Source organism: Globicephala melas, chromosome 3 (assembly GCF_963455315.2).
Source record: "Globicephala melas chromosome 3, mGloMel1.2, whole genome shotgun sequence".
Taxonomy (NCBI): Eukaryota; Metazoa; Chordata; class Mammalia; order Artiodactyla; family Delphinidae; genus Globicephala; species Globicephala melas.
This window is the reverse complement of record NC_083316.1, coordinates 22,774,060-22,846,148: the sequence shown is the minus strand read 5'-3', so window position 1 is coordinate 22,846,148 and position 72,089 is coordinate 22,774,060.

The following is a 72,089-nucleotide window of genomic DNA, read 5'->3' as shown; positions in this document are numbered from 1 at the left end:
CCTATTAAAACTAAAATGAAACTTAATAACCTCCTTAATAATAATTACATATGTTTCCTTACTAACAGGAGTTTCTCCATTACCATCTTAAAGATGCAAGCAAAGAAAAGAATTCCACTCAAAAAGCAATATCACATTTCAAAAGTTTTAGAATCATGGCTTTGAAAAAGCTGTTAAATTGTGTTATTCTTAATCTAAAAGCAACATTCTGATATCAACATTGAGATATAAGAAAAAAAATTCTGTTCTTACCTAACCAATTCTCCTAACCAAGATATTTGCTATGTTTCACTATATTCCATTTGGATATGTAAATAGTATTTATATCTTTGTAACTTCATTCTGTGTGACCATAGATCTATTATTTCCTCTTATCTTTCCTTACAGTAAATGAAGAGCACTTCTTCACTGTCTTGCTATCATGTTCCGTAATGTATTTGTGCCCCCAAAGGGTGTTAAGTCATTTCCTTTCACCTTACTTACTTCATTTGGATTTCCAGTGTTTTAATTACAGCTCTATCATCTGAATTGCATTTCTCTTCAATTTGAGAGCACGGAATTTTCCATAATGCCTTAGTCAGAGTTTACTCTTTGTTGAGTACAAGCAAAAAAATTGTCTGATTCATTCTGCCATATGTCTCATTGCATTTCAACATATTTATTTTTTAACAAAATAATACCTGCTCAAAGTTTTAAAACTTCGGTCTTTAATTCTTAACCACATGTGGCAAATTCTTTCTACCTAGAATGTTAAGATAGTGAGTGAAGGTAAATGGCAGTACCAAATAAAGACAAATCAAACAGGAAAAAAATGTCATTTTTTTAATAGAGAGAGAGATCAGCATGGCTAGCAGGAACTTTTATTTGGTGAGTGGTGGAATTGAGCAGACATGATCAAGACAGTTTAACAGGAAATATTTATTTCTACAGTCAGAATGAGCTATTAAAGGAAGATGTTTTCTTGATTAAGCTTAAGGATTGAGGCACAGTTCAGGGAACTTTGGAGAGGAGAGAAGCCTGACTAACTCTTGGTCAAGACAAGTAACAGGCAATTCTGAGCACTTGGTGAGCAGAAATACACTGCTTAAATTTAAGCCCAGTAATTATGGAATCTATATAGGAAATCAGGGTATGAGAATTTTTCAGATAGTTATATTAGACTTCACAGAATTAAGTCACAGCTGCATGTATAGATGACATCCATCTATACTTTTTATTTATGATACATGAAACACTTCATATACTCAATATAATATTTTATTTTGGGAACATTTTATTACTGTCTTAGTCAGCTCAGCAAAGTACCATAAACAGGGTGGCTTAAACAACAAATATTTATTTCTCACAGTGCTGGAGGCTGGAAGTTGGAGATGAGGTGCAACACAGTCCGGTTCTGGTGAGGACCCTCTTCTAAGGTTGCAGACTGCCTACTTTTCACTTTATCCTTACAAGGTGGAAAGAGAGAGCACCCTGGTCCCTTCATTGCCTAAAAAGAACACCAATCCCATTTATGAGGGCTCCACACAACTGACCGAATTATCTCCCCAAAGCCCTACTTCCAAATACCATCACATTGGATATTTAAGTTTCAGTGTAAAAATTTGGGGAAGACAAACATTCAGATCATAATTACCATATTATATTATGTATATATTATACTATTTTGGTAATATCCTGTCAGAAAACTTATGAAACAAAACATGGATAATGAAAAGACACAAATATGTAGAGTTCTTATTAAGCTCTTTTCACATATTAACTCTATTCTTAGAAAGAAGGCACACTTTGAAAAAGTTACATTTTAACTTAGAATAAAATATAGATGATTTTTACATAAAGAGGACATCATAGTGAAAAAATGGTCTATCCTCACTTTAGTAATTTCTTAGGTGTGCATTTTGACTAGTAGAAATCTTTCTTTTTCAGATAGAATAATATGCAAGTCTATAAAATAGACTGCTCTTACAAAATAACAGACATATTAGTTTACTACTCCTATAATAATTAAAATATGCTATGTTTATCATTAAATTATTAAATTTCAAAAGGTAGAATAAATCAGTAACACAAATCAGTCATTTCATTTTCTTGGCTTGAGGTCAGTTAAAGAAAATTTCAAGACAATTAAGGAGAAATATATGCCTCTAATAAAAATTGTGTGTAAGATAAATGCTTAGAGTCAGAGATTTTGGACTGTGTCATTTTAATAAAATAATTTTAATACTTGCCCACTATGTTGAAAGATCTGTCAGAAACCATCACATCTTTTGAGTACTTGAAGAGTATGAAGCATGTTTAAATTGTTATATTTAGAAACATTATTTAGTTTTATTTAAATAATTATTATTTTATATCAAATCAAAAGGATTTGTCTGCATGATAGTTTGAAGATGGACAAAGAATGTAATGTTTGCAATATTAAATATCCCCAAAATAACAGTTAATGCCAACTCATCATAAAACATGATGTTCATAATTAAAAGTTCATATAATGACAAATATTACTTTATTACTCCATGATAGCACTATATCATCATGTTATTTCTCATTATACATCTAATATAGTTTGATTTTCTAAAAGCTGTCAAACAGAAAAATATAACTCCCCAGAATATTTGAACATAGAATTACCTTCAGAGATTCATTTTATTTATTTTAAAGTACTCTTTCCATTTCTCTTACTCTCTTTCCAACTATGCACACACACAATTCACATTGTTATATCATGTTATTGGCCTATGATAAAATGACAGTTTAATATTTAAATTATCTTCTCTTGTGCCTATAGTCAATAATAATGTACTGCACACTTTAAAATGTGTTATAGTGTAGAACTCATGTTACATGTTCTTACTGAAATAAGATAAAATAAAAAGGAAAAACAAAACACATACAACAATTAAATAAAATAGGATTTTATTTCTTTTTATAGATTTGGAAAAGATGTACTACTAAAATAAGCACATGTGAAGCCCTGATAAAAGCCTTTTTTCGTTTTTTACCCCAAGCATGTTTTATTTTTAAAATACCATTTAAATATATTTTCTTTTCCTATGACAAAGATCAAATACTATGTGCTTTCACCAGTGACTTTCTTTCCCATCCCTTTGTTCTTATGCCAAGCTGTTACTTAGTGAGCTATGAAGAGAAGAATATAAAGAGTGGCATGAATTAGGTTTATCTATAAAATTTTGTCATAGTTTTCCTTTATCCATTAATTTATAGTGGCTTAGCATAGCTCTTTACTGGTCAGGAAGGGGAAAAATAAAGCAGGCAGGAGATGAGTCTGCATTCCTAGGTGCTGGTGAAAATATGTCTTTGTGTCAGCCTTATAAAAAATAATGTCCAACCTTCAAGGAGCAATAAGTGATAGTTCCAGATGAATGACAATACCTCACTTAAGTGAGCTGCTGTCACTGTCCCCATGATTCTTATTCATAACATCTATAACAGTATGAGAAGAAAGCAAGGCAAAATTGTAGCCACTGGAATGCAGCAAAATCTCAACTATCTAAAATCAAAAGAATTTTTTTAATATCTAGGAGGAGGAATAAAGGAAATGCAATCTTTGTCTAGTATAAATATACTTGCTTGGGAGTTCTTCAATCAGGGATAGTATGAAAACTTGTCAAGTATCATTAAGGACTGACAAAGGGCCGGGGTAAGAAATGAACACTCAAATCCTACAATTTTAACCACATATGCTGTTGTAAAAGCCAACTTTTTAGTAACATGCTTTTGTTACATAGAGGATGCATAGATTCTTCTGAACTTTTCTTCCTTTTAAAAGGATATCCATTAGCTGACATGTGCCTTGAAAAATAAGATGAGATGAAGTGATGATACAATAGAATGACTCCTTGACTGGAATTCAGGAATCATAGGATCATAGAATGGTCCCTGTCACTAATGAATTGAGGGACCTTGATCAATAGTTGTTCATAGGTCAAAGCGATTAGTGTAAATCAAGATCAGGATCACATTCTGGATATTTGGAAAACAAAGCCTCGACCAATCAAGAAAGACAGTATCTCTTATGCAGTGTTAACCATTTCTCTGTATAAAAGTGTTCAGAGAGTGGGGTAATTCTATACCTCTACATCTCCATAGGATGTGGTTTCAAGGTCACAATTGTCACCTTATTTTTGTGTCTGGGCCAATCAAATAAAGTTAGAATAAATCAAACGTTGTATCAAAGAGTAGTGTGAAATTACAAAGTAAATTAGTTTTAAAGGATCACAGTCATTAAGTTTAACCTCAAAAACTATTTGATATTAACTTTCTGATTATCTCATTTCATCCCTTTTATGATCTCATTCTAAATCATTGCCTCTCAAAAAAGAGCATTATGTACTTGCATAAAAGTCAAATTAATGTGTCAATAATACTATAAGTGATGTAATGGATAAGTGTGTCATGACTTAATTTTACCTTTACAAACATAATATGAAATGTTTTCTAAATAGTGGTTTTATTAATAATACCAAGAAAGTTTACTAAAAAAAGAATAAAAGATTTAATAAATTTTAGTAGTCAACTTGGCTTAATACTTAAATTTGGATAAACTTGAAAAGCTTAGTATTAAGATCTAGTAAAAATAGCATGTTTAGGAAATTTCTGTTTTTCAGATGCTTAGCAAATTTTTGTAGTGACATGTTCACCTCAATGTTTGTATTTAATTTGTATTATATCAGATTTTGGAATTTTATAAGCTCTCTAAGGGTTTTACATACCTAAGAGTAGCAAATCAATTGGACTCCCTTACTTTTCCAAAAGTGGCCATACATTTGTAGAAATAATGTAAACTAAATTAAATCCAGGAGAACAATTACCATTGCCTATATCATGTGTGTAATCACAACTAGATGAATTTGAAAACTGATTCAAAAGTAATTTGTGAAGATTCTCTCATTCTATGATATTTTATAAGACAGATACTTTTAAAGTATAATTTAAACAAGACAAACTTCAAGTGATTGACACTCAGAAGACTGTGCTAATTCTTGGAAATTGATGTAAACTTATATGAGAGCAGGATTTGTATCTCAATTCGTAATGAATATAGTCACCTGACACAAATATTTTCACATATTTGTAATAAATAATGAAATTAATAGAGCTATTATCTCCACTTATTCAACAAAGAATCTATTTAGGAAAAATTGTCTGATATATTAAGTAGGAAACCACATTGATGACCCTTTCCTTTGTAAAGCCTATTGTTCATGGGGATGAAGAAGCAAAGGAGTGAGTACCCACAAATTGTTACGTTATCAGATTAGCAGATTGTCAAACAAGCAGGGAAATCAAAAGCACATGAGATGGTGAAGATCATAGGGTATAACAAGAAAGGAGCAGAAGACTATACAAAACAGAACATAAAACATCTTTCCAAATAACTTAAAGGACTGTTGTAGATCACCTCTAAACCAACTTTCAGTCTATGTTTCCAAGAGCCTTCTATCCAGGAAATTCCTAGAGAATGTTATTATATATTGTGACTCTTGTGATTTATGGGAGCTATACTCTATAATATAGCTTAAGTAGAGTAGTAAATTGTTTTTGGCAATTTCAATTTAGGTCACCATACTATTTCTGCTATATTTAAAAATTAATTGCTTTATTATCTATTTCTTTACATGTATGCTAGAAGGAAAAATAGTATCCTAAAATGGACCCTAGAAGGAAAATATTATCTAAGAAAATTACCAAATCCACATGAAGAATGCAAAAAAACCTAAATAAATAAACAAAATGGTATCATTTCAATATAAGTAAATCATCTTTAATATTTCCTTATATATAATGACAGGATTATTCATATTCTGAATAGGATAATATGTATGTTATAAAGATTATTTAATCTATCAAGTGACAGGAAAGCAGTACAGACAATTTTCATTTCTGTACCTTTATTTTATTTTTACTTTAGGGCCTTGGGTAAAAATATCTATATTCACCAGTCTTTACAAAGAATTTTATTTACCAATATATAAACAAGAGAGAAGGAAACCTTTGATTCTAATGAAGATTTCTTTAAGAAAGCTTGTTATAGCACTGAAAGTATTTCAATATATCAATATTGAAGAAATAAGCTGAAACTAAGTCAATAAGTTTTACAATAACAATTTGTTTGCAAACAAACTCCAAATCAGTGAAAAGTGCATGCAAATGACTCCATTAAGCTTAATCTAGATCAAAAAGAAAGTATGCTTAAGGATGTAATGAAAATTGAAGCACTTCTTTAATTATCTGCATAAATTACTTAGGCATCAGTATAAAAAAAACACACAGTAATGTTTTTTGGTTAATAAGTATTTAAGCAAGACAACATGACTAAGCTTCAACAAAAAGTCTAAGAAAAAAATATTACCATATCAAAATTTGATGAGGCAATTACATAGAAGATAAATTGCAATGATATTTCACTCTTGATAACTAGTTGAAGATGATCAAATATTGAATACCACTAGGAGTTTAATGTTACTGTAATATATTTTACTATAAATTCTCAAAACAGTATTTAAAATCCAATGTAAATACAATTTTCAACGTTCTGAAAATTCTACACAAAATTGAATAATTTACAATATTATACATCTTCTCAAGTCAAAAGTAATATAATACAAGTCCATCCTTAGATTTTGCATCAGGTCTTTCAAGATCATAGAGGCTCAAGGATTATTAGATTAATTATATTATGGGATATAAGAAAAAAAGAATTTCAGTGAAAACATTTGATTCTTTCAAATTTAAATTAATTCAAATTACTGTAACTTATGCTTTCATAAATATGCTTTCAGTGAGTTCATATATACTGACAGCATTAAATAATTTTATAACATTTTAAAATGGTATTCTCCAGGCAGTTGAATTGAGGCAGGAAAAATAACTAACCTCAGAGGAAATTCAGGGTCTTTGAAGTATTTGAAATATTTATATATAATTTTTTTAAAAAGATCAAATAAAGTTTGAGAACTTTTTGGAAGTGAGATAGGAATAGATAGTAGCAAGGGAAATAACTTTATTTTGTCTTACCACCTTTTTACATAAATTTAATTCATTCAATTAAATCTATTTAAATAGTTTAATAAAGGAATTTATGACAAGGTGAACGTGTTAAAAGATGCCTACATTCAAGAGAATGCAGATAATTTCTGACTATAAGATCTGACTAGGCAGCTTTTAACCTTAAGTTAATTCAAATCCAAACTCTTTTTCTGTATTTTACTCCCCAAAACCTAAAGACAAAAGTGACCACTAAGGCATGTGGCCCCTGTCACCTGATAATTCTCATTTATGCATTTCATGTACTAGCTAATTTTAAAAAGATGGAGCCTCTTGTTTTGAGGAAAACATGATTTCTTTCCATTTTATTTGTAAAATCTATGCTTCATAGAATAATAGAACTTTTTAAAAATAAGCAACAGGGTCAGACACTTTAATTCAGTCCACTTCCTGAGGAAACCAAATTCTCAAGTAGGTGAGAAAGACATACCAGAGAAAAGCATAGCCTTCCCACAAGAGCATTCATAGATTTGAAATAAAGCTCTCCTACCAACCACCTCTACATTTCCTTGTATGCATCTCAACTTCTTTTTTACTTAATTACCAGATTTGTATAATTAAAATCATAATTCATATATCTCGTAAATCGTAGCATAGTGCTAATCAATGTTAAATCTCAATAAATTACTATGTTATTTTCATTTGGAAATCCCTCCAATGTGTAGCCAAGGTTGTTTTCCAAAAGCAATAAGGCAGGCTGGAATCCTGGAGGTTCCTCTCTTTTCCTGCTGTGGTAATGACAAAAGCTCAAGACCCACAGTTGTGAAGATGGCTAGGGGAACAGATTTTGACATGAATGAAAGATTCAAGGGTGGCCACTATTGGGGTGGAAAGAAAGTGAGTAGCATATGAATTGAGATTGACTCTTCTGAAAAAGCACAGAGTAGAGTTAGGTAAATGTAACTGGCTTTGGCAGCAGACAGCCCTGAAAAGGAAAAAAGAGAATAAATGACAAGGAAAACTAGTGAGACACCCGTAAAGATGAAGGACTATGGAAAAAAAAAAAAATCAGATACAAACAAATTCATGGATAAGCAGAATTAATGGGAAAAAAGTGCTCAAATTTAAACAATATCTTCAGACTGATAAAAAGATATTAGAAATATATAAAATATAATTGTTGAGCTAAAGAATCCAGTGTTAGAAGTGAATGACAGAATAATATAGCAGCAAGATTGTGAGTGTGCTGGAAATCAGGATCAAAAAGTTCACCCAGGGGGCTTCTCTGGTGGCGCAGTGGTTGAGAGTCTGCCTGCCGATGCAGGGGACACGGGTTCGTGCCCCTGTCTGGGAGGATCCCACATGCCGCGGAGCGGCTGGGCCTGTGAGCCATGGCCGCTGAGCCTGCGCGTCCGGAGCCTCCACAACGGGAGAGGTCGCAACAGTGAGAGGCCTGCGTACCCCCCAAAAAAAAAAAAAAAATTTCACCCAGGAGGTATAAAGAAGATGGATAAGATGAGGGAGAAAATGAGAAAAACATATTAGAATTACCAACAACCATTAAGGAACCTAGAAGATAAGAATGATATAAATAGAAGGGGATTAATATCCATACAAATAACAAGCAATAACTTCTTAGAATTATTAAAAACAGATTGAAAGGGCTCATAAAGCTCTGAACAAGATAGGATAGACTAACAATAAACACAAACTGGAAGAGCCATATCAAGAATTTGAGACACACACTGTGAAATTTGAGATGATTTTTTTAAAAGGAGAAAAATCTAAGATTTCTTGGAGAAAAGAGGATACCACTTACAGAAAAACGATAGATAAAATAAAATTTATTTCTCAAATACATCACCAGGTGAAGAAAGACAATGTAGTAACATGCATTTAGAACAATAAGAAAAGTAAACCCAGCACTTTGTATAAATCCAAGGCAAAAGTCATAAACTATGGCCTTCAGGGCAAATCCAGCCTGCTACCTGTTTTGTACATACAGTTGTATTATTGGAACACAGCCTTGCCCATTCATTTATATTTTGTCTATGGATGTTCTCCAGCTACAATGACAGAGTTGATACTTGAGAGAAAAACTACATAGTCTGCAAGGCCTCAAATATTTACTATCTCACATTTTACAGAAAAACATTTATTGACCTCTGATCTAAGCTATCATTTAAATACCAGAGTGAATTACAGATGTTCTCAGGCATACATAATCTCAGGAATAGTGCCACAAAAAGACAGTCTTTGAAATAACTTTGGGGATATTCACAGCAGGAGGAGTAAATAATCCAGTTGGAAGCAATAAGACATGAAAAATTAGATAAATAAAATCTTAATAAAAATCTACCAATGGCTGAATTTCTTTAAATGATCAAATAATAAAAGTATAAATGTTGAAATCAACATATCTTATTCCAGGTGAAACCAATATTGGACTAATGTAAGAAGGGCAGGAATAGCATGAGAGACCAGAGGGGTTGACAACTTTCCTGTTCTAGGAAAGATACAGATGTTGGTAAATTTCAACATGAGAGGAAAATTGAGTTTAAGTCTTAATAAGCTAGTTTGTCAATATATTGACAAAGATACATTGCAATCAAAAGTATTGAATAGTTTGGGAAATAAATACGTGAGAAATATGCATACTTAAAAAACAAACTTGGGGGGCATATTATATGAGGTGTTGTAAAATTTAAGGAAAAACCATTAAAGAATATTTATTTATGTAAATAGATTAACATCTCAAGAAAATATTATAGTCATATATTTAATCAATAGTATACAGTGATGTAGATATGTTAATAATTATAATTTGATATTTTATAATAGTCTTTGTTTTATTAATGTAGAAAAATATAAGAACATTTATAAAAGATTAGAATTATTAGGCTTTATATATATGTAGCCCTCTTTAAAAGAACTCTGGGTAAAAGAGCCAGTTTAAAGAAAACTGTATATAGGATTATATACTTGTATCATGTGAAAATAAACCTAAATTACATGCATTTAAAAGAAAAATGTTATGGTAATTAACAGGAACAAAAATTAGTTTCAGGCAGATATGGACTATTGGTACAATTGACAGCTTAACAGCCAACAAAATCTGAGTACATTTTAATGAATGAATATTGTTAAATATGTCTGATTAATCTTGCTAAACACCACCTAAAGATCTAGGAAAAAAGAGAAAATTTTTGTAAAAAAATCATGAGATTACATAATTTAAAATGTATTGAAAAATTTCAACATATGATAAAACTGGCAAGATACAGGTGATGTACTATTTAGAGGGAAATTTTAGTTCTTAATAAATCTGTCAGAAAACAAGAAATTAAGTGTTCAGGTAAAGAAAGCACTTAAATATCACAGATAAATATAAAATTGATTTTATGATATCCATAAAGTCACTCCTTCACCAGAAGTAAATACTGATTCTTTTATGTATGTTTTAAAATTATCAAGCAAAAAATCTTTTTTTACTAGATTTTTTAAAAGTATGTATTAGCAAACCAAAATAGATTAATACTAGACATGAAAAGAAAATTTAAAAAAAACATTATGAATTAGAATCCATGGCCTAGATTTCCCTTCATGTGGATTCTATCAGCCATTCAATAAATGTATATTTTCTGAACTAGTTAATGGTTCAAAACATAGAAAAAGATGGAAGATTTCCTAAATTCATTTATACAGCTAAATTAACTCTGGAAAAAAAGAAACTACAAAATGCAACTGTATAGCCATTATTGATGTGAAAGTTATGAATAATCAGTGGGAATAATCCAGATACTATGTGTTAAAAACTGAAAGGTCGTAGGTAGGTGTTACCTAAGGAATAAAAATATAGATAAATATTACAAATTACAATACAGAAATGTCAAATATATGAACTAAATTGGAAAATGAACATCAACATATGGGCACCTTAATGGTTGCCAAAGATCATTTCATAAAATTAAACCTATATTCCTAAGTAAAAAATGTAAAAATATCTTACATGTATATATTTCCCCTCCACCTGTATCTAGGGGGAGTTAATAAGGAAAAACCAAAAGCTGTAGATGGAAACAAGAAATTCTTTTTTCATTCAACAGCCTGTAGTGTGAGTAATTCTGTGACTGTCACAAAATTATGAAACTATCCTCTAATTCACCCATTTTTCACTAATGTGTTGCTAAAATATCATTATACTTATCTGTTTTCTTCCATATGAAAGAAAAAAAGAAATAACCCTTTTACTCTGAATTATTTATTTCTATAATAAAATCTTTCAAGCAACTTAAAACACTCATGAAGTTATGTCATATTCATGCAGAGCTTTTAAATTAGAAATGTGTGAAAACATTAATGTAGAATAAGAGAAAATGCAAAATAGTTGATATTTGAGCATGTTTTGTCAGAATTTAATAGTTAAGTGTCTTTGAACTACATCAGCTTTCTTAAGATTTTATCTGTTAGTATGACATATATTCAGAAAGTACCCTTGAAGAATAGAAAATAAAGAATATCTTTGCTTTTAGCAATAAATTATTATCTATTGATTAAATATTTCTTTTCAATTAATTAGTCAGCAAATATTCAAAGAATTTCAAATTGTTCTTACTCCTTAAGGAATGTTTTTGGGTATGCAAATTAAGAGATCAAAACTGAACAATCTCTTTTGTATAAATACTAATTTGTAAAATTTTCCAAGTTATGAAGTTGTTTCATATGATTCTCATAACAATCCTGAGAGAGGGATATTACAATGTTTCTCCTTTTAAAATGAGGAAAATGATGTTAAGAAATTAAGTCATACAGTGAAGTTGAGTAGAAAAAATTTGCTTTAGGTATACAAATACAAATCTCTCAAATATTTCTTTAACAAATGATTTAATGAAAGAGATTATTGCCTTAATTTCATCTTGGTTGTATTGCTTGGCTGATATGTATATGCTGCTCTGGAGTAGAGCTGATCTGTTTTTTCTAACTTATTTCAAGTAGTAATCTAACATGTATTACACAGTCATAAGATTAATGACTATGCAACTTGTCAAAGGAAAATTCAGAGAGCTTTACTTGATGGGAATATTTTATTGAACAAAAACAAACTGTTCTCAAGCCAGGAAACTTCAAACTCCAAACTACTATGAAAGTCCCAAGCATGACATTATAGGATGGCTTATAAAGTGAAAATGAGGAAGTTGTTTAACCTTTATAATGACTGGCTATTAAATGGGGGTTTCCAGAAAACAAAGGGATTGGCTAAAAGTGATTATCTTATACCATTTTAGAAAGATGATTTAAGTTTTGCTTATGATTATTGGAGGCATTTAAAAGAAATAACATAAGTTAAATTTCATGAAATAATTAAATTGTCTTGCTTACTGGTTTAACTGGGTTTTGTCTGCTCCAGGGATCTTTAAGTCTGGTCTTCATTTTATTTTGACAGACTGAAACAAAGTATTGTTTAAAACTGTTACCAGATCTAGATTTGGGGTGTGAACAGAGGACATGTGGGCCACTACTAAAACATATAAATTAAATAAAACTAAAAAGAAAATACCTTAATGATATGAGTTCAGTAGGATGATTCCTGCTTAAGTAATTGAACAATGAACTGAAGACTGTGACGCTTCTTTCCAGCTCTGCAGGCTAATAGAGTGTTTCGATACATAACAACTCCTCAATAGACTTTTTTGAATGAATGAATGACACTAGAACACTATATGTTATTACTGATATATCAGTATTTATTATACATTATAGAGTATTTTTGACATGTCACTAGTATGTGTCAGTTTATTAGTGGCTGATTCAACTCTACCTATTAAACTAAAGGCTGGGTGAGATGGTATTAACTAGAGAGATGGAAGATGTTTATATTTGATATTAACTATTTTAGATTCAGGAATCCTGATAAAGCCAAAGAAAAGCAATGCTCTAAAATATCTAAGTGAAAAGATTGAAATTTCAATCATGTTTCCATTATTTATTGGACAACCTGGCAAGGATCTTTTGTTTCCTTAATCTTACTGATATATATTCAGGATAAACAAAGGTTTGAAAATCAGTCTGTCAAGGATTAGTTATCACTATCACCTAAAACATCTCACCATTGACTCAAAATTCTGATAGTGAGGTTTATTTTTTATATCATTGGAATTTGCATCTGAAACTGGAGCTGAAATTCTGCTTCTGTGAGTCCCACACCAACTGAACATTGCATGTGATGATTCACGTATAGCCCCCACGAGAGAGAGCGAGAGATAATATTTACACACACACACACACACACACACACACACACACACACACAGAGTACTTCTAAAGAGGAGGATATATAATTTACTTGTTCACTTATTTGAGTATCAGTGGCATTTGGAAATTAGATCTTTGATGCTTAAAACATGGTAAATTTATAAAAATATCTCATATTGAACGTTAGCTTTATGCAGACTTAAAAATTGCATATGATTGTACAACTGCAGAGTTACATTTTCTTTCAATTTCATTTTGTTGCTTTTTAAAATGTTTTGCAGAGGAAAGAACACATTAAGCATATTACTGTATAAAGAACATTCGTGAAGCCTCTTTTTACAGTTAAAGTCATCTCTTACTATGCATCATTGCTCAAAAAAGGCAAACAAAATTTATACTTCTGCTGATTCTACAACATAATGAATTATGGTTGAAGCTCAGATATATTATATGTATGTAAACATCCATATACTAATTGAAAATACAAATTTTTATCATTTATTTAAATTTAAGTACAGATCAGAGATGTTTTACGGTGATATATTTGGCAACCATTTTCTCATTTAATAGCTTCATTGTTATGATGTTCCATATAATAAATTTTACTCTATTCTAACAAGTTTTCCAGTAATATTAGAAGAAACATCATCCACAAAATTCCTTGTTTATTCAAAAAAGGACATATATATGTGCTAGTTTTGTAAATTAATTTTATTTCTATGAATGATGAAGATTACAATTATTTTAAAGTGTATTGCTCTTTGTTTGACTTAGTTTATATAAGTTACAAATAGTTTTATATTTTCTAATTTGCCCTTGTTTTTTTGCCCAAGTAGTTATAGTATTAGCTACCACAGCATGCAGAATGATTTTTAAGATAAAGTTAGAACTATGTTATAAAGATTATTTTTAAAGCATTGAAATAATTTAATAGATTGAATATCTATTGTTAGGTCGTTTAAAATGTTGAAAAGTATATGGAGTAGAATGACAATAACATTTTAAAGAGAAGTATGTTATAAATTCAAATAAGTTCTAAGACTCAAGTGATTGAAAATTATTCACGTCCACTTAGCTTAAAAAATAATCTTTAAATTTTATATTCCTCATAGAAAAGGAAAAGTGTAGGAGATATTGAATTTTATTGGTATGCAGAACATTTTTAAAATTGTAATTCTGGGATTTACTCTAGCATTATACATGGTAGTCATTAATGGATACTCTTCTCTCAAAATGTAAGGCTTTTCCTGAAAGAAAATTATATAATAAATGATCTTTGAGTAAATAAATTTGGCTTCTGGGTTTTAAAAATAAAACTGTGAAGCTTCACTTTCCCCAAGCAGCCCAAGCAAAGATTTTATATAGAATTAAAGTCATAGATTGCCATTGAAAGTTACATTGTGATTTAAAAAAGAAGAAAATGAGATACAACATGTGAAAATTGTGCAATCATTAATATGTTGAACATTCTTTAAATTAACATGTTTGAGGTATCGATTTTAGTCTGTGAAATATGCACTTATTATCTGATCTGAGACTTTATTTTTAACTTGTTTCTTTCCATTATTTCCAGTTTACATAATTTATTACATTCGGTTGGTTTTATCTTGATTGTATTTTATATAATATTTCTTAGTGCCATTCTAATCATCTTACCATTGTACTATTTTCAGAGAAAACCTCCTCCATTCTGTAAAATTATAGAATGGTGGTTCCCTGTTCTTTATCTCTATTTTAACTCTAATATTTTATTTTAACATCTGTTTATAGATACATCTGGTTCATCACAAAATAAGTTTCTGAGCATGAAATATTGAGTTATATTGTAGAGCGAGCACATGAAGTAAACTCATGTATAGTCAACATTATTTTGGAAAATGGCTTCAAACACTCAAAAGCAACAAAATAAATATGGTTAAGTTTAACACAGTGAGTTTTTCATGTGTGATGAAAGACAGCCTTTACTAGGAATCAGATTAAATAGTTATCTCACATTTAAGGCTAATGATGTATAAAACATATCTTAATACATTCTCAGTTAATGTTGGATTAGTACAGTTGACTGTATATAAATTAAATGTTTATCTGATTTGTATCTACTGTCTTTATTTTTCAATTCGTTAGTGTATTTTGATTGAATGTTAATTCTTATAGTGTGATAAATCCTGTTACCCTGTATACTCCAAAGAATGTTCAAACATGAAACTTCAACATACTGTGTATAAATGTACCCAAAATTTCTCTCTATACTGTATAATAAAAAAACATTTATTGAATGCTTACTATGTGAGAAACAGGTTCCTATGTGCTCTAAGTGCTTTATCTTATTTAATTCTATCAGCAAATCCATGGGATAGGCATTATTCAGACCCTATTTTACAGATAAGGGAATTGAAGATTTAAAAGATTCAGTACCACAGGGCACTTCATTTGGGGAGCAGAAGTTTGACACCCATATATTCTGATTCCAGAGCCTTACTCAACCACTGCCTTATAGTTATTCATGAGTCCCCAGACAAACTCACAATCAATGCACATGCATGCACTTTTTCACTTGTTTGTGAAGTATATTTTTATTCCACAGCTGTGTCTTTTGAAATCTTATCACCATACTTGAATGCAATGCAGAAATTCTAAAACTCATGTAGACCAGTAAATATTCTTTTTGCAACTGTGACTTTAATATATTTGTTCATATTTCATGAATATTGCCAGACTAAAATGGAACCCAAATCCTATGATGTAAAAATCACTGCATTATTTGTCAACAACTTTATTCCTTATTATATCATTGAATAAAATATAGTATATTTATTAATTTTATTTTTATGTTGGTATTGGTAATATCTGTAGTAAACAAAAGGATAACAAAATTAGTGATCATTCAATTATGTTTCCTTTTGTACCAGTACCATACTGCTTTAATGACTATAGTTTACACTATAGCTTGAAATCATTAAGTCTGATGCCTCCTGCTTTGTTCTTCTTTCTCACATTTTCTTTGGCTATAAGGGGTCTTTTGCAGTTTCATAAAAATTTTAAGAGTGTTTTTTCTACTTTTGTAAAAAATTCCATTGGAATCATGATAGGAATTGCACTGAATCTATAGATAGCTTTTGGTAGTATTGAAATTTTAACAACATTAATTCTTTCAATTCATAAATATGGGATACATTTCCATTTATTTATGTCTCCCTCGATTTCTTTCATCAATGTCTTGTAGTTTTCAGGTACATTCCTGGCGGTCCAGTTCTTAAGACTCCTCGCTTCTGCTCCAGGGGGTGTGCATTTGATCCCTGGTCAGGGAATTAAGATCCCACATGCTGCGTGACAGGGCCAAAAAAAAAAAAAAAGTCTTGTAGTTTTCAGAGCAGAGAGTTTTCACCTACTTGGTTAAACTTATTCTGAAGTATCCTAAGTATTTTATTGTTTGCGATCTCTATATGAGATAATGAATGATAACTGAACCTACAGCAGTAATCATTTCACAATACAGATGGCTCTTGAGCAACAAGGGGGCTAAGGCCAACAAACACTGCACAATTGAAAATTCCATACTGCTATCTCTGCCTCAAAAACAAAGGAACTGATAAATGACTCACCTAAGGGCAGGTAGTGGAAACCATTTGGATAGATTCAGGACTCAAATCCTAGTTCTATGGATTCCACAAACTTTTCCCCACTACAGTTAATTTAAAGATATATAAAATGAAAATACAGGTACTATATTTATTGGAGAAAATCTGCATATAAGTGGACCTGCTCAGTTCAAACCCACGTCGTTCAAGTGTCAACTGTATATGTAAATCAAACCATCATGCTGTCCATCTTAAACTTATACAGTGATATATGGCAATTATTTCTTAATAAAACTGGAAAAATTGATCGAGTTTTCAAAACAAGAAAAATACAATTTGGATAAAAATTTGAAAGAGGTAATTGCGCTACCTATGGAAATATCTGGGAGAAGACTATTTTAGTCATAAGAATGACTAGAACAAGAGAGGTAGGAAGGCAGCATAACTAGTATATTCAGGGAACAATAAAGATACCAATGTGATTGGAGTAGGGAAAGTAAGAGAGTGAACAGTGGGAAATAGGAAGGCAATAGACGGCCAGGATTATGTAGGGTCTTACAAGCCAATTTGAGAACTGTGGCTTTTATGCTGAATGAAATGTAAGCCACTGGTAAGCTCTGAGTCACAAACTGACTTGTGTTTTTTTTTTTTTTTTTTTTTTGTCGGTACGTGGGTCTCTCACTGTTGTGACCTCTCTCGTTGTGGAGCACAGGCTCTGGACGCACAGGCTCAGCAGCCATGGCTTACGGGCCTAGCCGCTCTGCGGCATGTGGGATCTTCCCGGACCAGGGCACGAACCCGTGTCCCCTGCATTGGCAGGTGGACTCTCAACAACTGCACCACCAGGGAAGCCCCCTGACTTGTGTTTTAAAAGGATCATGACAGTCCTATTTTGTTGAGGATAGACTTTACAAGTTAAGGATAGAAGTAGGGAGAACAATTAAGAATCTATTGCCATCATCCAGGAAATAAATTGTTGTGGCTTGGATAAAGATGGAAGCTGTGAAGGTATGGGAAGGGACCATTTCTGCATAAATTTTGAAACAGTATTTCCTGGATTTGGTTATACCATAGGAGGAAAGACAGTAGTCAAAATGAGTTCAAGCTATTTGACCTGACACTGGAAGTATGGAGTTTCTATGAACTGACATAAGGAAAAATGTAAGTGGAGTATGTTTTGGAGAGAGAATCAGCAGTTTTGTTCATGTTTCATTTGAGATGTCCATTAGATATTCAAGTAGCAGTAAAGAGTAGACATGTGTGTGAAATTTGTGAGAGTTGGGGGCTAAAGATGTGAATTTCAAAGTCCTTGGCCTAAAGATGGTATTTTAAAGCCATTAGACTGGATGAGATCACAAAGAAGACAGAAAAGACAGAACATATAAGAAGAACAAAGATGGATCCTGGGGCATTTCTATATCAAAAAGTCAAAAAAAAGAAGAAGAAGAAGAAAAAAAGGAGACTGAAATAGTAAGAAATGAGGGAGAACAAAGGGAGAGTGTGATCACATGGAACCCAAATGAAAACTGTGTGTCAAGCAGGAAGGAATAATGAAACATGTCAAATGCTACCAAGAGGTGAAGATTAGGACTAGCAAGTGATGGTAACAGCATGGAGGCTTAACTGCTGGGGGTCCGTTAACAGTGTGAAAACCTGACAAACATCAGTTTAAGACAGAGTGGAAGAAAGCATTAAAAAACAGTTGTTAAGGCTATTGCTTACAGAAACTGGTAAAAATGTAAATATAAAAGTGTAAGTGGAAGAAGAAATGGGTTAAGAGTGTAAATTTGAATAGGAAAGATTTATCAGAAAATGGGATGTTTAATATAAACAAAATGTGAGAATGTGTAGTTGTAAATTCTTCAGTTTGTTTTGATTTAAATAAACTGAATTGACTTAATAGTGTTTAAAGCTTTTCAGTACAAAGGTCTGTTTCAAATACTTTCATATTAATAAGCCATGAAATAAAGTTGATCTCTGCTTAAATTTTCAAATGTAACTCTAATTTACTTATAAAGAACTATTGAAAAGTTAGGAAGGTGACAAAGACAGTACTGTTGAGGTGAAAAACGCAAAAGATACAGACGTGAAGAAAGGAAGATGTAAGTCATTGATGAAAAGATGAATTTCTTGATCAGGGTTCTCAGGGTACAAAAATGAGAGATATCAATGCTGTTATAAAAGGAAATTTCATGAACAAATTGGAAATAAAAAGAAGACATATTGAGTGTACTTTTCTCTTTTAGTTTCAAGTTGAAAAAAAAAATGCTGCCTAAACTTCAGAGCTAACAGGAAGAAACATCTCTTTACATAGCACTTAAAAATGGAATAATAGTACATCTCCCATGGAGAAGCAATGTGACAGGAACTTTATTCATGGCACCATTTAATTAGAAAAGTGAAAAATATTCCATATTTTTCTTCTCTCCAGGATTTGGCCCTTCAAGACCTTTCTTCTCAAGTATATGGGAAGTAGAGATAGTCTACTTCCCATATACTTTAATTTGCTGAATGTATTCTTATTTCAGCAACCCTGTGCATGAGTCCAAATATCTAATACTTATTAAAGAAATAAATTATTTCCACATTTATATGGATATTTAAAAACAACAAATGTGTAAACATAGAGTATCTGTCTAGAATATCTATGGAAAACTCTCCCCCTCAACAATTATCTGTCCCCACTCTCTTCTCAATTCTCTGGGAAGGTAAAACAAGTCAAGTGAATTAGAACAACCAACTTCCCTTGACACAGAGATAGACTTATATAGAAGCATTTGGAACAAATGAGCGTGATCATAGTGATCCCTAGAAATATTCCTAGAGCTATTACTAAAAGGTCAATTCTCTCTTTCTCTCTCTCTCCCCTCTTTCTGTGTTTGTTTCTCTCTCTCTGTCTCTGAGTCATTTCATCACCTCTGAAGGCCATCTAGCTATAATTGTACAAAAAAGATTCTGCAGAGCCCACCTGAAAATAAAGTAGATCACCACAGAATGGATGACAAAAAATCTATTCTTAAGATAATTTGACATATCTTCCCCTCAAATGGAAGGGCTATAGGATATATAAAGGGGTAAGAAGCTTCAACTAATATTCAACATTCTCTAGAAGCACATATAAAATATTTCCCTCAAAATTACCATGTACTAGAACATAAAGAAAACCTCAAAAGTATAAATTATAATTACCAGATCATAATTATAATAAAACATAAATTAATAACAAAAACATGGATTAAATATTCCCACATGTGAAATTTAAAACATACACACACACACACTCTGATTTGTGAGATATTTTGCTTGCAGTGGCAAATTTACTTGATTCAAATCAACCTTCCTGCCGAGAATAACTAGGAAATTTGAGGAATGTATTATAAATACCCTAGTGAAGGCATTGGCAAGTTGCTTGAGAAGAAAGGTCTTGCAGGGCCAAATCCTGGAGAGAAGAAAAATCCAGCTTAATAAATACACACAAAAAAATATAACTTCCTTTCATGATAAAAAACTCTCAATAACTAAGAGTGGAGGAGAGCTTCCTCAACCAGATAAAGGATATCTATGGGAAACTCATAGCTAAAATTATATTAATGTTCAGGAGAACTAAGATCCCACATGCCACGGGGTGTGACCAAAAAAAAAATAAGAAAGTAAATAAATAAATATTTTTTTTTAATGTTCAAAGACCAGATACTTTCCCTCTAAGATCAAGAAAGTAAAAACAATGATGTCCACTCTTGACACTACTATTCAACATGGTACTGGAGGTTCTAGTTAGGGCAATTAGGGAAGAAAAAGAAATACAAGGCATCCATCCTGGAAAAGACGTCAAACTATCTTAATTCAAAACGACATTATTTTGTACCTAGTAAATCCTAAGGAATCTACTAAAATGATTAGATCGAATAAATATACATAAGAAGATGGCAGGATAAAATACCAATATACAAAAGTCAATTGTATTTCTATAAACATGCAAATAAAAATTCAAAAACAGCTCTGTGAATATACTAAAATCCATTGCATTGTACTTTAAATGGGTGAAATGTATGGTATGTGAATTCTGTCTCAATAGTACTGTTATTTAAAAAGGAATACTTACAATTAATATAAAGTGTCTGCAAAAAGGAAAGAAACAAAGAAATTAAGAAGACAATTTGATTTAAAATAGCATCAAAGAGAGCAAAATACTTGGGAAAAATTGCATAAAAAAACTTGTACCTTATATTCCAAATATGATAAAACATTGCTGAAATAAAGAAGTTCAAAATAAATGAAAAACTATCCCGAGATCATGGATCACAAGACTTGATATAGTGAAAAAGTGCAATAAAAATTGTTCTGCAGATTCAATGCAATCTCCCATCAGAATCACATCTGTCTGTAGAAATCGATAAGTTTATCTTAAATTTCATATGAAATTTCGAGGGACCCTAAATAGGCAAAACAATAAAACAACAGTGAGAAAGAAAAGAAGTTGGAGAACACAGTTTTCCTGATTTCCAAACTTACTACAAAGTAACAGTAATTAAAACATTGTTGTATTAGTATAAGAATAGACATAGATCAATGCAATAGAATTGAGAGTCTAAAAACAAACTCACGTATCTGTGGGGAACTGATTTAGACAAAGATTCAAAACCATTCAATGGGAAAATAATTGCCTTTTTAACAAACAGTGCTGGGACAACTTGATATACACAAGAATGAAATTTAACTTTAACTCATACTGTATACAAAATTAACTCAAAAGAGATCAAAGTTCTAAGTGTAAGAACAAAAACTACAGAACTCTCAAAAAAAACATAGAGTTAAATCTTCATCATCTCAGATTTGGCAAAGGATTCTTAGATATGATACCAAAAGCCATGAGCAATGACAATAAATATGCATAAATTGGACTTGATCAAAACTGAAAACATTTGTGCTTCAAGGGATACCATTAAGAAAGTGAAAAGAAACATATAGAACTGGAAAAATATTAGCAATCATATATTTGTTAAGAACCTTGTATCTAGAATATATGAAGAGCTCTTAGAACTCAATTAAAATAAGACAAATAGTGCAACTTAAAAATGGGTTAAAGATCTGAATTGATATTTCCCCCAAAAGTTATATAAATGGCCAATAAGCACATGAAAATATGCCTAACAGCATTAGTTATAAGGGAAATGCAAAAACCACAATAAGATACAACTTCACATTCACTATAAACAATAACAACAAAGAACATAATAAAAAGTGTTGGAAAGGATATGGAACCTTCATACACAGCTGGTGAGAATTTAAAATGGTGCAGCCACTTTATAAAATCATCTGGCAGTTACTCAGTTGGGCTAAACATATCATTAATACATCACCCAGCAATCCACAGAAAGCTTGCACACAAATATTCATAGTAACTGTATCCATAATAGTCAAAGATGGAAATAATTCCAAACGCATTAATGATGAATGGATATATAAATGTGGCATGTCCATACATTGAAATATAATTCAAATATTAAAAAAGAATGAAGTACTGATAACATTTTGCAGCACAAATGAACCTTGGAAACATTATGCAAAGTGAAAGTAGCTAGTCATGAAAGACTACATAAGATTCCATCTTCATGAAATGTCCAGAAGAGACATATCTATATAAAGACAGAAAAGAGATTAGTGGTTGCTTAGGACTGCAGAGACTTGGGGGAATAAGGAGTGATAACTAAATGGCACAACGTTTTCTTTTGAGATGATGAAAGTTATTTTTTTTGACAATGATTGTTGTGATGGTTGCATGTAACTGTTAATATACTAAAATACATTGTGTTGTGCAATTTAAATTGGTAAGTTGTAAGGTACATGAATAATATCTCAATAAAGCTGTTAAGCAAGCTTTACAGAAGCACCTGTGTAAATCATCAATTTTTAAATATTATTTAAAAACAGTATTTTGGGAGAGTGTTTCCTGACTTTCATTTTTCCCACATTTTTCTTATTCTATGTGTTGATAAATTTACCTCTTTTTAAATCTATTTTATTAAGAACTTAATAAATGGAATGATAATGAAAGCAAGAAATGGTAGGGCATGCCAAAAAAAATTTAGCTACATGTCCAGTCTTCTGAAGAGTTTAGCTGATACTATTTATTTTCACTAATATTTCACTATATGAACATGTATAGCTGCACTGAGAAATAGATTACCTAAGAAAGTCAACTGTGTATGGACCATTATATATTCTGCCAATTAATCAGCTACACAATTATTGATAATGCCCGAAAGTAATCCTTTAATTCGGTGGAGTGATATCTTCTGACTTTGGATAAAAATATAATTTAAAAAATTATTACCTTATTTTTGATAGAGCATAAAACCAAAACCAGAAAAAACATAAGGATAATGGATTATTGATATGTAAATATATTTTGATTTGGAATGAAATAAAATCAAAGTGTTTTTGATAACAAAACTTGGAATGCTCATGATTTACACTTTATTTAAGCTTTGTAAATTTCTACAAATTCTATTTCTGAAGGACTATTTCTGTTCTAGGCACATTAACTGTGTGACGCTATTTCTATGAGTTGACAATTCTTTTTTTTTTTAATGAATTAATTTATGTATTTATTTTTGGCTGCGCTGGATCTTTCGTTGCTGTGCACGGACTCTCTAACTGCAGTGAGCGGGGGCCACTCCTCGCTGCAGTGCACAGGCCTCGCACTGTGGCGGCCTCTGTTTGTTGCGGAGAATAGGCCCTAGGCACGCAGCCTCAGTAGTTGTGGCTCATGGGCTCAACAGCTCCGCGGCTTGTGGGATCTTCCCGGACCAGGACTCAAACCCCCGTCCCCTGTATTGGCAGGCAGATTCCTAACCACTGTGCCACCAGGGAAGTCCCGGGTTGACAAATCTTTACATGACTCTGTAACCATGCAAGACTGATCATATATCTGACTTCAAGATATGTGATTGAGGATTCTAGGGAACAGTTTAGTATTGGCAAAATTAGCCATCTTTTTTATTAGTTAGACCGTATTTAATGTTTTAACATTTTTTATCAAGCAGAATGCACAACATTGTTGAAAGAAATAGAATTTATGTTTCTAGAAAAAATACTTAGACGCAAGTCTAGATCCCCAAAGAAGCATTTCCCTTGATGGTTTCAAATTTGCTTCTACTGAGCTCCCTCTCGTGTGGAATCACAGTACTGTAAAATAATTATAAAGTTTCCTATATTAAGCCTTTCACAAACTACTCTATAAACCTGACCTTAGGATAAAAAGTTTCTCAAAGGTTAATTGTCAAAATGTCAAGCTTGACAGACATTGTACATGGTTTATACTTTGGGTTTGCATTTCTAGTTAGACTTGAGGACATGCAGAAAAAGAACAAAGACCCAACTACATCTCTGAGAATTTTGAAATATACACTTTGGGGATCATTTAGAAATCTCGCATTTTTATAGCCCAGACGTATCTTCTCACTACTGAAAGACAATTGCTCATACCTACCTACCCACCACAGCAGGCACCGTGGGTGTACTCCATCTTCTTGCTTGGTTAAGCATGGTCTTGTGTTCTGAAAACATGCCTTATACATGTTGAATCATTCACTCCAGCCTCAAATCCAATCTGATTTGATCATTTTTACAAAACAGTCTTCTAGTTCTTTGAGTTATATTTCAATGCCAAATTTCCAACATCAGCACAAAATGAGTTTTGTCAAATTCCAAAGGACAAATAAAGCAAAGTGGCTCCTGCTTCATGACCAGAGGCCAGATTACTAGCAAAATATCTCTAGAGCTGTGTGTTTATCCATGCCTTCTAATAGTATTTGCTTCTACTTGTCCTTAAAGATAAGCTAGAGGGAATTATCTAATGGCATTTTCCAGATAGTACCTTTTCTTTAGAATGAGGGCTTCACAGTCCACTGTGAATTTCTACTGTATGTTTTGTAATTCCTTTACTTGCATCTAGATCAGCAGCTTGACTCAGTTGACTGAGGCTATTATAATCTCAGTCATGACAGCATTACTGCTAAGAAGCCTTTTAAGGCAAGTTGTTTTGTGGCCTCTCCCGTTGCAGAGCACAGGCTCCGGACGCACAGGCCCAGCGGCCATGGCTCACGGGCCCAGCTGCTCCGTGGCATGTGGGATCTTCCCGGACCAGGACACGAACCCGTGTCCCCTGCATCGGCAGGCGGACTCTCAATGACTGCGTCACCAGGGAAGCCCTAAGAAGCCTTTTGAATGGAAGAAAGCCTCTTCCTTCATGGTTGAAGATGGGAGATGAAGTCAGGGGCTAAGAGCTAGAGTGAAAATGCTGAGAAGCTGGAAAGCAGCCTGGTTTCTTAAGGCACATTGCTGTTGAGACCAAAATCCTACTACTTTTAAAGTAAATATTCGAAGATGATTTACTTTCCAGAGGCAAATAGCACGAATTTAAATCAAATACTTAAATCACAAGTAATAAATTTTGTCATGATGATTGACTGTATGTTTCTTATTTAAAAGCTATAGAGGTACCTTTATTATGATTTTGTAAAATGGCAGGTGCAAGAGTTGATCTTGCTACATCTCTAATAGCTCTTTCTCCGATAAATATGATGTCCTAAGTCAATAAGAAAGAAGAAAATGTAGAGAGAAGAGATGGAATAAAATCAAATTCTCTACTTCTGTCTTTTTCTTATGATTCATTGACAGAATTTTGGTAGGACAGTTGTGATTTATTTCTGTCTGTATAATGGATTATAAGAGCTTTGGTTTATGTTATATATTGCTCAGTAAATAAAGCAGGTGACGTATTGAGGCTCATAAATTAAGTCTAGCTTGAACAAACACTTTAATTGAATTGTCCTATGTTATAATACTAGTGCAATTATAGACGTAGTGGCATACACACAGCAAAACATAAGAAACTATTCGGAAATAGATTATCAAAAAGGCCATAAGATACGGGAAACCCGGAGGATGTTTTGTCTTTTTATGGGAAAACACTACAAAAGTCAATTACTATTCCTTTAAAACTGACCATTTTCCTTGGTAATACACGCATGAGGATGATAAACCATTTTATATTTTTGCTCAATAAACCGTGAACGAAATTATTTAAACCATTGAAGTTTATACATAGCACCGCTCTATCCATCTTGTAGCAACGGTTTCTTCTTGTTCTTCTTCCATTCTGGATGTTTTTCAGACAATAGCTTAAGCCCCTGACAATTTAATAGAATGTCTTCTCCCTGACTGGGTTCTGCCTGTAGCTTTGCTCTAGGGAACTGTGGCTCCAATACTTGGAGCCGAGTCCAAGCGTTGATCACCGTGTATTCTCTTTACTTCTCACGTAAATTAACTTTATTGATTTGAGGTTAAATTAATTCATAGACATGAATAACGGAATGATTATGAAACTATGAAAGGGACAGTGGAATAAGGGATTTTAGGGAAATTGAGATTGTCAAAATTCTTTAAGTCACCTTAGCCATCTTATCTAGCAATGTGGATAAACTATGTGTACAAACTGTTCCTGACTTCATTCTGAGTAGATTTTCGCATTATTCTAGCTCTCCCAAGTTTCTTTTTTCTTTTTTCTTTTTTTTGCCCTACGCGGGCCTCTCACCGCTGTGGCCTCTCCCGCCACGGAGCACAGGCTCCGGACGCGCAGGCTCAGCGGCCATGGCCCACGGACCCAGCCGCTCCGCGGCATGTGGGATCTTCCCGGACCGGGGCACGAACCTGTGTCCCCTGCATCGGCAGGTGGACTCTCAACCACTTCGCCACCAGCGAAGCCCTCTCCCAAGTTTCTTACATTACAAATGGAGACTTAATACCTTTTATTACTTATAAATTTAGATTTTATTGTAATTCATTATGATTAAATGAAATGACTGCAAAGTAAACTAAATATAGTCATATTAAGAACTAATTTGGAAGGTTTGCTTTGCATGTACTTGCAGTTTAAGAATAAATTGTGTCTTGAGATTTATACTCAATTTCTTATCACCAAATATAAGATTATCATTATAATTATTTTAAATCCTCTTTATATACATGTACTTAGGCATCAGCTTAACAAAGGAAGTAAAATACTTGTACATTGAAAACATAAAATATTGATTTAAAAAACATGTTATAAATATTTGCATGCAGGATTTTGTGTAGAAATGAGTTTTCAACTCATTTGGATGAACATCAGGGAATGCAATTGACAGATCATATGGTAGGAGTAAACTTAGTTTTATAAAAGATCGCCAAACTGTCTTCTAAACTGGCAGTACCATTTTGCATTCCCACCATCAACGAAAAGAATTCCTGTAGCTTCACATCCTTGTTAGCACTTTGTGCTGTCAATGTTTAGTATTTTGGCCATTTTAATAGGTGTGTAGTAGTATCTCATTGTTCTTTGAAGTTCCTTAATAAAATATGATGTTGAGCATCTTTTATATGGTTATTTGCTATCTTTATATCTTCTTTGGTGGGATGTCTGTTCCAATCTTTTGTTTATTTTTAAAATTGGGCTGTTTTCTTTTTCTTGAGTTTTAACTCTTCTTTGTATATTGTAGATGCCAGTCCTTTATCAGATATGTGTATTGCAAAGATTATCTTCCAGTCTGTAGCTTGTCTTTTTTTATTGAAAGATTCTTTAAATTCATAGTGCTTTAAAATTTTTAAAAGTTTCACACACACATTATTTCATATAATCCCATAAAAACCCTTTTTCTCTCTATATTGCCCCTCCCCCCTTCCTTCTCCCCACTGAAAATGTTCTCTAGATCTGTGAGTCTTGTAGTTTGCCTTTTCATTTTCTGAACAGTGTCTTTCACAAAGCAGAAGTTTTTAACTTTAATGAGGTCCAAGTTATCAATTTTTTTTCTTTCATGGATTGTACTTTTGGGGTTGTTTCCAAAAAGTCATCACCAAACCCAAAATCACCTAGATTTCTCCTAGGTTCCCTTCCTGATATTTTATAGGTTTGCATTTTACATTTAATTATTTAATGGATTTATGATCTATTTTGAGGTAACTTTAGTGGAAGGTGTAAGGGCAGTAACTAGATTCATGTTTCTGCATGTGGATGTCCAGTTGTTCCCACACCAGTTACTAAAAGAATATTCACTTTTTATTGAATTGACTTTTCCCTGTTGTCCAAGATCAGTTGATTAAATTTGTTTGAATCTATTTCTGTGATTTCCGTTCTGTTCCACTGACCGATTTGGCTATTCTTTTGCCAGTACTACACCATCTTTATTACCGTATCTGTATAGAAAGTTTTGTAGTGTAGTAGTTTTAGGCCTCTGACTTTGTTCTTCTTCAATAATGTGTTGGCTATTTGGGGTCTTTTGCATTTACATATAAACTTTAGAATTAATTTGTCAACATCCATAAAATAACTTGTTGAGATTTTGGTTGTGATTGCATTGAACCTATAGAAAAAATTGGAAACTACTGACATCTTGACAATATTGAGGATTCCTATCCATGGTCAAGTCCCTTTATGGAGATCTTTGCTTTCTTTCATCAGAGTTTTACAGTTTTCTTCTTATGGGTCTTGTACATATTGTATTAGATTTGTATATAAGTATTTCAAATTTGGGGTGTTAATATAAATGCTATTGTGTTCTTAATTTCAAATTCCAATTGTTTATTGTTGGTATATGAGAAATTGAATTTTTCATTAATTCATGAAACCTTGCTATAATCACTTTTTCTTTCTAGGAGATTTTTGTTGTTAATTCTTAAGGATTTTCTACATAAACAATTATCTGAAAAGATAATTTTATTTCTTCTTTGCCAGTTTTCACATATTTTCTTGTTGTGCCTTGTCTAATTGCATTAACTAAGAGTTCCAGTACAAAGTTGAATAGCAGTAGTTTGAGTGGACATCCTTGTGTTGTGCTTGGTCTTAACAAGAAAGCATTGAGTTTCTCACCATTAAGTATGACGTCAGCTATAGCATTTTGGGTAGATGTTCTTTATCAAGTAGAAGAAGTTCTCTATTCCTAGTTTACTTAGAATTTTTATCATAAATGGGTTTTGAATTTTGTTGCATGCTTTCCCTGCATCTACTGATATGGTCATATGATTTTTCTTACTTAGTCTGTTGGGATAATTTTTTAATGTTAAACCAGCCTTGCATGCTTTTGATAAATCCCATTTGGTTATGGTATATGATTGTTTTTAAAAAATATTGGATTCAATATGCTAATATTTTGTTGAGGATTTTTTTTGCAAAACATACAATATATTGGAATTGTATCATTTGCTGCTAATTCAAACTTATGGGGGAGAAAAGTTTTATATTTAGAGTTTTAAATGTTGGAGGAGATTTATTGTATTTAAGTGTTCTTTAATCGTATGCTCAAACAAAATTGTTTGAGGACTCCATGTCTATGTTCCATTGCAACTGGATAAGTGCCCATAAATCCTTCCTGTATAGAATTATGGACACTTGCTTCTGAGAAAAAATGCCTTTGCTTAGAATTTGCTGATGACTTCTGGATGATTGCATATTGTCTATGGGAGCCAAATGAAATCAGCAGATTTTCTTTGCATAAAGTGTGGAGGAAGTTAAACTTCAAACTTGGATAGAATAGAAGGGCTTTCAAATTAAGTGTAAACAGTAACATTAGATTATATGAGGTGAAGAAACATATATGAAAACAGTAATAATGTATGCCTGTCTTTTTTCTTCATTTCATGAAGTTTTCCTTTTCTTTCAGTAAAGGTTGAAAGTATACTTTCTCATTCCTTCCATACTTGACATTGTCATATGGAGATAATCTTGCTGAAACAATGATATTCTACAATCTTTTCTTGAATCCAAAGGAAATAAAAGTTGCCATTCTTTTGTATTTTTTCTAATAGGACTGTTAGAATTCCCAGTTATGAACTGTATTCATTCTTCTATAGCTGGAAGGGTTGGGAAGTGTTTTCAAATGAAAATTTTACAGATTATTAGGTTTGTTACTTAAAGTAACAAATATAACATTATATTAGTTTCAGATGTACAACATAATTATTCCATATTTGTTTATATTGGAAAACAATTACCACAATAAGTCTAGTTAACATGTATCACCACACATAGTTACACATGTTTTTTTCTTGTGATGAGAAATTTTAAGATTTACACATTGCTATATTTAAAATAGATAACCAACAAGGACCTACTGTATAGCACTGGGAACACTCCTCAATATTCTATAATAACCTAAATGGAAAAAAACCTTGAAAAATAATAGATACAGGTATATGTATAACTGAACCACTTTGCTGTACACGTGAAACTAACACAACATTGTTAATCAACTATGCTCCAATATAAAGTAAAAATGAAAAAAAGTTTACTTTCTTAGCAACTTTTAAATACATAATATAGTGTTATTCACCATGTTGTATATTGCAGCCCCAGGACTTATCTATTTTATAACTAGAAGTTTGTACCTTTTGACCCCCTTCACCCATTTCACTCACTTTCCACCCCCTACCTCCAAAGATCATCAGTCTGTTATCTGTATTTATGAGTTAGTTTTTGTTTCTGTTATTGTATTTAGATTCCAAATCATATGACATTTGTCCTTCCCTGTATGTCTCATTTCACATAGCATAATGTCCTTCAGGTCCATCCATGTTGTCTCAGATGGCAAGATTTCCATATTTGTTATGGCTGAATAACAATCCATTGTGTAATATATACACCACATTTTCTTCATTCATTCATCGGTGGAGAATATGAGAGGTATTTGTCGGTTGTTCTTCTTTTTTTGTAACATCTATGTCTGGTTTTGGTATCAGGGTAATGCTGGCCTCATAGAATAAGTTATAGCAGATGTATATATCTTTAAAAGAAAAAAATGGGGGTTTTATCTGGAAACTCAGTTATTATTCTAAGCTAAATATTCTCATAATTTAAAATATAATGACATATCCTTGAACTTAGGTAATAGACTGAGTCTTTCTTAAATGTACTTATTTATTATAAATGCTTTATAAAATTACTTCTATTATGCTTTTTAAAACATATATTGAATTAAAATTATATTCCTGTATGAGAAATTTCAAGCAAAAATTAGTGTGCTCAACCATTGTTAATTTCTTAATCAAGACATGAATCAGCATATTCATTAATTCCCTATTATAAAATTATCTATAACAATTGATTTCCCAGTTATAATTATGAGACATTACTTCAAAGGGATTAATAAGTTTTGAATTATTATAAATTTAACTAAATTCTTTTGATTTATCTCCTTTTTTACCCTTTCTAGGTGTCGTTTAAAACACTAAGTTTTGGAATAATTTGTTATATAGGTGTGATGAATTGGGAGATTGGGATTAACATATATACACTAATATGTGTAAAATGGATAACTAATAAGAACCTGCTGTATAAAAAAATAAATAAAATAAAATTCAAAAAAAATAAGCCAAAAAAAAGGAATAGATAAATAATACATTCCCTATGGCTATCTAACTCAGGAAATTATACTTGTCTCAGGTATCCTATTGATCTGGTTTGGATATATTTTGTGATTAGACGTTGAAAATGGAAATACATATACTTTTCTCTTGGTCACGAGGAATTGAAGGCACACCACTACCCTTTCTCCATTTTAAAGAAATAGCTTGGAAACATTTTTCACCAACAAAAATGTCTAAAATAATTTACCTATCATGAATTGTGCAACAATTACAATAAACTTAAAAAGTACCTAATTTGGGGCTAATGCAAAGTTGTGTGTTCATCTTCTTCTGTAAACATTCTTCAAATACTATTGACTCATTTTATTAAGATATTAATATTTTATTATTAACCCATTGTTGTAAATAAATGTAGTTCCTCTCTTAGTTTTGATTCCTTTTAACTTAAAATACATTTTATGATGGTCAGAACGTGATTTTTTTTTGTATTTTATTTATTTTTTTATACAGCAGGTTCTTATTGGTTATCCATTTTATACATATTAGTGTATATATGTAAATCCCAATCTCCCAATTCATCCCACCACCACACTCCCCCACCACTTTCTCCTCTTGGTGTCCATACGTTTGTTCTCTGCATCTGTCTTTATTTCTGCCCTGCAAACCAGATCATCTGTACCATTTTTCTAGATTCCACATATATGTTAATATACAAAATTTGTTTTTCTCTTTCTGACTTACTTTACTCTGTATGACAGTCTCTAGATCCATCCACGTCTCTACAAATGACCCAATTTCGTTCCATTTTATTGCTGAGTAATATTCCATTGTATATATGTACCACATAATCTTTATCCATTCGTCTGTCGATGGGCATTTAGGTTGCTTCCATGACCTGGCTATTGTAAATAGTGCTGCAATGAACATTAGGATGTATGTGTGGGTTTGAATTATGGTTTTCTCTGGGTATATGCTCAGCAGTGAGATTGCTGGGTCATATGATAATTCTATTTTTAGTTTTTTAAGGACCCACTATACTGTTCCCCATAGTGGCTGTATCAATTTACATTCCCACCAACAGTGCAAGAGAGTTCCCTTTTCTCCACACCCTCTGCAGCATTTGTTGTTTGTAGATTTTCTCAGGATGTCCATTCTAACTGGTGTGAGGTGATACCTCATTGTAGTTTTGATTTTCATTTCTCTAATAAGTAGTGATATTGAGCAGCTTTTCATGTACTTCATGGCCATCTGTATGTCTTCTTTGGAGAAATGTCTATTTAGGACTTCTGCCCATTTTTTGATTGGGTTGTTTGTTTTTTTAATACTGAGCTGCATGAGCTGTTTATATATTTTGGAGATTAATCCTTTGTCCATTGATTCATTTGCAAATATTTTCTCCCATTCTGAGGGTTGTCTTTTTGTCTTCTTTGTAGTTTCCTTTGTTTTGCAATAGCTTTTAAGTTTCATTAGATCCCATTTGTTTATTTTTGTTTTTATTTCCATTACTCTAGGAGGTGGATCAAAAAAGATCTTGCTGTGATTTATGTCACAGAGTGTTCTTCCTATGTTTTCCTCTAAAAGTTTTATAGTGTCTGGTCTTACATTTAGGTCTCTAATCCATTTTGAGTTTATTTTTGTGTATAGTGATAGGGAGTGCTTTAATTTCATTCTTTTATATGTAGCTGGCCGGATTTCCCAGCACCACTTATTGAAGAGACTGTGTTTTCTCCATTGTATATCCTTGCCTCCTTTGTCATAGATTAATTGACCATATGTGCATGGATTTACCTCTGGGCTTTCTATCCTGTTCCATGGATCTATATTTCAGTTTTTGTGCCAGTACCATACTGTCTTGATTACTGTAGCTTTGTCGTATAGTCTGAAGTCAAGGAGCCTGATTCCTCCAGCTTTTTCTTTCTCAAGATTGCTTTGGCTATTTGGGGTCTTTTGTGTTTCCATACAAATTGTGAAATTTATTGTTCTAGTTCTGTGAATAATGCCATTGGTAGTTTGATAGGGATTGCATTGAATCTGTAGATTGCTCTGGGTAGTATAGTCATTTTCACAATGTTGATTCTTTCAGTCCAAGAACATGGTGTATCTCTCCATGTGTTTTTATCGTCTTTCATTTCTTTCACCAGTGTCATAGTTTTCTGCATACAGGTCTTTTGTCTCCCTATGTAGGTTTATTCCTAGATATTATATTCTTTTTGTTGCAATGGTAAGTGGAAGTGTTTCCTTAATTTCTCCTTCAGGTTTTTCATCATTAGTGTATAAGAATGTAAGAGATTTCTGTGCATTAATTTTGTATCCTGAAACTTTACCAAATTCATTGATTAGCTCTAGTAGTTTTCTGGTGGCATCTCTAGGATCTTTTATGTATAGTATCATGTTATCTGCAAACAGTGACAGCTTTACTTCTTCTCAACATAATAAAGGCCATATATGAAAAACCCACAGCAAACATCATTCTCAATGGTGAAAAACTGAAAGCATTTCCTCTAAGATCAGGAACAAGACAAGGATGTCCACTCTCGCCAATATTATTCAACATAGTTTTGGAAGTCCTAGCCATGGCAATCAGAGAAGAAAAATAAATAAAAGGAATACAAACTGGAAAAGAAGAAAATGTGATTTTTAAATATGTTAATTCCTCCACTAATTTGATGTTTAGGAAGTGTTTCCTTAAATGCAAAATTATCCAACTAACGTCTTGTACATATTTTTGCACTGAAATAAGTGGAAGGTAAGTAATGTATTAATCTTATAATTGGGGTCAGCATATAGTTTCCATAACTTGAAATTCATATGAATACCCAGAGCTCACACCAAAAACAACAGAATAATGCCTTGTTCTATGAAAATCAGAGAAGTTAGTGGAGAAATAATTAAGAATTGCTAAGTCATTTGACATCAGATTTTGGTGTTTGGACTAAATTCCAAATAGCAGCTAACCATAGCAACAGATGATTGTAAGACTGTTTGTAAGGTTTTGGGGGTGGTTACAGTCAGTGTACAGAGGTAAATAATGTAATTTCATATATGATCTACTCTGCCAGGGTGTGGTGGGTTCATTGAACAGATAATATCAATATAGATACATATAATTTACAAAATAAGGTTAATTAAATATTAGCTTTCTTAAAAATCACAATTGATGGGCTTCCCTGGTGGCGCAGTGGTTTGGTGGTCCACCTGCCGATGCAGGGGACGCGGGTTCATGCCCCGGTCTGGGAGGATCCCAGGTGCCGCGGAGCGGCTGGGCCCCTGAGCCGTGGTCGCTGGGCCTTTGCATCCGGAGCCTGTGCTCCGCAGCAGGAGGGGCAGCAGCGGTGGGAGGCCCGCGTACCGCAAAAAAAAAAAAAAGAAAATCACAACTGATAGCTCTTAACCCCCCCCACCCCCAAATATTTTAATTAGAGGTAATTCCACTTCAGTCACATTCAGGAGACTTTCACAGTCCTAGAGTTCACTGCCCACTTCTCGTGATTTCCGCATATTAATATTTGGATCCAGGACTGTGGCCCTGTAAAATGCAGACAAAGCAAAACATTCACAGGCTGGTGTGGTAGGAATAATTCTAAAGATATGTCCCTAAGATAATAGTCCTTTTATTATTCCATCTAACACTAATCCATGTACTACCATAAAGGAATTTGCAAGTGTAATTAAGGCTACGAATAAACTGATCTTAAAAGGGAGGGATCATTCTAGATTATGCAGGTGGGCCCAATGTAATTACGAGTCTTTAAAGCGGAAGAGAAAACAGAAGAGTCATTCAGGTATATGTAATAGAAGAAGAGGTCAGAGAGATTATAAACATGAGAAGGATCCAACACACTGCTCCTGGCTCTGTGCTGTAGGATCCTGTATGAAAGGACCTGAGAAAGAACCCTCTAGGTGGTAAGGTGGCCACCCACTGACAGCCAGCAAGGAAAGGCACATCTCAGCCCTAGTCCCAAAAGCAACTGTATTTTGCTGACAACCTGAGCGAATTTAAGATTGAATTCTTCTCAGAATTGGCTAATAATAGCTCAGCTAGGTGACACCTTGGTTTTGGCACTGTGAAACTTAAAGCATAATAACCAGCTGAGTCAACCTAGCCTTTTGAACTACAGACTTGTGAGAATATATTTGTGTTATTCGAATCCACTAAATGTGTGGTAATTTTTTAAGGCTGCAATGGAATACTAATATAACTGGTGATTTGATGGTCACGAGGCATATGAACCTCTGAACCCAAACTCCAATCGTCTGATTCAGTTTTATAGTTCCTGCCAAACTGAGTCTGTTACTCAAAATTATCTCCACCTATAAAGTCTTTTTTTTTAATTTGTGCAGGGGATAAAACACACAGTCTAGTGATATCAAGTGAGAAGAGGGTGATGTGATAGACTCTTTATGGGTCTTCATGAGGCAAAGAACTCTGAGATTGAAAGCTGGATGTTATTTGGTATCAGAAGCAAGTCATGGAGGTTGGAGATAAGATTACATAAGAACAGACAATATTTGAGTAAACAATACCTTCTTCCTTTTTAACTTTGCTGAAGCTCTACCCCCTAAGAGGATAGGGAACAATCTTTTGTACTGTACTCAAAACAACAATTCATAGGACACTTATTTTAGAGCACCATGATGCATTACAAATACCTTTGAAAGCTTTTTATTTGATAATCATATATTAGGCACCAATAAAAACCAGATTCTAGATGTATTAGCTTCTATTTTGTTTGAATTTTTTTAACGAAGCCTATCTTTCAAGTAACTTAGAGAAGATGACACAGAATGCAAGAATACACAGACACACACATGCTTGTGTTTACCCATTTGTAAATATTAGTTTTATATAAACTAGCAATATATGCTTCCTAAAATAGAATATCATTAAATTAGAAAAGAGACATTTATAATATAGAAAAAACAAAACAAAACAAAAAACCACCTTCTAGCATTTTCATTGATTCTTTTCAAGTGGTTGGTTGATGACTGGTTTAGTTTATGTCAGAAACAAAAGCCTTAGAGAAACACTGATTATTCAAATTTTCATAAGAAAAGAATAAAACCTCCATTATAATTTTAAGTGAGTGTCACAAAAATTGCTAAAAAAATTAATCGTAAGTAAGATTAAACACACTAGCCTCAGAAAATGAAACTTTGTAGCTCTTTCCTTCTTGAGGATCCAAGTTACAAGTAGTTCTTCAGGTTATTGTGAGAAACCTCTATGCTCTAAAATTTCTAAAGGTAACACACAAGCATGATTTGCAAATTTTAATTCAGTTTTCAATGTGTCTCAATTAAAATGTCCTTATTTAAAAAAATGTTTTATATGTGTGCTTCAAGTGTTACTATTTATAAACTGTATTTCAAATGTTATATACATATGCATCTTATTGCCACTGGAAATTTATTCAGTCACCTTAAGGAGATGCAATGGTGGCTGAGATGTGTTTTTTTTAAGTTCAAGATTTTGTCTTTAACTGTGTACTACTAACAAAAATCAAATATTGTATTAAATGACACTTTCCAAATACTGTGCACCACACTATTATGAAAAAGTACAGAAATGAACAAACATATCAACTACCTCAGAAGAAGTGAAATATAAGATAAAATGGTATTGTTTGATATATTTGAGAATACTAAAATCACACAAAACAGGGATAAAAGTTTCAATAGACATGCTAAATGGAGTGGTCATAACTAAAGGATTACGTAGGTAGTCCTTGAGCCTAAAACAAAGATAGGAAAAGTAAGTAAAGAGGCACAGAAAATAATCACTTCATATCCAATACCTGACTCACAGAATCTCAAGCAACAGACAACACAAACAACAATATATATGATACTTTACCAGAGCTAAAAATTCAATTCATATTTTTTTAAGAAAAGATTTTTCCAAAATTAAAAAGGTTATAAAAGGAAGGTCGCATGCACATTTTTCAGTAGCATCAGAGGTTGCTAGAAAACCATTGGAATACCTTCAAAGTTCTGAATAGAATGATTTTTGAAATTGAATAATCAGTAAAAGTATTAAGTAAGCATAAGGCTTAAAAAGTATAAATGCGTACATAAGCATAAAGGAAAGGTTTCTTGAAATAAAGAGCATTTTCTCCTTAGAAATGATCTGTTCTAAATAAAATCCCACCAAATAACACCTTTTTCAATCACATAAAGCTTTTTAAAATGTACTTTGATTAAATAAGTTGGCTATTTGATGAAGGTTAAAGCTAAGGAGGAGCGAAGAAAACTGGATGAATCTCCTCTCTAACCTGAATGGTGGTACAGATGAGAGTAACGTCAGTAGATGTGCTCAGTATCTTGATTGTGATAATGGTTTCAGGAGTGTAACAAAATTTCAAAACTCTTCGAATTGTACAATATAAATATGTGTCATTTAATATTTGTCTATTCCTCCATAAAAGTTTTAAAATGTAAACATTGTAAATATAATATTTCAATAAATATTAATTTTCAATTTTTATCCAGTATATTAAAATTGCCTTTCAAACTTTTCTATAGATACACTGATCATTTCGATAAAGCCATATGGAATATAAACTAAAAGTAAAAATCTAATCTTTCCCCTTTGCAAATAACAGCTAAATACCATCGTTACATTTAAAATGTTATCAAATTGCCAATATGTTAGGGTTTTTCTGTAGAGTGAATGAAGCACAAATTCTGGAGCCAAACAGGCATGGTTTCAACATTTGGCTTTAACCATACTCCTTCTGAGGACCTGAACAAGTGATTTTTTTCAAAATTCTCATTTTTTTAATGTAAAAAGGCAAAATACCTATTAAAAATACTTTGAGAAACTAGCTATCAAAGGGTTTGTCATTGTTGCCAAATAATATTTTCCTTTTCTTCCACGCTTTCTTTTTTCCATTATCTCTTACTTTTTTAGCATCTTCTTTTTTCTTATTCTCTATCAAGTATCTAACATTTATGAATACTGATTTAATTTAATTTCCTCAGAAGAGTCTCAGTATATCTGCCTCTCTTCTGTTTTCTAAGCAAGGTACATGCACATCTTTGGAAAACATCATATAAAGCATTGATTAATAAGGCCCTTAGACTTTAAAATGTCATTAAAAAAAAAAAGATAAGTGATGAGAGTGATCCATTTTTAGTTTGCAATGTATGGAAAGCATTTTAGTTTATTCAATAGTAATCAACAGCCTCTGCACTGTTATTTACTGATTGCTATTACATCTTCCTAAGGGGCCTGAGTAGAGATTAAGTGTTTCACAGAAAAGTTACACAGTCTGAGTCTGAAGGCATTTCATAATGAAGGTAAAATTAGAGAGGCAGTATTTTGACATCTGTAGGAATCACATTTTGCAAATATAGCTTAACATTCTGGTATTTTTTTTCCCTTCAAATTCAGATATGCTTCAAACCTCTGTAGATATTATAGGAGTAAAGCTGTCAGCGTGGTTAGTTTTCTCAGAAAAAACCCAAATCTCCCTCTCGAGTTCCTGACAGATATGTTTTCCATTTAGCAGTGGACTGAAATAGGTAAAAACCACAACACCTATTCCCATTAATATGAATGTTATCAGATGACTTGGGTTCACATCCTTCTAAAGCAAAGATAAAGAGGAGACAAGGAATACTCTCAGGAACAAATTCAAACTGAATAAAAACTCTTTTTTCTTTGAGCCTTGACAACATTTTTTTAGAATAATGCAAATGAATATGATTTCGAAAACAAATGGAAGACTGGGGCAGGAAATATACCACATGAACCTGGAACAACTCGTAGTTCCAGAAATTAAAACATACTCAAAATGAAAAACAAACAGACAAGCAGTCTTAATGGGGGTATGTCAAAAGGTTTGATTTTTAGTTAACAATGATCTATCAATATTGCTTCACTAATTAATGAACTAAATAAATGAACCATAGTAATGCAAGATTTTAATAATTATGGAACTGGATGAAGGGTGTTTGGGAAGGAATTCTTTTACATTTGCAGTTTTTCTGTAAATCTAAACTATTCTAAAGTTTAAAAATTAATTACCAAAAAAGAAACAAATTTATTTAATCATAAGGATTTTTAAAAAATAATATGTTTGCATCACATTTATCATTAAGTAAACTATTAGTCAATACACTTTTAGGTTCTTTATTTAGGAAACAGGGATCTACATAGACAACCTCTGAAGAATTGAAAAAATGCATCTTAGTAATTTTCAAGTATTCATTTTCAAGTTCATTTTCAGTAACATTATAACTGTTTTGTAAGGGAAAATTTCAAGACTGAATTTATGTTTATTACTATAAGTACTCTTTTTTGGTCCATTTTTCTATGTAAGAAAAGTACTCTGACAACAGAAACATTCTTATACTTTATGAGTCAAAAATATCTGTCACAGAAATTAAGTAATAATATTTTTTTTCTCTGAAGCTTATGGGGCTTAAAATATTCTCATTCATAGGGATTTCATTCCTTGTGGCAAATTGAACAATGTGTATGTATAAAAATGTAGTTGATGGGACTATGCCACAAATTCAGTTAGTATAAGGAAAGTCTCATTTTCTATAGTTACGGCCCTTAGTTTGAGTGAGCTATAGGATTTTCATTATTCAGAAATGATATTGGAATAAAATACAAGATTTTGCAAAGTATGATCCATGGTACATAAATCTACTAAAATGTTACGTATTATGTTCCTCTTTTGAATATCAGATCCACAAATTATTATATGAACAGCTCTGAGGAGCTTTACAGTAACAAAATTTGTTTAGCATTGTTTAATCCAATATTTCTCAAAGTTATTTAACTATGGAATGCTTTTTCACTCAATAGTGATTAACCTTGTACAAATACTGAATTCCATGGAACATGATCTTAGAAATGCTGGCTTGTTAGAAAACACTGAGTATAAAATGCTTCCTGTATTTAATTGTGGTAATCTTGACATTATCAATTGCAATCTTTGTGTCATAATTTTCACTATGAGTGAAAATTATTGAGTAAAAACAAAACAAGTAGCAAAGAAACCAGAAATTGTAAACAAAACATATCATTGGTCATTCTAAACTCAGGGAATTGGTGAGACTATTTTGAATATAATATACTAATGCAAAATGATTAAAAGTCACTAGAATTTTTCCATTAACTCTCGTTGACTATAAAAGTAAAAGTACACAGAATCCAAGGGGGAAACACATCAAAATTGTTATAAAATTATTTATCTATCTATCTAGTCATCTATCATTTATCTACATAAACATGTATGTATATATATGTGTGTATGTATGTATACTTCATATTTATCTATATCTATAACGATATAGATATTTAACATTATCCCTGTCTCTATAAATATTTGAGGATTTAGACTATTATAATAAATCAGAGCAACAAGCCTGAGATTGTGTTAAAAAGGGTCTATGGATACTGATTTTTGTTATAGTTTTTCCATTTTCACATTCTTAAGGTCTCATTAGTCAATTAAAGATTTTGCTAATTTTGATGATTAGAATTAGAATTAAAGATTTAGAATTAAAGAATGGAGAATAAAAGATTTTGCTAATTTTGATGATCCTAGACAAAAGAGTTTGGAAAACAAGCTGGAGGAAACTAAAGTACTAGATGAAAATTTTGAAATCATCAAATGTATCCTTTATTTATAAAAAAGTTAAAATTGTGAGCTCTGTCCAATTTTATAGAAATAAAGATATCCTGAGTCTTTTGGTTCTGAATGTATGGTGTTCTTTATGGACATCACACTGAATTAAACCCTTGGTGTATAGAGTAAATTGCTGTTGACTTTAGAAAGAAAATATTTCTTTATGGTCAAGGTAGATTTTCATAGCTAACAGGAAAAATTTTATACTATGAAATGGAAATTACAATAAAACCTGGGTGTGAATACTGTCTTTGTTGTTCAATGACTACATGTCTTACATTAAGTAACTTGATCCATCTAAACCTCCTTAACATTATAATCACATTTAAAATCACATTTAAAATGAGTCATACTAGATTAACCTCTTAGAGTATGGCTGTGAAGGTGAAAATAGATACAATTTAAGAAGCACTTAGCTTAGCACAATGTTTAGTACAAAATGAATTCTAAATAGATACCATTTCTAAAATTAATTGTTAGGAAAAGAGTGAAAATTCCATTTCAATTTAATTCCCATAAAAGTTTTGAAGGATAATTATGAAAACTGGTTTAGAGATCATTTTGTACATTAGTTCACTGAAAATTATAAATATTACCTGTGATCATTAATTTTATGTGTCAATTTGACTAGGCCATGAGTTGTTCTGATATTTGGCTAAATATTATATCTGGGTGTGTTTCTGAAGGCGTTTCCCAATGAGATTTACAATTCAGTCGTGAAGTCAGTAAAGCAGATTATCCTCCCCTGTGTGAGTGGGCAGCATTCAATCATTCGTGGGCCTGAATAGAACACAATGTGGAGGAAGGGAGAGTTCAACTCTTCTTCCGCCTGATTGTTAAGCTGGGACATCAGTCTTCTCCTGCCCTAATACAGGAGAGGCTGATGGGTTTAAGCCATCAGCCTCTCTGGTTCTCAGGCTTTCAGACTGAATCTCACCACTGATCTTCTTCTGTTTCCTGCTTGTAGGTATCAGATTGCAGGATTCTCAGCCTCCATAAGCACTTGAGCCAACTCTTTATAATAATCTCTTTCTCTGAATATATTCTATTGGTTCTGTTTTTCTGGATAACCCTGACTAATACAGATTTTCGCACCAAGAGGTGTTAAGAGGAGTTCTAAAGGAACAGAATGTTAAGGATGACTTTTTCAAATCGGTTCCAGGGGTTCTGGAATTGACTCTCTAATCTGATTAGATTTACAGATGGTCATGACACTATTTCTAGTAGTAAAGAGAGCACTGATAGCCCATGCCATGATCTAGCAAAATATCTTCCCTAGATCTCCTAATCAACAACTTAAAAGAAGAAAGGAGCTGGATGAGTATGTATATAGTACTTTTAAATATTTTTGGAAAACTAACGAATATAGTGGGGTTGGCTCTTGCTCCTAATATCACTGGACGAAGTGGTATTAAAAAAAGATGATCTCAGAGATTTAAATATTCAGGTCAAGCACCACATAAATAACCTAAGAGCTTCCATGAGTGCCTTGAAGAAGACCTTTATCTCCTATAGTTGCAGGGCTAAAACTGCTGAAAATCAAATGCAGTATCCGACCCTGAGAATGGCTAAATTACAATGCAAGGTGAAATTCTAGCTTCACAGGATGTCTACTGTTAAAGTGAGGACTTTGATTGGGAAAGAATGGGATCTTATAATTTGGGATGGTGACTTGTGGAGAAACCCTTATGAGACCAGACATAGAGCTCCTAAATTCTAATGAGTTTTCATTGTCAGTGCAAATGGCACTCTCAGTGGAAGAGACCTCCCCAGCCCCATCAGCCACAGTTTCCTCACCCCGAGTTGTATCAACCTCTCTACACTCCCTGCGCTGCTTCAGAAAGTGCAGTGGCCTCCCCTGAGGCAGTTACCATGGGAAGGCTATGTAGATGCTTCTCAGGACCCACCACCATTACCCCACTTTGTTTTTAGACCAATAACTAGACCCAAGTCCCAGCAGGCCCCTAAAGGGGAGGTGCAAAGTGTGACTCACGAGGAGTAGCACCACTGTCTAAAATAACTACTGAATTTTCTTATATAGAGGTATGGAAATCCAGGGAACATAAGTGGGAATGGATACTAATGGTATGGAATAATGCTGGAAGGAACATAACGTTGGATCGGTCTGTATTTACTGATATGGGCTCCCTTAGCAGAAATTTTGCATTTAAAGTTGCAGCTCTGGGAGTTAGAAGACCTCTAACAATTTTGGGATTGGTTGGCTGAAACATGGACAAAAGTCAGCCCACAGTGAGCAAACTGGAACTTCCAGACATGCCTTGCTTTAATGTAGAAAAGGCTTAGGGGATTGGAATGTTAGAGTGGATTTGTCATTTAAGACCTACTCAGCCACACTGGGTGTGTCCAGAAAACATGTACTATGAGAAATAATAGTATAAAGACAGCAAAAGCCAGCATCCTTGACAGATCTCTGTGATCACACTTCTCTGCAACTCAGACCTCACAGTGACATCTGCAGTCACTGAATTGGGAAATCTAAATGTAGTGGGAGTAACTGGATCCCTAGGAGGCAGGGGCCAAGCAGTGGCATTCAACTGCCAAAGGCAAGGTGGGTGTGGTTTGCCATAATGGAAAAATAGTCGGCTCTCACAGACTTATGGCATTTAGTAGTTGATAACAGTGTCTCAGGAAGTGAAATAGATAGAAAGTCTACTCCTTTATTACTTGATCTATATAAGCAAAATTTTCTAAGTCAAGTGAATAAAACCCTAATCTGAATCATAAAAATAGAGAGTCAAAGCCCGTTGGTCAATTCCCAGATTTGAGCCAGTTGACAGATCCAGAACAGCTTAAATGAAGGGGAAGCTGGGTCCCCTTGAAGAAAGACCTCTGTAAACGTAGTTTATATTGTTACTCATTTTCATATCCTTCACCAAGGGGACTGACATCCTTTTGCCAGGGTAACCTTGATTTGGGGAAAAGAAAATGATCAGAACTTTCAGGAACTACTGAACACTGGCTTTGAACTGACATTAATTCCAAGGACCCAACACATCACTGTGGTGTATCGATCAATGTAGGGGCTTAAGAAGATGATCAATAGAGTTTTAGCTCAAGTCCATCTCACAGTGGGCCCAGGGATTCCCAAGACCTATCCTGTGTTTTTTTTCCCCTAGTTCCAGAATGCATGCTTGAATAGACATACTCTGAATGGGCAAAAATGTGAGGATATTTGTGTCCCATATGAATGCTCACCTAAGGTTTACCTCAGCAGAATAGGCATTAATAATCAAGCAGATAAGATGACCTCTTCTGTGGATACCAGTCACCCACTTTCCCCAGCCTCCTCTGTCACTGTCCAACAGGCTCAAGAACAAAGTGTCCATGGTGGCAGGAAAGGAGGTTATGCATGGATGAAGCAACATGGACTTCCATTCATCAAGGATGACCTAGCTAAAGCCACTGCTAAGTGCCTAATCTTCCAGGAACAGAGACCAACACCGGCCTTCCATTCCCCTGGTGGCAAGTTCCATCAAGGAAGGAGCAGTATTTTGTTCTTATAGGAATAGACAATTACTCTGGAAATGGATTTACCTTCCCATGTACACACGCTCCTACCAAAATTATCATCAGTGGCCTTACAGGATGCCTTATCCACTGTCATAGTATTCCACACAGCATTGCTTCTGATGAAGGAACTTATTTCACAGCAGAAGAAGTGCAAGAAGGGACCCATGTTCATGAAATTCACTGGTATTACCATGTTCTATATCATGCTAAGTAGCTGGCTTGACAGAACAATGGAATGGCCTTTTGAAGACAGTTAACAGTAACAGTTAGATGGCAATACCTTGTAAGGCTGGGACAAGGCTATCTAGGAGGCTGTATATGCTATGAATCAGTGAGTCTATATATTCTATTTCTCCTACAGGCAGAATTCACGGGTCCAGGATTCAAGGGGTGGAAGTGGAGGTGGCACCACTCAATATTATCTCTAGTGACCCCATAGCAAATTTTTTTCTTCTTGTTCCCCTGACTTTATGCTTTGCTGGCCAAGAGGTTTTATTCCAGAGGGAAAAATTCTTCCACCAGATGACAAGGCAATGATTCCACTGAACTGGAATTTAAGACTACCACTTGGTCACTTTGGCTTCCTCATGCCACTGAATCAACAGGCAAAGAAGGGAGTTACTGTGCTGGTTGGGGTGACTGGTGCTGACTACCAAGAGGAAATTGGACTACTACTGCACATTGGAGGTCAGGAAGTATATGTCTGGGATACAGGATATCCCTAAGAGTGTTTCTTATTATTATGACGTCTTTTGCTTAAGGTAAATGGAAAACTACATAGACCCAATCCAGACAGACTGCTAATGGCTCATACTTTTCAGGAATGATCAGGTTTGGGTAACTCCATAAAATTAACCACAACCAACTGAAGTCCTTGCTGAGGGCAAAGCAAATACAGAGTGGGCAGTGGAAGAAAGTAGTTATAAATACCAGCTGTGACCATGTGACCAGTTATAAAAACAAGAACTGTAATTATGAATTTTTCCTCCTTAGTTTGTTATGAATACATTTGTGTGATATGATGTGTGTGTGTGTGTGTAATGAAAATATCTTTGTTTTCTTTCCCTTCATATTCCCTTACCATATAACATAAGAGGTATTGACTTTATATCAAATTATTTAATATTTTTTAATTTTACATCATAGTATTTAAGTTATGGGATCAAGGAAAAGAGTGAACCTCACTCAAGGGCTTTACCTTTTCTTCTGGGGAAAGGATTAGTGCATTTTCAGTTGTACTTAGGAGAGTTATACCATGTTAGACAGAATTATAACCTTGTTATTGCCTTCATTTAGAAATTAAGTATGGTTTAAGAAGATGTGTGTGGGTGCCAAGTTGATAAGAAGTAGACTTGTGATTGTTAATTTTATGTATCAACTTGAGCACGTTACATACAGAATACAGAGATATCTGGCTAAACATTATTTCTGGTTTTGTCTGTGAAGTGTTTCTGGATAAGATTTGAATTTGAACTGGTGAACTCAGTAAAGAAGATTACCTTTACTAATGTGGGTAGGCACCATCCAGTCCACTGAGGGCCTGAATGGAACAAAATGTGGAGGAGGAAGGGAGACTTTGCCCTTTCTTCTTCCTGACTGGTCAAACTAGGATGTCAGTCTTCTCCTGCCTTCAGAAGGGGGTTTACCTGATTGGCTGCCCTGGTTCTCAGGCCTTTGGAGATATATATATATATATATATATATATATATATATATATATAGAGAGAGAGAGAGAGAGAGAGAGAGAGAGAGAGAGAGAGAGAGAGAGAGCCTATTGATTCTGTTTTTCTGGAGAACCCTGATTAATACATTAACTGAGGTAAAAGATTCAGTGATTTTCTAGGACCCTTTCCAGAGCGCTTGATTCAGAGTAGATGGAGTGGAGACCAGGAATATGCATTTTAAATAAGTGCCCCAAATGATTTTTATAATCATTTTATCCCAGTTCAGAACTAAAAATAAAAACAGGTGGGTAAAACTATAAGGTTCAGTTATCAGAAAGTTCTGGGTGAAATTCTTCTTACTAGATATTTGAATATGTACATGGCACTAAATCTCTTTGTCCATAACATGGGGGAAATTATGCCTATTTCATAGGATTATTATAACAATTGAATGAGAAAAAAATGTACACTGAGGACATAATATAAAATATTTGTGATATGATTTCTGGGTAACACAGAAACCTCTTTCTCTGTATGTATCTTTATCATCTATCTATCTATCTATCTATCTAAGTTTTCTAACCATAAACCTCCTAATGTTGATATGACTGACTGAAAGAAGGAAATATCAGAATTTCATTTAATTAGAGGTGATTAATGGCTTGCTGACAAAATTAATGAATTATACTTTTTTGTTTCTTTTTATAATAAAAGAAAAATTTTTTGAAAAACCATGTAAAAGATGAAAGAAATTAGCCTTAATTCCCCAACTCAGCTGTAAAAGTGTTAACATTTTGGATTCAAGCAAATCTTGTTTTTGCATGAATCAGCATGTGTTTATTCACACTAATTTTTAATTTTTATTCTTGCCAAAGAGTTAGGAGATTTCCACAGCATCACTGAGTAAATGATTCTTGCTTTCTCATTAGTTATAATGCCTTTTATAACATATATTAAGTACTTACAAATTCTAAAGTTTATTTATGTGTGTATATATGATTACATATGTTTGTTACAATCAAATTCACATAACTAATATATAAGCCATATCTGTTAAAATACAATATACAAGATTCTTGTTTATCTGAAAGAAATGTTGGATATGTTAAAAGTTAAATGTACTGGCAAACACTAAATATATTTGCTATATTAACACCAATCAAAAAGAGAAATCTCCATAAATTTAAATAATTGATCTTTTTGGGAAAAATAACTTTAGCTGTCATGTTCAAGCATTACTGTTCATTTTCTTATTCTAATATATAAGTAGTCTTAGAAAAAATAACTTTTATTAGCAAATTACAGTACCAACTGCAATGAAAATATACATTATTATATAATAATATATATTATTAGAGGTATTATCTTGGCATTTCTTAACTTCCTGCACCCATTTCTGAAGATATATTGCCCTTGAGGACTTAGATCCAAATAAGTAATCTTTACTATTTGACAAAACTTTATCTCTGATTCTCTGTCTCCTCTGTGATGAACTTGGTTCTCTTTATTTTCCTCTTGAATCTATAATGAACAATAATTGTTCAGTATCTCATACCTTTTATTTTGAAGTGGGGACCTTTTGATTATTGGCCAGCAGAGGAGAGATAGTTCATAAGTCCTCTTAATTGCCCATTATCTAGGTTTGACCAAAATTTAGTCAGGCTTTTCTCCTCCCCACATGTACCTAGACTTACATTTGCCCCCAAGCACAAACAAAAACTAAGGTGCAGAATATCTTACAGCTCAACTGAGAACAGGCTGACTTCAGGGAAAACAAATAATTTTAAACATCCCTAATAAACGTCCACATAAAAATGGAAGCTAATTATGAATTGAGTGTCTCAGAAACGTTCTGTAAGCTTTGTTTCAAGAAAAGTGAGGAGATTTTAAAGAGGACCTAATGAAACTTAGAAACTTTTGCACAGCAAAGGAAACTATAAACAAGACAAAAAAACAACCCTGAGAATGGGAGAAAATCTTTGCAAATGAATCAATAAAGAATTCATCTCCAAAATATATAAACAGCTCATGCAGCTCAACATTAAAAAAACAAACAACCCAATAAAAAAATGGACAGAAGACCTAAATAGACATTTCTCCAAAGATGACATACAGATGGCCAAGAAGCACATGAAAAGCTGCTCAACATCACTAATTATTAGAGAAATGAAAATCAAAACTACAATGAGGTATCACCTCATACTGGTTAGAATGGGCATCATCAGAAAATCTACAAACAACAAATGCTGGAGAGGGTGTGGAAAAAAGAGAACCCTCTTGCACTGTTGTGGGAATGTAAATTGATACAGCCACTATGGAGAACAGTATGGAGGGTCCTTTAAAAATGAAAAATAGAATTACCACATGATCCAGCAATCCCACTACTGGGCATGTACCCAGAGAAAACCATAATTTAAAAAGACACATGCACCCCAATGTTCATTGCAGCACTATTTACAATAGCCAGGTCATGGAAGCAACCTAAATGCCAATTGACAGAAGAATGGATAAAGATTATGTGGTATATATATACAATGGAATATTACTCACCAATAAAAAGGAACGAAACTGGGTCATTTGTAGAGACGTGGATGGACCTAGAGACTGTCACACAGAGTGAAGTAAATCAGAAAAAGAAAAACAAATATCATATATTAACGCATATATGTGAAGTCTAGAAAAATGGTACATGTGAACTGGTCTGCAAGGCAGAAATAGAGACACAGATGTAGAGAACAAACGTATGGACACCAAGTGGAGAAAGTGGTGGGGGTGGGGGGGGTGGGATGAACTGGGAGATTGGGATTGACATGTATACACTGATGTGTATAAAATGGATGACTAATAAAATATTAAAAAAATAAAATTAAATTAAATTTAAAAAAAAGTAAGGAGATTTTGTACTTAGATGCAGCTTTCATTTTAAAAGGGAAACACAGTCATCTGGTATGATTAGACCTATTTTTTTTTTTTTTTGGTCAAGTCTTTTTGGAAAAAGAGTTGCTTTCTTACCACTGTTCTAGACTTTTACATCATCATATAATTAGTTACTGCCACATTGACAGCATATCTGTAAATTATTAATGAGAGTATTTTAATTTGCTGCAGCACAAATTTTTTTGAAATAAAAACAGAAAATGCTCTTTATAAAATTGATGCTTATGAAAAATAACAATGTTGACAGGAGCAGATGTTTCTATCTCATTCTTAATCCCTTTGTAAATCAATTCAACTGCTACTGACTCCCCAAAATTCCAAAAATAATTAGTGAAAAAAAGTGCTTGGAAAGGCATCCAACTCTGATAAAATCATAATCTCTCTCTTCAAATAAATGTGACTAAGACTGGATCTGAACAACAACTGGCAATCAGTGACACATTCTGTATTTTCGTAACTTAAAATGATGTCAACTCTTTTTGTAAGTAAATTTTAAAAATAGTAATTGAAAATAGCAGACATTTATTTTTTACTATTCCTTTTGTAGGTTTTAGTTTAGAAAGTCAAATTAAAGTACTAAAAACTAGCTCTTATGTTTGCAATTCTTTCAATTTACATAAGTAGTTACTTTCATCTTTAAGATAAATTCTTTAATATTTAAATCAACCTAATTCTACTCTTGACTAAACTGCTTTCCTCGTTTAGCATTCTGCTAGGTTTCTCTCTGAGTAGTAATATGAGGTCATACCTTATACTTTATTTAAGTTGATAATGTTTAATTGAAAATCTTAATAGAACTGTAAAATTGGGGAAAATATTACATATGACAGGAAAGCAACAAAAATCATTTAATAAAAATGATCATACCTCAAGAAAATTAAATTTTATAACCTAAAATATACTATTTCCTAAATCACCCCCTGTATGTGTGTCTAAGAATTTTTAATTTTTAAATTATTTGCCATTTTTAAAAAATTTGAAAAGTCTACATATCCTGTATTTATGTTCACTAATTTTTTAACATCTTGTATAGTTTTAATTTCTCAGTTTCTCACTTTCCTTCTTGCTCCCTCTTTCCCCTTTATTAACCACTTGAAATTTGTAGACATCCCGACACTTTATGTACTTTAGCATGTATCACTGAAGAACATAGCATATAATCATAATGCAATTATTGTACCAGAGATATAATACTGATAACAATATTATCTAACATACAATCCCTTTTCAAACTTTCCCCAATGTATATTTTATAGCTGTTTTATTTTTTGTTTGTTTATTGGTCTATTCAATCCAGGGCCCAATAAAAGGTCAAGGGTTGCACATAGTTATCATGTGACTTGAGTCTCCTTTGGTTGTGTCTACCTTCCATATCATTTGTCTTTCATGACATTGACAGTTTGGAAAAATCCTGGTTAGTTGATAGATTTGCATTACTATCTTTGTCCCCAAAACATGTCAACATATCTAAGTATTGATAATTTTACCACTTCATGCTACAGCATGTTGGCCTATGAGATTTTTTGGTCTTTTTCAAAGGGTAAGAAAGAGCTAATAACATCCATTGATTGCTTGTGATTTACAATGTAATGTTTTTTTTCTCAAAATTTTATGTACTTATTTATATGAGTGTATATATGATTTATATGTATATGCATATATGTATTTTGTATGTATACATGTATATATACACACATACACAGAGCATTGCACACACATATGTATATTTTTTCACAAATGTTGATCTATTTGATTTCTTTCAAGGTAAATTATATTATCACCACTTTTGTTATCTGATAAAACATGCTTAGAGATAAACATATTATTCAAGACCACTTGTAAGTACAAGTTGGGATTTTACCTCAGGCTCTTTCCGTGGTAAGCGTGCAGCTTACTCACTGGACAACATGTTGACAGAGCGCATCTGTAAAGTATCATTTCTATATTAAATCAAGAGTTCTCAAACTGGAGAGATAAGATACAAAATATCATATAGCTGTTGGGGCAACTGAAAGTTGAGGAGGGGGCAGGGGCAGAAGGCGGGATGTGAAGGCAAGCTTTTCTATTAAACCAATCCTGCTCAGCTAACCTTTGCCATCAATCTCTTGAGAACTAGTCTATTCAAGAAAGAGTAATTGTGTCCACACTTTTCAGTTTGATAACAATAATGGAATCACTTAATTGTTATACGTTAATTGTCTCACTTCTGTAATGCATATAATTGAATTGAGTAAACTTTTAAAGTTAGAAGTATTCCAGCATTTATTTTAAAACCTACATTAAGGTAAGTGTATTCCTTATATTTTGAGGACAAAAACGATAGTTCTAATTATGAAAATGTTAGGTTTTCTAAGACCAAAAAAGCACCACTATTGGTAAATATTATGACTTTTATTAATTTATATATTTATTTTTTAAACATATGTATTTGTTTTCTGCTCAAAAAGAGAAAAACTTTTCCATAGAAAAACTATTAAGAAATCATATAATTTCCCAGCTGTCAATTGTATATGTGCCTAACAATAACTTGATTGCTCGTCAAAATTCTAATTCCTGGGAATCTCTGTCAAAATGCTCCTTTGGTTGATCTAAGGTCCAGGAATTTCAGTTTTAACAAGCACATCAGTTTTAACAAGGGTAGTCTAATGCTCAAGTATGTTTGAAAACAACTGCCCTGGTACACTTCAAAAGAGGAGCTTTTGTTCCCAGTCCTCGTTCAGTATTTTAGCAGTTATTACTCTATTTTCTATGTTCTTCACCATTGTTAGTTCCATCCTGGGTCACTAAGCAATTTGTTCCTGGCCATCAGGTGACACATCATAATGAAATCCTGTTCCTATCGCGTAAGTTAAAAGTGAATGAATACAGAGCAAAAATTACTTCTCTTTAAATTCCCATTTTTAATCCCACATATCACAATTGCAGAAAAACTGTATGACTCTGTAAGACCACTGCATTACTGAAGGTTAGTTCATGGGATACACCATTTTTTTGCAGACTTAAGAGACAAGCACCTTGATCAAAGCTCTATTACAGAGAAAGGTGGAACTGGATTTGGAGCTCAAGCAGTGTGTCTACCAAGTGTGCTTCCTATAAGAAAGGAATATATGCTTCCTATACACATCCTTCAGGATCAGTCATTACAATACCATCAGAATGGTAATAACATGGCATCCTCAATCTCACTGGCAAGCATATATTTCTATATGATCATTTCTCTATAAACACCAGAACTTATTATTCTCTGTGGTCCTAGTCATGTACTCTCTAATGTAAGAGTTAATTTCCAGGTACTTTTGTACACAAGATGGCTACCTTTGTGTAAATTTTAGTTTCCTGATGAATAAGCTTGCAGCTGATAATTTGAGAGACTTTAGATTGAAATGAACAATCTCTACATAATTGAATGGGTGTTGTGAAACTGCTCTTATCCTGACACATTTAGCATAGTATCAGTTTTTCCTTGGTTGTCTTTTTTTAACTTCTTTGGACTAAAATATTGTTCTTCATATTATAGCTCTTGGTGATTTTTCTTGAGAATGTGTAATTTGTTGTAGGTTAACACAACATTCTTATCCATTTTTATGAATTCTGCTTCCCATGATCAGTGACCTATACACATATACGACATATTGAAAACTAAAGGAATTTTTCAGAAGTTAGGAAATATACAGCTCTTTCAGAATTTGAGCTCAGTGATATAGTTCTTTAAATCTTATTTTTAATAAAAATTTCATATATTTCAGGTGTACAACATGATACTTTGCTAACATATACATAGTGAAATGATTTCTATAGTCAAGCTAATTATATATCATCTCTTCATATAGTTACTTTTTTTGTGTTTTTTTTTTTTTTATTTACTTTGGCCATGCCCCACAGCATGTGGGATCTTAGTTCCCTGACCAGGGATTGAACCTGTGCCCTCTTCAGTGGAAGTGCAGACTCCTAACCACTGGACTGCCAGAGAATTCCCTAGTTACCTTTTTTTTTTTTTAAGTTTAAGAAAAATTGTTGACTCAGTTAAATTTGTTTCTCCAAAAACTAAGGGAAATGTGGCCTTCAAAAGTTGTCTTAAGAACCACAGTAGGTTGAGGACTCAATTCCTCCAAATATGTTCAATTGAATAGACTGAATCATAATCACCTGTGATGTTGTAAAAGTGGAAGATTCTAGACCCCAAACTTCAGTTTCCTTCATCTGAATCTCTGGAATTTTATCCTGATATTCGTATTACAAAGAACCACCTCAGGAGTTCAGTCAGCATTAAAGTTTAGGGGCCACAAGATTAAAGGAAATTACCAAAAAAAAAAAAAAACTTTCCGGGTTTGGCAGATAAGTGCAAAACTAATTTCTTAAATATGCTTCTTAGATAATACAAAATCACTGTTATGATTTCAGTAGTCTTTAAAGTGCTTCAGAAATAGCTTTTGCGGGCTTCCCTGGTGGCGCAGTGGTTGAGAGTCCGCCTGCCGATGCAGGGGACACGGGTTCGTGCCCCGGTCCAGAAAGATCCCACATGCCGCGGAGCAGCTGCGCCCGTGAGAAATGGCTGCTGAGCCTGCGCGTCTGGAGCCTGTGCTCTGCAACGGGAGAGGCCACAACAGTGAGAGGCCCGCGTACCGCAAAAAAAAAAAATAAATAAATAATAATAGCTTTCGCAACTCTACAGAAGCAAAATATGCCAATCTTCATAGGTTCAGGGCAAATTAGAGAAATGATTCAAAAGAAAGATAGGTTACTCCAGCTCTGGATGAAGGACAGTGAGATTATTCTAGAGCTTCTGGAGACAGAGCTGGACAAGGTTGCTGTAACTGAGAAAAGGAAATAGGTACAGAGCTTTGGATATTAGAGAAGTTATAGGCTAGCATTTCCACTGGCTCATCAATGCCAAGGAGTTCAGGTTGCGAAGCTGGTATAACACCAGGCATCTGGTTTCCAGATCCCACAGGTGATAGTTTTCTCATGATCAAGGAAAAAGAGCAGAATGACAACATCTCCAAGAACCAAGCACTGTTTACACTGTTTCTAAGCCTCCCAGTAAACTTTAAGCTCACACACACATGATATGTGCAAGAACTGAAATTGTAATCAAGGTTAATAGAATGCCAAACCCTATGTTCTTTTCTCTACTTCAAGCTGTATCCTGGTTAGTGGGGAAGTAACAGAAATGGATCACCAGACTCATATTCTGTTGTGTTTGTGGATCCAATCCATAAATGTGCCATGACTCTAGTCAATGGAGCCTTTCCATGGGTCCAGAGACATTGTTCTGTGATCCTTAGGACAAAGGGGTTCTCTCATAATCACCCCATTTTCATCAGCCTAAAACTCAAAGTTCTAGCATTGCCCCACTATTGATCTCTTCAAGTCTCTTTTCCTCTAAAACCTTACCATAGATGAGGAACGTTCTTGGTTTTCCATTTGCTCAAGCATACTCTATACCTTCCCTTCTTTTACTTGCATACTCATCCTCAACATTGAGGGCACCAGTTCCACTGAGGGCTTTCATACCATGGCTGTTTATTTTCTCATACCCTTATTACTTTCAGTACAGGAGGTGGGATAGATATACTATTTGATCCTTATTGATCCAAACAGATTTTAGCCTCTATTGCTTCCTAAGAACCTCTGATATGTTGAGGTTTCTGCCATTTAGCATAAGGGGCCAGCATGCTGTCACTCTCTTTTAATCAATTCTCCACCAATATACGGAGCACTTCTCACTTACTGAATAACAGTAATAGACAAGTAAAGTAATAACAGTAATAGACAAGTAAAGAATAGAAACAAAAGGAAGAAGAAAAAAGAAAAGAAAGAGAGGAGAGAGAGAGAGAAGCATTGTCACTTGACTTAAAGTGTTCCTCTCTTTTCCATATTTTTTTATAACCCTCCTGGTAATTCCAGCGTCCATGGGATAAATATTAATCTTGTGGTCTTATAGTGATTCAAATTTTCCATGTAAGAAATTGTGTCCAGTAATAAAATGCAGCAAACATCATAACTTGGACTTTATCAGTTGTCTTGTTTCCATCTTCAAAATTTCTCAAACAATCCCACTCTCCACTTACAAACTCTTATCCTTCCATGTTTTTTCACTCAACTTCTTCAAGCTTGTTCAGAGTTTTCTGTTTCACTACATTCATTCATTTTATGTCTCTCATTATTAATCTCAGATTTCTTGGTCCATCACTTGAAAAATAGCTTTCCATTAATCCAAACTCTAACTACTTTGTCACTTTGTTTCACAACCTGAACAAATCTCAAATCCTAGATGAATTCATCTTTCTCTTCTTTCCATTTCTGAACCAGAGCTGCCTGGCACTGATAGAGGAAGTCACATAACAGAGAATGTGGACATAGTGATTCATATATACTATATTGGCAATAAACCAATCTCAATAATCCCATTAATTTTTTTCTGGTGAATACAATCTTGTAATAATCCATAACTCTTTAAATCCCCTTTCATCTCTGCTATGTACATAGAAAATAGAAGTAATCCGATTGAAATATACTCATTTCACAGATGCAAAGTATGCAGAACTATATTCTTTTCCAATTGTTAGAACAAAGATAGCCCTATTTCTATTCAAATATCTACCAGATATTTTAGATTCCATCACTAATTTTTTAACTTTCTCTTAAATATTATGTATATATTCAAACTCTTCCACTCTACTAGATCTTTCTCACTTAAAAATTTTTTTTTAACAAAAGTAGGAAGGCACACAGGAACTAATTGAGGTTATGACATCTGTATAACGTTTCAACAACAAAGACCATACAAGGATAACTGTGGGAATCTTCTTAGTCAAGGTCTCCAAGTATTTGATAATCTAGAAATATATTGTTCAACTGATTATTTTATCCCACATGATCTCCTAGACAGTCTCATCTTGTTATTGGAATATAGATAGTGGACCAGCACAGAGAATTATTATTAGAGCTATAAGGCAAAATGAAAAATTCAAGATAATATTAGCAAAATTTGATATACTATTTATTATATGCTGCTATTATACCAATTCTGTGTATGGATTATCTCATTCCATCCTCATGATAAAATATGTTTATCATATCCTCAAATATAATTCATGTTTAATGGAAAGTGATGAGAGAAAATATGGAGAATATATGAGGATATGGGAACATCAGAAAAGAATAAGAAGTCAAACCAATGTGGGATGGTAGGAGTGGCATATGGGGGGAAAATTGTTAAGCCTTCAATTAAATTATTAGTGATTTCATAAAGGTCCCCTTGTATATTGTGTATAATACTTTCTTGAGAAAAGTAAAATAAAAATGACCTAAATTTTTCACTGTTTAATAATAGAAATAGATTTTGAACTGACTTAATGGAATTGGAAGTTTGTATCAATAGCATCACAAAGATCATCATAATCACTATTATGCTAATAATGTTTTCTTCAAGAATGTTTAACTTTTACATAACATTATACTTTTTAAACTTTCTTCTTATTGTTACCACAGTGCAAATCTATTCTGTACAATTTAAGAGTATTTAGTACTTGCTTTTTCAAGAAAATAGGTAAACTAAATATCCTTACCCATAACATTTTTAAAAGGGGGATTAATCCAGAAAATTAAAAGAAAACATTTGCAAAATTGTATTTCCCTTTATTTTAATGATTACTGCAAGCTTACATACATCATCATAGTTTTAAGTACCTAAACTTTCTAAAACGAATTTAGATTCTTTAGTAATATGCATACTGAGTAAGAACAATGTGCACTGAATGTTCTATGAATTAGAAATCAGTGCTGCAAAGACTGTGCTCAAAAAAATAAGCAGCCATAGAAACAGCTGGAAAAAAAAAATTATGCTTATCCAGCCTTATGAAATGTAGTTTAAAATGAAAGAAATGAGGAAAATGCTACTCATAATTTCTTTTAGACACAAAAGAATCATAAAAAGGCTTCCCAGAGGACTAGTGTACTCAATTCTCCCTAATGCTAAAGAATAGATTTTAGAAAGAGTCTGTAAGAATATAATAACATGACTTGTCAAAACTGGACTTGTTTTTAGTTCTTATAATTTAGAAAAAAAAGTAAAGTCCTTGTTCTGAAATACAGAACAAAATTAAAGTTATAATTATACAAAAGACTACACAGTGGCAGCCGCAAAATCCCTTCTATTACTCCCCAACTTTAATTCCCAGAATTAATCCTGATCTTATTGACTGCCTTATTAGTTGCTGTAAACAGCAGAGCAAAGTGTGTCTGTGGGAGGAAGTTGGAGGCATCTCAGTAAAGGATGACAAATGGCATTATGATAATGTATTCTCTCTATCTTGAATGGTATATTCAATTCCCAAGGATATGAAAAAACATGCCAAAATATTGATAGTAATGTCAAAAGTTTATTACTTTCATAATTAAACCTGAAATATTTAATCCTTTTTAACTTTACATGGGAGGAGCATCTGTTCTGATTTGTTAAAGAACACAACAGAGTATAATGTAATTATTGTTGCTTTTCCCTCATGTAATTCTATCCTAGTTTTTCCTGAGTTAAACTAGTTTTCTTTAGCCCTTCAGTTACACAATGTTAATTGCTCACAACTATTGATTGTGGCTCCTCCCAAAAACCTATATTTTCATTCAGCTTGTGTTAGTCTACCATTTGAAATTACGAAGTATAACACATTCATTTGTTTATTACCTTCGCTTTGGATCTCCATTATGGATCTCTCATAGCGTTGTGTAGTGGGTATTTTGAATAAGTTCCTAATATGCATGTTATCTCTCCCATATGGTTCTGGAGTAATATGGCTTGGGGAATTTACTCCAGGATGGTATACAATCAGTCTTAGCTAATCACTGTAATTGCATACTCCTCTTAGTGGATGAGTTAGGAAACCAAGCCTACCTGAGCCAATATGGGCATTATATCCCCTTTTGTAAAACCATTGGTTTGGGAAAAGATACATGACCTGGGTTGGCCAATTTTGATATGTCAAATTTGGTTCTTCAGTTTCCAATGATTATAATTCTTCAGATCCTAATGATGTACTAAAATAGATACTAAGGATTGCGTGACTAATATTTGAAAACAAAGGAATTTTCTTTTTGTATTGAGATATAATTGTCATATGCTATTATATTAGTTTTACAACATAATGATTCGATGCATGTATATATTGCAAAAAGATCACTACAATCAGTCTAGTTAACATCCATCACCACACAGAGTTACAGGTTTTTTCTCTTGATGAGAACTTTTAAGATCTACTATCTTAGCAACTTTCAAATACATGATACAGTATTATTAACTAGAGTCACCATGATGTATATTACATCCCCAGGACTTATTTATTTTTGAACTGGAAGTTTGTACCTTTTGACACCTCACCCATTTCACCTACTCCTTCACCCCCTGCCTCTGGCAACCACCAATCTAAATTTTTGGCTTACAATGATAAAGAAATATCTTAACATAAATAACTATAATATAAAGGAAGGTACATTTAAAAACCAGTGAGGAAGAGTTTTCTTCTTCCGATAATATTCCACCTATTTCAAAATGACTTTTTTTTGCATCACTCAACTCACTCTTATAAAAGTCATCCATTCACTCACTGTTGCCCCCAAAAGTATACCCCACCCCCATCCTCATTGTGCATTATCTATTAGCAGCATTTAATGTAGATGGCACTTTCCTCTCTTGGATTTTCTGACACGTGTCCTTTAGTTTTGTTCCTAGATCACTGGAACCTTCTTATTCTGTTACACAGGCTTACTATTGATGATGAAATCCAGGCCTCATTCCCTCTCTCTTCTCTACATATCTTTTCCCGGTGATATTATCGTATTATATGCTTGCAATTCCCAGATTTATCCTCTACCTTACTCTCCAATTTCTTATATCCATTTGCATGCATAATCCCCCATTTGCATTTCTAATAGCATTTGAAACCTAACAAGTTACAAACACAAATCTTTGTCTTTTTTCTAGTACACGATATAGCTCATGCCCAGTCTTCCTCCACTTTATTAAATGTCATCACCAGACATCCATCTGCTTCATCAACATTTCAGAGATTATCCATAATTTCCCACTGCCCTTCATAGTCCACTTCCAATCCCTCAGTAAATGCCTGTATCTATCTAATTCTCTTCAATTTTATTATAGCCATAGTCTGTTCACCATCCTGATTTGCCTGCACTCTCAAAATAAAATAGCTCTGGGGTTTCCCTGTTGGTGCAGTGGTTGAGAGTCCGCCTGCCGATGCAGGGGACATGGGTTCGTGCCCCGGTCCAGGAAGATCCCACATGCCGCGGAGCGGCTGGGCCTGTGAGCCATGGCTGCTGAGCCTGCGCATCCGGAGCCTGTGCTCCGCAGTGGGAGAGGCCACAAGAGTGAGAGGCCCGCGTACTGAAAAAAATAATAATAATAAAATAAAATAGCTCATTACTGGTCTTCCTGCTCTCATTCTTGCTGCCCTATGATCCATTCTTCACCATATCCTAGAGCTAAATTTTTTTTAGCACAAATCAGATCATATAATTTCCTTAATCAAAACCCTCACAACCTTCTCCCTGCATAAGAATGCAATCTAATCTCTTAATTATGCCTGATAAACCTTGCACAATCTATTTCTACTTAGCCTATAAGATCTCAGACTTACCCCAGAATGCATTAGGGCACTGACCTTATCATTCTTTTGTCCAAAATGTTTGCTTTTTCTCTCTCTCTCTTACTTTGTCAGGAGGCTACTATTAATCACAAACTATGGGAAAAGCTACTAAAGCCCAGGATGCAACACACAACTTTTAGTATGTTGCAAGAATAGACAGAAAGAGTCACGTGAAGATTTAGGTAAATAAAGTCTTTCACAGCAAGAAAATATATCAGTCTCTGAGGATCAGATAATCTCCTTCTACTTCTTGAAAAAGATTACTTTTGGAGCTGCAAAGAGATAAAGAAGGAATGAATCATGAGTAGGTAACAGCATACAAGTTGCCTGTCATTATGCAGATTTCTTTACTGAATAAAGTATGCATTAGACACTATATTTTGGAAGCACATATATTTCAGAGTTTTACAGGAAGTGATGCTCCAGCAAATGGCCCATGGCTACTAAAATAAGGGCATTTGAGAGAACCAGCTATGTTTTATATCAAAATGTAAACTCTCAAAAAGGGGTGCCAGTCTAAGAAGTAGTTCAAAATGTTGTTCATTATGACTTGGAAGATTATCAAAACATTGCAGAAACACAACTGTATCACATAATTTTATGCTAAGTCTTGTGACTCCATACAATCTGTACTCTCAAGATCACGCCTAGGTGGTTGAAAACAGAAGTTTGGTTAAGGAGTGGACAGTGTTCATTGATGGGAAGCCACAGTTCTCTACATGGTGGGGCTTTTCACTCTCTACAGGGTGTTTTTGGTACAGCTCCTTTGCCTGGGAAGAAGCTATTAAAATCACGGACCCAGTTAGGATACTATCACAAATATTGCATGTATATATGGGGTTTATTCTCTGGTAAAAGAGCAGGACTGATAAGTGCATAAAACATTAGCACAAAATTAATGTGTAAGCCAAGAGAATAGATAATATCCCTAAAAGGATAACTATGTGTATTAAAAGCAAACCAAACTAAAATTACAAGAGAAAAAGAAAAATTGTTTTCAGAGAAAACAGAACAAGAACACACACTGAAGAGGTGGATTAAAATCCAGCACTTTAATTTTATAAACCAAGACGACATATTTGATAAAAGAGGATTGTGAGCAATGGTAATTGCTGCTGTTTTGGGACAGAAACAGTGCTTGCTGTTCTTACACAGCTTACATTTGAGACAAAACAACATGCTAAAATCAGCACCGTAGAATTTCTAATCTATATGTATTTTTCACCAACCAAAAAATATTTAATTGGTTTCATTATTTGTTCTGATATAAAGGGATCCAGGAAAACTAGCTTTCAAGATAAAACTTCTAGGAGTTTATATGTCCAGCTCCAAAAGAAAGTTTCTGAAGAAAATAATATTGAAATTTTGGGGCCTAGTCCATTTTGTTTTTAAACATAAAATTAAATTGTAACATTTGTCTGCATTAAAGTCTCCAGCTAGCTTTCATGGAAACCTTAACAGTATAAGGGAGAAATCAGGACTGTCAGCAAATACACTTAGAGCGAGGAAAGGAATATTCCTAAAACAATTGGATTAAGACCAATTCTAGTTTAAAACTAGATTTCCCTCATGCTAAAATTGTACATCTCTTCCGTATTAATGATTTCCCTAGAAAGAAACTATCATTTTAATTTAAATCTTTCAGCACAGGGGTTTCCCTGGTGGCACAGTGGTTGAGAATCTGCCTGCCAATGCAGGGAACACGGGTTTGAGCCTTGGTCTGGGAAGATCCCACATGCCGCAGAGCAACTAGGCCCGTGAGCCACAACTACTGAGCCTGCGCGTCTGGAGCGTGTGCTCCGCAACAAGAGAGGCCGCGACAGTGAGAGGCCCGCGCACCGCGATGAAGAGTGGCCCCCGCTTGCCTCAACTAGAGAAAGCCCTCGCACAGAAATGAAGACCAAACACAGCCAAAAAATCTTTCAGCACAAGGGTGCTAAAGGATGAGATTTTCACTCAGACTATAAAACTTCAACTCATAGGGACTGAATAATTTGCCTGAATGAAATGAATATTTTTTCTCAATGAGACATGGTGTTGTGTTTTTGAAAATATATTCCAACATTTTGTAGTCAAACTAAGATGCGAATCCAGGTTCAACAGCCATTCTTAAACAGTTAGTAATATAATTTAGATGACCAGTGCAGTAATTAAGCACCAAATGCATTTTGTTAGTGCAAAACTAATGCATTGGGGCTTCCCTGGTGGCGCAGTGGTTGAGAGTCCGCCTGCCGATGCAGGGGACACGAGTTCGTGCCTCGGTCCGGGAATATCCCACATGCCGCGGAGCAGCTGGGCCCGTGAGCTATGGCCGCTGAGCCTGCGCGTCCGGAGCCTGTGCTCCGCAACGGGAGAGGCCACAACAGCGCAAGGCCCACGTACAGCAAAAAACAAAACAACAACAACAAAAAAAACAACTAATGCATGATACTATCATATATAAATGGTCTTAGATTTAGAAATTTTACATTTTTCATTGTTTATTAAATGCACTGATCACTTATGATAAAATCAAGATAATCCTGATTTTCAGCTATAGATTTGAAATTACAATTACATTAAGAAAGAACTATCCTAAGTAATTACATATGATTGGCAAACATATGTATGATGAGGAATTATGTCGAGTTTTCTAGGGCTCAAATGCTATTTAATAATATTGTTTAATTTGCTTGAAAAGATTAGAAGGACTCAACTGACTTAGTGATAGTTTTTGCATTAATTCATTACCTCATTCATTCAATAAATATACTTGAGAACCCAGAACTGTTTTGTTGGGAACCAAAAATTTAGGCAAAGTCTTTGTTTATAAGAATGCTATTTTTTTAAGTTGAAAGAAATATACAGTAAAGGAGAATATACATAATAAGAAAATTTCATATAATAATATGAAATGTACTATTGGAGATGACAAAATAAAAAAGGATAATGTGATAAAGAATGACTAGAGATAAGGGGAGAGAACCTCTGATATTAGTTATTTAGGGAAGGCAGTTAATTCCTGAGGACTTAACATTTATTCACAAGGAGCCAACCTTGAGATGATATAAGGCAGATGAAACAGTTAGTGCAAGATGCAAATGCACTGATGTAATAAAGGTCAAAAGGGCAGGCATCACAGGGCTATCATCTGGGGATGCCTGGTTCAAGCAGAGGCTTCAGAGGGAGAGAGCAGCCTCATCCTCACAATAATGGAATCTATAGTACATGGTCAGGGATTTGCAGTTCAAGAATGACACGAATTATAAAAACTGAAAATCAGGACACTACTTACAGTACCTAGAAGACTGCCCCCACCTCAAAAAGTGAAGAATCAGAATCTAGAAAGCTTAAGCTATCAATTTTCAGGACTGAACTTTATGTAACACAAGTAGAGAATGAGGGCAAACTGCCAATCAAAACTTAGCATAGATATTTATTTAAATAGAAACTAGAACCCAGAAATTATAAATAAAATTAATGAACTCTGGTCTGCCATCCTAGAAGGAATATATGCAAGTAAAAAGAGAGAAAAACCATGCAAGGAAGAAAATTAAAACTAAGAAAACAAATAGGCAAAGAGAAGTCATTTTTACATATTCTGTTCTAAATAACAGCATACATGATAACATGGAACAATTTACGAAATAAAGAATAATCATCTCGGCTATCTGAATTTTAGAATTGATCTTTATATGTATTCTGACAATTCCTTTGGTCTTTATTGTTATTTTTTTCCCAAATTAAGCTATAATATAATGTAAATGTATAAAAATCAGAAATTTTATACAGAGGATGCATGTTTACCTCAGATGGTTGGACAGGATTCTTACCTTCCCTGGCAATTGGAGTCTTTAGTCTCCATCCAGTAAATCATTTATATTTGTGTGTTTCAAACCCAACCTACACCTACAATAGGTGGACACCCATTGTCCACATATGTCATTCATAACTTTTGTCAATTATATGAATGATCAATATTAGGATGATCATTTTGCTTTTTAGAATTCCACACTATGTCAGGAGATGATTATTTTGCAATCTTTATGGGTTTGAGGTAAATACAAAAGTCAATACATTATTAAATGTGTAAATGTTTCAAGAAAATTTTTGGTAGAGAAACTAGCTCTAATATAAAATATTCAAAATTATGGCATTATTTGATTTAACATAAAATTAAACATAACTTTCAGAAGTGTTGGTTATAGCACAAACATATTATGTGCTATACAAATGGCTTCAAAGGCAAAGTACCAACAGCATAATTTAGAAAACTAAAGTTTTTTTTTTTCCCCATAGGGTTTTACAGGAATATAAAAGTCTTTACCACTGACGATGATATTTTACATGTCACCAATAAAAAACAAAGATTTTCCAAGCATTGCAAGGCATTGTATTTATGAGTTAGGCCTTGAATTCTTGACAGATTTGTGACCATTTGACATAGGACATCGTTGGGTCATTTTCTCATCTATAAAAGAGCAAGCAACTATTGCAGCTGCTAGCCAGAATTTAGAGAATGTTATAGCTGAAATTTTAGTAATTTAAATGATGAAAATGACTGCAACATTTCACTGGAGTCACATTTTAATGGGCTACATAAGAAATATATGAAAGCACCCCGAGGCATCATCATTCATGAAGAAATTTTCTTAATATACATATAAGTTTCACCTCTTGGCTGAGGAAATCATGAAGTTGTCTATAATATTTAATGTCATATAACACAGGAATGTTTGATCCTGCTATTTCTGACTGTGTTCTGATTATTTGGGGGTAGTCGGCTGTTATCATTTTGCTCTCTCCATCTGTGCTGCTGTAGTTAACTTGTTATTATTATTGTTGTTGATGTTATTAGTATTATTACTGTTATGTATTTTGCTTTTACCATAAGCCAGAAAGTGTTCTATGCATTCCATCAGGTTGCACAAAGCCTGGAACCAAACTATGTCTCTGCTTGTGCAGAGTCCAAGATTGTATCATTAATCTGTGTTGCCTTGTGGTGCAAAGTGCATATGTGTTCAGAGTAATCACCTGAACTACTGTGTCCAGGAAGGTGTTACCGAGATAGTAATATGTAATAGCTACAAAAATTAGAAAATCATTAGTGTAATAGCTCCCTCTTCCCAATCTGGAAAAAAAAAAGAACAAGTAGCTCTTATGATGTAAGACAATGCTCAGTGTAGAACAGTAGCTCCAAGAATAATCCCCAGCCTTCTTGAGGTTCACAAAATAAGCAAAAAATGCAATTGCAGAGGATAGTTTGAAGAAATGAAGCCTCTGTATTAATCAATTGTTGAAGGACATATTTGTAGCAAATTTTGAATTTTCACAGGTTCCAACTAATAGGGGACCACCACTGGAAAACTGAACATTTCAGCAAGGTAGAGCCTGAGAAAAACACACTGGGAGATTTAAAAGATCAAAAGACAGAAATTCATGTGAGACAATCAGTCTACAAATATATTAAAAAAATACATAATATATGTGAGAAATTTCCCTAGATATTGGAACAATTCAAAGAAAGAGAAAACTCTCCCTAGTAATCAAGGAAATGCATAATTAGAGCAACAATGGGCTATAACTATACAATCATGAGAGTAATCAGGAAAAAATGAAAAACCAACAAGGCCTACTGCTAGCAGGGATGAAGACGATAAGAGAAGCACAATCTCATGCATCATTAGTAGAAATGTGAACTGTTATAACTTTTCATACAACAATCTGAAAAAACATGTAATATGAAAATGTATACATATGTAATTACAAGTTTGCATGTGTATGCATTTTTTTTTTTTTTTCGGTACGCGGGCCTCTCACTGCTGTGGCCTCTCCCGTTGTGGAGCACAGGCTCCGGACGTGCAGGCTCAGCGGCATGGCTCACGGGCCCAGCCGCTCTGCGGCATGTGGGATCTTCCCGGACCGGGGCACGAACCCATGTCCCCTGCATCGGCAGGCGGACTCTCAACCACTGTGCCACCAGGGAAGCCCAGTATATGCATTTTTATATACACAGATATGTGTAGCAGTTTATAGTAGAAATATCATTCATATCAATCAATGTTATAAGTGACTGAGTAAATTAACAAATGATTAATATAGAATATCAGAGAATATCATGCAGATATTATATAGCTGGGGTCCATGGGAAGTTGTCTATCATATGTTATAAACTGAGAAATTTTTACATAATAAAATCCCCTTAAAATGAGTGAGAGCAATTTTTTGGTATATGTGATTATGTATTTGTGGGTACATTATTATGAGCATGAGAGGGCTTTGGGATACCACAGAAAATATTATTAAATAGGAAGAGCCTGGGTCCACCCAAAAGGGAATAAGAGGAGAGGTGAGTTATGGCGAAAGAAGACTAACTAAAATATACATTCGAAACTAAGCCGCATTAAGATCCTATTAAGTTAAATACCTCTGACTCTTGGCATGCTCACTGATTTATGTCAACATCCCTAAAATTTCTCCTGAACTCCAGACTCATATCCAAATGTGTTTTCTATTTTCATTTGCTTATTTAGTAGTCATCTCACATTTGCTATGCTTTAAACTACACTCTTGATTTTCTTCTACAAACCCATTCCTCTCCATCTTTTCCATGTGAGGAAATTGCAAAAACCATTCTTCCAAATTGTAGGGCTCCTCTCTGAAACTCCTCCCTCCTCTACCCTTAAATTATATCCTGATTCTGATTATTCTCACTTTCTCATATAAGCAACTATGCAGATCCAGAATGCCACGATTTCTCACCTAGGCAACTGCAATATCATCTCCTGACCTTTCTCCTAGCTGATCTCTTTGCTTCTCTAGTGTCAATTCTCTAAACAGAAGCAGAGTTATTATGCTAAAAAATAAGTAATATATTAAGTGTTCTGCTAAGCTTTTGCCATAGTTTTCAATCTTAGGAGAGAAATACCTATAAACGTGTCAAAGCCTTAAAAGGTCAGCTTCCAGATTTCCCCTCTGATCTCTCTCTCTCTCTCTCTCTCCCTTTTTTTAAGCACTCTATCTTTTATTCATTCTGGCCCAGCCACTCTGGCCTCATTGCTACTAGTCAGACTCATCAAGCATATTCATTCCCATACCAGAGCCTTAATTCTTGCTCATTCCATCTGGTATATGTTTCTTCCTGATATTCATGTCCTATTTCCTCACCACCTTCAGATCTCTGCTCAAATTTCACTTTTTCAGAGTGGGTCTCCTTTGTGACCTATGTTAAATGGATCCCCTACGCCATCCCTTATGCAGCCCATACACAGAGGGCTGATAATACAGCCCTCTACCCAGTATTATCACCATTTCAGAGACACACATGCGCTCATGCAAGATAACAGATAGAAAATTAGATAAATAAATAGTCTCCCTGAGTAACACTTCCCCTTCACCATTTCTATGAAACTTTGTTTTTGGAAATGAACATGTGTAATGTGAGATTTATCTAAAATTTTTTATTATTGAAAATGCCAAATTATTTTACTTTATTTTTTTTCTGGCTGCCTGGAATTGTTAGTCTATAAACATTTCCTCTGCCTCCCAGGTACAGACCTAGGCACATCCACTTCATCATCTCCCTCCCATGTTTGCAATGTGTCAGCATCTATCTTCTCTTTTTCATTCTCCCTGCCACTCTTGTAGGAGAACTATTTCTTGTTACCTCTCTTCTAGATTTCATGGATTCCGTCTGTTTTCCCTTCATGAACATATCTGTCACAATTTTCCTAACCACTCTGTAAGCTCTAGTCAAGGTTGAGACATACAGCAGTTTTCACTTTGTTTTAGCAGTCCCTTCCTCTCTAAATACCATACCTGTATCTCCAATTTCCAAGTCCTATCCTTTTTCAAGGACTCAGTTGAAAGGTCAATATTATTATATTTCCCACCAGGAACATTGGCTAAGATTGACCTGTTAGTTGAACTCACAACATTTTAAGGTTTTTAGGCTTTTTGTCATATCCAGCAAGATATAATAGTTATTTGCATGTATCATAAAAGCAGTTATATTTTTGAAACTATAAACTGTTGTATTTATCTTATGTACCTAAAAAAGACTGTTGAGCTCAAAGAGAAAGTATATGTATGTATGTATGTATATATATATATACATACACACACACACACACACACACACACACACATATATATATAAAACACAAAATCCTATAAGAAAATTGAAGTTTAAATGATAAATTGAGAGAAATGTTTTCACAAGAAGACCAAAGAATGGCTAATTTTGCTCACTAAAAATTTGGAAATAGCTAAGAACAGTATATTCAAAACTATAAATACATGAATTATGAGCATAATAAAAATACATTGTTTAACAAGTTATTAATATGGAAGCTTTATTTAATCTATTTTTTCTGGATAGATCCCTAAAATATCTATAATTAAAAGACATTTGCAATAATAACTTTGTAGTTTTATGTTTTTCCCATGTGTTTGTAAACAGTCTAGCCAGTGTTACTACAAGGTCAGAGTTACCAAAAAGGAAGGCACTTCCTCCAAGATACTGCTCTCTCTGAACCAGATGCTTTTGGTGTGTAGTTCACTGACAACAGGAGAGAATCCAGACGACTGACAGGTGGTTTAGGTTTCGCAAGAAAGAAGACTCCCTTCCCAGTAAAGTGTCTTGCTCCTCCAGATGGGACCAGTGTGCTTTGGTGGGTAGATAGTAAGAGGAAAACCACATTTTTATCTGGAAGCATATTTCTCAGAGTACAAGTGAACCAAAATGTGCTTAGGCTTTGTGTGTTACTGTGAAGTTGTCTGTGAAGTGGAGGTATCAAACAGTTGTCCAGGGCTGGGGCTGAAGTTAGTCCTTACCCAAGGAGTAGTACAGAACGGGATAGAACTGTGTTTTGCATCCTGCAGTAGTTCCAATGCTGTAAATTGCATGTTTTAATTAAATTAATATCAAAATACAAAAAAAAAAGCACAACTCATTGAAAAGAAAAAAACCTCAAAGTGGAATCTTTTGAGGTTCCACTTTCAATCTGGGTTCACATTAATGACTTTGCTCAGTTGACACTATTGATTTTTTTTCACTGAATGTGAACATTTTGCACATGGCAGCATTGTGAACCTTGTGCATTCTGCTGAGGAAGTTTGCAGAGCTTTACAGAAAAATATCCTATCTTTCTCTGTTTTTATATATAACTATGCACACTGAGGACAGCCTCACTCAAGAGAAGTCTGACATTACGACATCTGAAAAATAGGCATCTCACCTCTACTTAATGCACTTTGTACATATCTTACTTCTTTAGCAGGAGTTACATACTAGATATCTATAGGAAAAATGAACTCAGTTATGCAAATAAATCCTTAAATGACTCCAGGTTTACAAAAGTAACCCGATGGGTATATCACGTACCAACCAGTCCATTCTATTAACTTATGGTCCTACCTGAGTAAAATACTGTTTAGTAGAGATATATGAATTCATGATTCTTCTAATATATACCTTCCTCCACACTATGGGGTAACTTTGGCTTAATTAAGCTTCCTTACTCTCCCCGTGATTCAAATACATACACATACGACTCTAGAGCATCTGTCCAAATAATTTCCCCTTTGCATTTTTTTTGAGAAGACATGCATATTTTTAAATGTTGAGATATACTGACCTACAATTCAAAATAATTGTTTCCACTTTTGTCACAGAAAACACGCTATAGCTATACAGAATATAATTCATCATTTAGCAATTGAGATGTCCAAGATAAAGATAGCATGAAAACACATACCCAATACTGTATACTAGAAACTGAATAGAATGCAAAAAAAAATAAAAATAAAAAATGGGAGGGAGAAAAAAATTAAATAAATCAAATATTTTTACTCAAGAATGATCTACTTATTTCAGTAGACATTCACTTGTGAAATTATTAAAATCATATTGGTTTTTTTTCAGGGGGGAGAGAGAGGAGTGTGGGGTTACCCAGGAGACAAAGAGTGCGGTATAATCAGAGCCCACAGGATGTGCTCTGTGGCTTGCTGTCTGTGGGGGAGGCTGATCAGCAGAGCTTGATGGAGGGCAGGGGGAGGCTGGGCTGTGATGTGCTGATTTTCAGGGGTGGCTCAGAGGATGGCAGAATTGGGCCAGAGGCAGAGGTGGTGCTGCCTGGACCACTCTATCCAGAGGAAGCCATATCTGGCAGGGTCTAGGAAGTTCTATGGGGTGTCAGAGTCCAGCTGATGTCACCTACCAAGTAAACTCCAATCCTCCTTGATGCTTCTCTCCACTCAGAGTCACAATTCAAGGAATCAGTTACCAATTACGTAAAAGGCCTTAGAAAAATAAAATTACAGAACTCCAGGCAACAGACACACAAGTAAAAATAAATCATTCAAAAAATAGAGAAGCTGTGATTTAAAGGGCCAGATAATAAACTGTGAAAAAAATGAACAAAACATTAGTTAATTATAAGATATATGGTTATAAAAGAAAGGGTAAATATTCTTCATAAAAGAAAAGATACAAACCATCAAACTTATAAGCTGTTTTATATGTATATATATATATATATATATATATATTACACACACAGAAGAGAGACAGAGAGAACAGTTGCTAACCAAATGTAGCAAAACAAAGACAGAAGGAGAAGTAGATGAGAGAAAACTATAAGTGAAATTTGCAGCATTCTAAATTAAAGAATCCTTGTGTGCTATTTCATTATTGTATGTTAATCATTGAAATAACAAGAGGGAGAATACAAAAAAGGCTATAATAGCAAAATGTGAGAGAAGAAAGTATAAAACAACAAACAAAGTGACAGTTCAAAAAATCTAATAATGATATATGTATATATATTTTTCACCTCTCGCATAGCTATTACTTGATCCAAACTCCATCAACTCTCATTAAGATTATTACAAGGGTTTTCGTTTTTTCTTGTCTGCCTATGTCTCCCTGTAGCCTAGTCTTAATACAGCAGCCAAAGTGATCCTCATAAAATATTTGATCATTTTGTATTGGAGTTTTATATTAGTCATTACCATGACCAAAAAGACCTTTGTGATTTATCCACTTGGAATCCCCCTTACCTGTCAAAATTTATCTACTGTGCCTTCCACTCCATTCCAGACACACTGATGCTCCTGCAGTTCCTTAAACATTACCTGACAACAGCGCCCATGTATGTAAACACTCTCTTATATTGTCATAACAGAAGGATACAAATAAGGAACAATTCCTTCCTTTTCTTTTTATCTAATATTATAATCCTTACAAAGAATTTGATAAAAAGAGTAAAAAGAAAATAAAACTACATGTCAATCTCATTTGTCAGCATGGACACAATATACTGGTAAGGTTTCTGTGTTCTGTGCACTTCCCTGCATTTGCTAAAGTGTTTCTCACAGGGTGTCTCACTGAGGCCTTCTGCAGTGTGATAAGACCCTCCAAATCCTCAATGATGTCATTTTGGTCATTTGACTTGTCCTAATTCTCTTTCTCCAGGCCTGTTCATTGTTACTGGTATCACTCCTTTCCTGTCCTTACTATCTATTCTCTACAGGGCAGAAAAAATTACTATGCTAAAACTTGAGTCAGTTCATGTCATTTCACTGCTCAGAACTGTTTAACTTATTCTTAATTTACTCAAAATAAAATTCAAAATCCTAACAATGTCTTGAAAGGCCCTTTAGGATTTGCCTCTCACTGTCTTTCTGAGTTCACGTCCAAGTGCTTTCTGTTCATTATCTCCACTCCAGCCACACAAGGCTCCTCACTCTTCATCCTTCACCCTGGCACCCTGCCACCTTGTGTTCACCACATGCCACTTTTCAAAAAACTCTTTTCTCCTAATGCCCAGATGCTAATCTTTCCCCTGACTATACCTTACTTCCTTTATATCTCTTCAGATGTTGATTTTCAGTGAGGTACTTCCAGAGCTCCTTATCTCCTCTCCTTGCACTTGATATCCCATATATATGTTTGTTGTACATTTTGTCCACAGTACAAAATGGTACATAAATGGAGTTTGATAAATATTTACTAAATGTATGAGTAATTATGTGTCCCTTTATCAATGATTTTAGATGCTTGGATTACCTTCACACTTATTAGTCCTTTCCAGTAGATTCACTCTTACTTTGACTTGTCCTAATTCTATCCTATCTGGTCTTCACATTGTTCTCTTTATTATAGAGACCTACTTTTCACAAGTAGGGGCCAAGTCACAGAGCTCACTGACCATCTGAGCATGCGAGGTACCAAGAAAAAGAAAGAGTCTTAGAAGAATCACAGCTCCTTAGAGTAAGGATTTAAATTTTTCAAGCATCTGCAGTACCCTTTGAGTCAGTTAAAGTGACTCTTCCTCAATGTATTATGTTTTCCACAGGTATAAGATGAATACTCAAAAAGGAATTCTCCATGATCTACAAAGTTCAATATGGATTTCATTTAGATAAACTCAATTT